Here is a 72,089-nt window from a genome sequence, read left to right as displayed (position 1 = left end):
CAAGAATATACAATGGAGAAAAGACAATCTCTTTAACAAGTGGTGCTGGGAAAACTGGTCAACCACTTGTAAAAGAATGAAACTAGAACACTTTCGAACACCATACACAAAAATAAACTCAAAATGGATTAAAGATCTAAATGTAAGACCAGAAGCTATAAAACTCCAAGAGGAGAACATAGGCAAAACACTCTGCAACATAAATCACAGCAGGATCCTCTATGACCCACCTACCAAAATATTGGAAATAAAAGCAAAAATAAACAAATGGGACCTAATTAAAATTAAAAGCTTCTGCACAACAAAGGAAACTATTAGCAAGGTGAAAAGGCAGCCTTCAGAATGGGAGAAAATAATAGCAAACAAAGCAACTGACAAACAATTAATCTCAAAAATATACAGGCAACTCCTACAGCTTAATTCCAGAAAAATAAATGACCCAATCAAAAAATGGGCCAAAGAACTAAACAGACATTTCTCCAAAGAAGACATACAGATGGCTAACAAACACATGAAAAGATGTTCAACATCACTCATTATCAGAGAAATTCAAATCAAAACCACAATGAGGTACCATTTCACGCCAGTCAGAATGGCTGCGATCCAAAAGTCTACAAGTAATAAATGCTGGAGAGGGTGTGGAGAAAAGGGAACCCTCTTACACTGTTGGTGGGAATGCAGACTAGTACAGCCACTATGGAGAACAGTGTGGAGATTTTAAAAAACTGGATTTAAAAAACTGGAAATAGAACTGCCATACGACCCAGCAATCCCACTGCTGGGCATACACACCGAGGAAACCAGAATTGAAAGACACGTGTACCCCAGTGTTCATCGCAGCACTGTTTATAATAGCCAGGACATGGAAGCAACCTAGATGTCCATTGGCAGATGAATGGATAAGAAGGCTGTGGTGCATATACACAATGGAGTATTACTCAGCCATAAAAAAGAATACATTTGAATCAGGTCTAATGAGGTGAATGAAACTGGAGCCTATTATACAGAGTGAAGTAAGCCAGAAAGAAAAACACCAATACAGTATAATAACGCATATATATGAAATTTAGAAAGATGGTAACGATAACCCTGTATGTGGGACAGCAAAAGAGACACAGATGTATAGAACAGTCTTTTGGACTCTGTGGGAGAGGGCGAGGGTGGGATGATTTGAGAGAATGGCATTGAAACATGTATATTATCATATGTGGAATGAATCACTAGTCCAGGTTCAATGCATGATACAGGGTGCTCAGGGCTGGTGCACTGGGATGACCCAGAGGGATGGTATGGGGAGGGAGATGGGAAGGGGGTTCAGGATGGGGAACACGTGTACACCTGTGGCAGATTCATGTCAATGTATGGCAAAACCAATACAATATTGTAAAGTAATTAGCCTCCAATTAAAATGAATAAATTTATATTAAAAAAAAAAGAAAACTGAGATCATGGCATCTGGTCTCATTACTTCATGGCAAATAGGTGGGGAAACAATGGAAACAGTGAGTGATTTCATTTTCTTGGACTCCAAAATCACTGCAGATGGTGACTGCACCCATGAAATTAAAAGACCATTTGCTCCTTGGAAGAAAAGCTATGACCAACCTAGACAGCATATTAAAAAGCAGAGACATTACTTTACCAACAAAGGTCTGTCTAATCAAAGCTATGGTTTTTCCAGTAGTCATGTGTGGATGTTAGAGTTGGACTATAAAGGAAGCTGAGTGCTGAAGAACTGATGCTTTCAAACAGTGATGTTGGAGTAAACTCTTGAGAGTCTCTTGGACTGCAAGGAGATCTGACCAGTCCATCCGAAGGGAAATCAGTCCTGAATATTCATTGGAAGGATTGATGTTGAAGTGAAAACTCCAATACTTTGTTGCAGGGAGAGGGACCCCTTCCAGGGCCCGAAATTGGGCTCATGTCTAACATTCAGAAATGAATTGTCCGAGGAGACATATGTGCGGACAAAGCAAGAGATTTTATTGGGAAAGGGCACCCGGGTGGAGAGCAGTAGGGTAAGGGAACCCAGGAGAATTGCTCTGCCACGTAGCTCGCAGTCTCGGGTTTTATGGTGATGGGATTTGTTTCCAGGTTGTTTTTGGCCAATCATTCTAATTCAGAGTCTTTCCTGGTGGCACACGCATCACTCAGCCAAGATGGATGCTAGCGAGAGGGATTCTGGGAAGTGGATCGACACGCGGTGTCTCCTTTTGACTTTTCCCGAACTCCTCCGGTTGGTGGTGGCTTATTAGTTCCGTATTCCTTACCAGGATCTCCTGTCATAAAACAGCTCATGCAAATGGTTACTAAAGGGCCTGACCAGGGTGGGCAGTTTCAGTCAGTGTGCTTCCCCTAACACTTTGGCCACCTGTTGGAAAAAAACAATTCTGATGCCGGAAAAGATTGAAGGCGGGAGGAGAAGGGGACGACAGAGGATGAGGTGGTTGGATGGTATCAGTGACTCAATGGACATGAGTTTGAGAAAGCTCTGGTCGTTGGTAGTTGGACAGGGAAATCTGGTGTGCTACAGTCCAGGGGGTCACAAAGAGTCAGACATGACTGAGCAACTGAACTGAAGTGACAATTACATCACTATTTTTTTTAAAGTTTTTTTTTCTCTCTCTCTCTTCTCCAGTTTATACCCAGTCTCTCCTTCTTGAAATCCAATCCCATCTCCTCATGCTTTCTCAGAACTCTCTTCTTTACACCATTTCCCAAATCCTCTTCTGTATCTTCAAACCTCTCCCTCTCCAGCAATTTAACCCCATCATTATATAAACTCTGTCAAGATTCTTGTGTATTTTTTTAAAAAGACAAACGTTGTAGAAGTTCTTCAAGTGTAAGTGACGCCAAGTCAAATATTTATATGTTCTCCCTTTACTCTCGGCGTGTCAGGTGAGTGCATGTGTGCATACACACACACACACACACACACACACACACCCTTCAGAAGCATTAGAGACTGCCTTTCTCTTGTGGCTCCCCCTCTCAGTGAACAGAATCACCCAAGTCAGACACCTGGGATGTGTCATTGACTCTTTACCTATCTGACTCCCACTTTTCATTCATCACTAGGCGGGATCCTGTTGATTTATTTTCTAAATATCTGTTCAGTCCAGCTACATCATTCCAGAACTATTACCCTAGTCTAGGGTGCAATATCTATTACCTCATAACCTAGGGCCTTTTAATCTGTTTCTAGAATTCCAGTTTTGCCCTCATTTACTGTCTGTAGAAGGTCCATGATCATCTTTCTAAGTGCACATCCTGGATTGAAAGTGCTTAGTGTCTCCCCATCACTGATTTGAAACTCTTACCTTTGAAGGGCCTTCTGAACTGGATTTTGTTTACTTGTCTATAACTATTCTCTTGCTCTGATGCCACATACACACAGAGTTCAGATATACGCACATACATATGCACACACAGACCCACACCCATGTACATACATATGCATACACACACACACACACACACACACAGACATCGTCAGAGATCATGTCCTCTCTCATCTCTAGGCTGTACGTGTGCTGTCCTCTCTCAGGAGAAACCTCCTTGTTTTGGACTTTGGTCTGGCTAACTCCCACTCACTCTTAGCCTTCAGGCTAAAAGTCACCTGCCCTAGGAAGCCTTCCCTAAATGCCACAGAATCCAGGCTCCTCTGCGCTTCGTTTTTCCTGTAAGAGTTTCTTACTGAGTTCCACGTGTGTTGTTGACTTTTGAGAGGAATAAATGGTGTTGCTTATCTCAGATTTATAACTTGGCTTTCTCCACAGTCTGTTTAATATGTACTGAACAGTGAGGCCAAAGTTGACTACAGTGTCAATTTAAGTACTTGAAATAATAAAAACTTTCCTAATCTTAAAGCATACTAGGATAATGCTAATTGATAATACTAATTGTTAATTAGGATAATTGATTAAGCTATGTTTCAACCTCTTGGAAAAAAACAATTTTTCTAGCACCACCTACAATGTAATAAAGTGGACTTCATGTTCAGCCATTATTTTCTTTTTCCCCTGTTTCCTTTGATTTGCTAAAAAGTTTAAACTTTCAAGAATTAATTTAGTAAGTCATTCAAATTTGCCTGTTTATTATGTTAAATGTATTACAGTTTTAAAATCCCCTTTGGAATTTATTTGCTTAATCTTTAGTAAACATTACAAAATGCTTCTATATTGCCTATTTAGTAAAATACCCTTGTTATACTTCTGCCAACCCCAAAGCATTCAGACACTCTGCAAATAATAAACACTCTGATTAATATGTGGTATTAAAAAATCTAGCCAGAGTGCTTACAGAGCTTACAACCCAGGAAATGTATTCATATGCCTCTACCACTATTCCACTTTTAAAGATTAATTTTTACATTTAATAAACTAACATATGTGCCCTAGTTTATTGTAAGAAGGTTTATAATGAATACTAGCTTCTTCTTGCCCCTCCCCCATCCTTTGTTCCTGTGAATTCTGCATCATTAAGTAATATCTTTCTTTTTTCCTAGCCTTTCAGCCTTTTTCTTTCATGTTTCTGAAAACATAATTTACTGCCATTTCTCAATTTTTCAATTAGGTGTTATCTGCATTTTTCCTTTTCTTTTTCCACTTCTTAAATTGTGAACTACAACATAACTACAGAAGTGGTCATAAGACATTTATACTAAAATAATATACAAATTTAGTAGTATATAAAGTACATCATATTTTATGTAATATGTATATATAATAGTATCAACATACGCATATATAATATATGCCAACTTACATTCAGTTCAGTTCAGTTGCTCAGTCATGTCTGACTCTTTGTGACCCCATGAATCGCAGCACGCCAGGCCTCCCTGTCCATCACTAACTCCCGGAGTTCACTCAGACTCATGTCCATCGAGTCAGTGATGCCATCCAGCCATCTCATCCTCTGTCATCCCCTTCTCCTCCTGCCCCCAATCCCTCCCAGCATTAGAGTCTTTTCCAATGAGTCAACTCTTCGCATGAGGTGGCCAAAGTACTGGAGCTTCAGCCTTAGCATCATTCCTTCCAAAGAAATCCCAGGGCTGATCTCCTTCAGAATGGACTGGTTGGATCTCCTTGCAGTCCAAGGGACTCTCAAGAGTCTTCTCCAACACCACACTTCAAAAGCATCAATTCTTCGGTGCTCAGCTTTCCTCACAGTCCAACTCTCACATCCATACATGACCACTGGAAAAACCATAGCCTTGACTAGACAGACCTTTGTTGACAAAGTAATGTCTCTGCTTTTGAATATGCTATCTAGGTTGGTCATAACTTTCCTTCCAAGGAGTAAGTGTCTTTTAATTTCATGGCTGCAATCACCATCTGCAGTGATTTTGGAGCCCCCAGAAAAATAAAGTCTGACACTGTTTCCACTGTTTCCCCATCTATTTGCCATGAAGTGATGGGACCAGATGCCATGATCTTCATTTTATGAATGTTGAGCTTTAAGCCAACTTTTTCACTCTCCTCTTTCACTTTCATCAAGAGGCTTTTTAGTTCCTCTTTACTTTCTGCAATAAGGGTGGTATCATCTGCATATCTGAGGTGATTGATATTTCTCCTGGCAATCTTGATTCCAGCTTGTGCTTCTTCCAGTCCAGCATTTCTCATGATGTACTCTGCATAGAAGTTAAATAAGCAGGGTGACAAGATACAGCATTGAGTACTCCTTTTCCTATTTGGAACCAGTCTGTTGTTCCATGTCCAGTTCTAACTGTTGCTTCCTGACCTGCATATAGGTTTCTCAAGAGGCAGGTCAAGTGGTCTGGTATTCCCATCTCTTTCAGAATTTTCCACAGTTTATTGTGATCCACACAGTCAAACGCTTCGGCATAGTCAATAAAGCAGAAATAGATGTTTTTCTCGAACTCTCTTGTTTTTTCGATGATCCAGCAGATGTTGGCAATTTGATCTCTGCTTCCTCTGCCTTTTCTAAAACCAGCTTGAACATCTGGAAGTTCATGGTTCACGTATTGCTGAAGCCTGGCTTGGAGAATTTTGAGCATTACTTTACTAGCATGTGACATATATAATACATGTATGTATAATATATGTGTGTGCCTGCTAAGTTGCTTCAGTTGTGTCTGACTCTTTCCAAGCCTATGGACTGTAGCTGCCAGGCTCCTCTGTCCATAGAATTCTCCAGGCAAGAATCCTGGAGTGGGTTGCCATGCCCTCCTCCAGGGAATCTTCCCTAGCCAGGGATGGAACCCAAATCTCTTATGTCTCCTGCATTTGCAGGCTGGTTCTTCATCACTAGTGCCACCTGGGCAGCCCCATATATAATATAGTTATATTTAAAGTACATGTTGGGCTTCCCTGGTGGCTCAGATGGTAAAGAATCTGGCTGCAATGCAGGAGACTCGGGTTCGATTCCTGGGTCAGGAAGATTCCCTGGGAAAGGAAATGAAACCTACTCCAGTCTTCTTGCCTGACAAATCACATGGACAGAGGAGCTTGGCGGGCTACAGTCTATAGGGTCGTGGAGTCAGACATGACTGAAGTGACTTAGTAGAGACACGAAGTATATATTTATATATAATATAGTTGTTACTGTTTTTGTTTAGTCGTTAAGTCTTGTCTGACCCTTTGCAACCCCATGGACTGCAGCCTGCCAGGCTCCTCTGTCCATTTGGATTTCCCAGGCGTGAATATTGGAGTGAGTTGACATTTCCTTCTCCAGGGGATCTTCCCAACCTAGGGATCAAACGCACTTCTCCTGAATTGTCAGACAGGTTCTTTACTGCCAGCTACCAGGGAAGCCCCTATATAAATAGCCCCTATATAGTTATTTCCATAGATAGCCATATTACATACATCATATATTTTGTATTAATATGCATTTAGCATACAGAATACTATAAATTAATAACATAACAAATAATAAGCATCTCTCCAAAGCCAGTAGAGCCTCATGTGAATAACCATCATCCTTCCTGTATAATTATTTTCTTGCTTACCTGTATTTATTTATTGTCATCTATGTTTGCAATACTGTAAAATATAGCTTGGTTTTGCAAGGTTTTGAACTTCATGTTAATGAAATCAGACTGATGGAACTCAGTGGTTCTCAACAGGAGGCAGTTTGGCCCCCACGAGGCACTGGACAATGTCTGGAGACATTTTGTTTGTAACAACTGAGTGGGTGGATGCTACAGGCTTCTACTAAGCTGAGGCTAGGAATGCTGCTAAACATCTTAAAATGCACAAGAAAGACTCTTTAACAAAGAATTATTGGGGCAAAAATGTAAATAGTGCTGAGGTTGAGAAAACCATAGTAGAGTATATCACAGTATGGCTATGGACCACAAAATCTAGCCATAGAAAGTATCATGGATAGAGTTAGAGTTTTTCTATTTTTGACTGAAACAAACAATACTTCTCTGAACATTCTGGTATCTGTATCCTGATTACATAAGCAGTATCTCTACAAATAGAAATTTTGGTCATAGGATAAGCATATCTTCAACTTTTTTAGGTAGTTAGCAATTGTTATGTCTGACGTGCTGTAGGCCATGGGGTTGCAAAGAGTCAGACATGATTTAGCGGCTGAACAACAACAACTGTTGTTTTCCCAAGTCGGTGTTAGGTTTTTATTATACAAAATTAAGATTTACCTCTGTTGCATCATAACCATTACACACACGTTTCTTCCCCTTTTTTTTCTTCCAGTTTATTTATATAACAATTTCATTTGTGTCACAAGATTATTTAAAACAATCTTCAGTGTTCACATTGACAACAACATATCCAAGTCATGTAGGTATGATAATTTATTTTTTCTCTACTAGAAAAAATTTTGGAGATGAATGATTACCTAATTACTTTTTGTTTGCTTACATTCTATGCAACTGTTATCCATTTATCCTCAGGTGCTTTAATAGACTTGCAAACTCCTATAAATACGGTCAAATGTGACAGACAATCTCTTCTGGGTTTTTTTGGTGAGCTCCTCCCCCTACTCTTTAGCTCTAAACTAGACTGATTGCACTGTGGACAGGTTAAACAGTATTTCCTCCCCCTCAGTTATCTTGGGAATAGTTTCTGAGCCTTTCCTGTGTGGGATTCACCTGTTTCCTGGATCCCTTAATTTCCTTCCTCAGTTTAGCTGAAGCACACTTTGGTAGAAGAGCATTACATTCTACTTTCCCTCAAGTTCATCTCTGAAATCCTTTCATTGTATTTTATTTTATTTCTCCTACAAATTTTAATTTTCCAGGAGCGTATTTTCCATCTTTGAACGTTCCTTTTGTGTATACAACATCCAGTATTTGCTGCTCATTATTTATTGCTCTGGGAAAATCAGTTATGATTTTGCTGCATTTTTTCACGTTTGTTTCCCCAGTCCCTTTGCTTTTTTTTTTTCCCCCTGTGTGTTTTGGGTTCTTTCACTTCAGACATTTTTCTAAAATACCTACTGATCTTTGCCTGATTATTCATATTTCAAAATGTGGCACTAAGGTAATTCTAGGTATGTGGTGGGGAAGAAAACCCACTGCAATGAGAACCTTCCCCACCCTCAATAGAGATACCTGTAGACATTATTTTTCTTGAGCTGAGCTGGTTATTTCCTCAAAACAGAATCTTCAGTCTCCTGCTGGGACATACAAGACTGCCAGTCATTCTTCTGGTGTGTCTGGTAGGAGATGAGGGCTGAAGCTCCCACTGTCTATAGGGCAGTCTTTGCTTCATCCTTTTGATTCCAGTAAGGGGTCTCTTTCCCCTCCCACCTTCTTCTGTCCTCCATGTGACCATAGAGCTGACCTCCATGGACCATGATCTCCACAGATAACCTGGTGCAACCTCTCCAGAAGTTAACCTACATGTCTTCAGCAGACTAGGGGCACTCACTGGTTTGTACAGGCTAGAGATGGATGCTCCAGTCTGACCTCTTAGACTTTTAGTCAGTCCTTTTGTTTCTTGCTTCACTTCAGTCCCTTGTCTTCAAAGGGAAAGAAGACACCTGCCCTCCAACACCCGAGTCTCTTCTGGGCTGTGAAACATGTCGACCTGCCTCTGTGGCAGTCACTGCATAGAGAAAGCCCAAATTTGAGTTGTTTCTCATCTTTTTGGTTTTCATCTTACTTCTGTTAATATTTCTAATCAGATGCTATCTTCTCTTTCATCTCTGTCTTTGTGGGTTTATACCTTAAAAAATTCTTATTCTGTCATTTTAATGGAGTTTTGGAAGGAGTATGAGGAAAAAAGCATATATTTTTAATACATTAATGTTAACCAAGAGCCTAATCCTCCTCTATTGCGAAGATGGCATGATATATGACGTATGTATAAAATACATATTAATGAGTGAATAGGAGATGAGAAAATGGAGATATATTGTCATCGTCATCATCATCATCCTCTCTCTCTCTCTCTCTCTCTCACACACAACACACACAACACACACACACACACACACACAGAAACTGCTCCTGATGACGTCTCTGATGTTTTTCAAATTTCTAATTTCAAAGATTACTTTGAACATTCTCATTTTACTCTGATTGACAGCTTATCCTTTGTTTCTGCACCACCTTCCCATGACTTTAGTGACACCAGCCTTCATTGTTCCTTGCAGTCTCTTCTGAATTTTTCTTCTCTGTTCACCCCTCTTGCATTTGTGACCCCTGTTATTTTTTTTCTTTTTTCTACTTTTTCTGATTCTCCTTGAACCTTTCCCCCTTTAACGAACATCTCTAAACTGTGGTGGCTCAGATCGTAAAGAGTCTGCCTGCAATACGCGAGACTTGGGTTTGATCCCTAGGTTGGGAAGATCCCCTGGAGGACGGCATGGCAGTACACTCCAGTATTCTTGCCTGAAAAATCCCCATGGACAGAGGAGCCTGGTGGGCTACAGTCCATAGGGCCATAAGAGTCAGACATGACTGAAGTGATTAATACAAACCATGATAAACACATCTTTGTCTTGAACCTTGACATAACTTCTAAATTTCTCCGTGGATGTTCCATGGTACCTTAAACTCATTCCATCCCAGACTTCATTTCGTTCCCAGAATTCATTTTTGTCTCCAATTTAACTGCTGCCTCTCTTTTCCTTTAATGTGGTTTACCTAAGTTGTGCTAAGTTGCTTCAGTTATGTCTGATTCTTTGCAACCCCAGGCACTGTAGCCTGCCAGGCTCCTCTGTCCATGGGGATTCTTCAGGCAAGAAAACTGGAGTGAGTTGCCATGCTCTCCTCCAGGGGATCTTCCCAACCCAGGAATTGAACCCTATTCTCTTATGTCTCCAGCATTAGCAGGCAGGTTCTTTACCACTAGCGTCACGTGGGAAGCCCTTATCTAAGTCAGTTCAGTTCAGTCGCTCAGTTGTGTCCAACTCTTTGTGACCCCATGAATTGCAGCACACCAGGCTTCCCTGTCCATCACCATCTCCTGGAGTTCACTCAAGCTCACGTCCATCAAGTCGGTGATGCCATCCAGCCATCTCATCTTGTGTCATCCCCTTCTCCTCCTGCCCCCAATCCCTCCCAGCATCAGAGTCTTTTCCAATGAGTCAACTCTTCGCATGAGGTGGCCAAAGTACTGGAGTTTCAGCTTCAGCATCATTCCTTCCAAAGAACACCCAGGACTGATCTCCTTTAGAATGGACTGGTTGGACTTCCTTGCAGTCCAAGAGGCTCTCAAGAGTCTTCTCCAACACCACAGTTCAAAAGCGTCAATTCTTTGGCGCTCAGCTTTCTTCACAGTCCAACTCTTGCATCCATACATGACCACTGGAAAAAACATAGCCTTGACTAGATGGACCTTTGTTGGCAAAGTAATGTCTCTGCTTTTCAATATGCTATCTAAGTTGGTCGTTACTTTTCTTCCAAGGAATAAGCATCTTTTAATGGCTGCAGTCACCATCTGCAGTGATTTTGGAGCCCCCCAAAATAAAATATGACACTGTTTCCACTGTTTCCCCATCTATTTCCCAGGAAGTGGTGGGACCAGATGCCAGGATCTTCGTTTTCTGAATGTTGAGCTTTAAGCCAACTTTTTCACTCTCCTCTTTCACTTTCATCAAGAGTCTTTTGAGTTCCTCTTCACTTTCTGCCATAAGGGTGGTATCATCTGCATATCTGAGGTTACTGATATTTCTCCCGGCAATCATGATTCCAGCTTGTGCTTCTTCCAGCCCAGCGTTTCTCATGATGCATTCTGCATATAGGTTAAATAAGCAGAGTGACAATAGGCAGCCTTGATGTACTCTTTTCCCTATTTGGAACCAGTCTGTTGTTCCACGTCCAGTTCTAACTGTTGCTTCCTGACCTGCATATAGGTTTCTCAAGAGGCAGGTCAGGTTGTCTGGTATTCCCATCTCTTTCAGAATTTTCCACAGTTTCTTGTGATCCACACAGTCAAACGCTTTGGCATAGTCAATAAAGCAGAAATAGATGTTTTTCTGGAACTCTCTTGCTTTCTTGATGATCCAGTGGATGTTGGAAATTTGATCTCTTGTTCCTCGCCTTTTCTAAAACCAGCTTGAACATCTGGAAGTTCACGGTTCACATATTGGTGAAGCCTGGCTTGGAGAATTTTGAACATTACTTTACTAGTGTGTGAGATGAGTGCAATTGTGTGGTAGTTTGAGCATTCTTTGGCATTGCCTTTCTTTGGGATTGGAATGAAAACTGCCTTTTTCCAGTCCTTGTGGCCACTGCTGAGTTTTCCAAATTTGCTGGCATATTGAGTGCAGCACTTTCACAGCATCATCTTTCAGGACTTGAAATAGCTCAACTGGAATTCCATCACCTCCACTAGCTTTGTTCATAGTGATGCTTTCTAAGGCCCACTTGACTTCACATTCCATGATGTCTGACTCTAGGTGAATGATCACACCATTGTGATTATCTTGGTTGTGAAGATGTTTTTTGTATAGTTCTTCTGTGTATTCTTGCCACCTCTTCTTAATATCTTCTGCTTCTGTTAGGTCCATACCATTTCTGTCCTTTATTGAGTCCATCTTTGCATGAAATGTTCCCTTGGTATCTCTAATTTTCTTGAAGAGATCTCTAGTCTTTCCCATTCTGTTGTTTTCCTCTATTTTCTTTGCATTTATCTCTGAGGATCAATTATCTAAGTCAGGGACTGGCAAATATTTTCCAGTAAAGGCCAAGTAGTAAATACTTCAGGCTTTGCAGTCCATGAAGTTTCTGTCACAATTGTGCTATTATAGTGAAAGACAATTATAGTCAACATGTAAACAAATGGATGTGGCTGTCTTCCCAGACCTTATTTACAAAAAAAAAAAAAAAAGAAAGAAAACAGGTTAGTAGTCTGGCTTGGCCCTTGGGCCACAGTTTGCTAATTAACGTTAATGGCCCACCAGCCAAACCTCTTAAAAACTTTACCTGCCACATCTTTGTGCTCGAGTAGGTTATGTAGACCCTGTCTTTTCATGTCTGTCATCCATCCTCTCCATGCACATTCCCCGCTCAGACCCTCATGTCTCTATTCTGTCTCCTTGCTTTCTGTCTCATAGTCAGGCTCCACGCTGCTTCCAAACCAGTGTCTTATGGGAACAGAATTTACCCTGTTGCTTCTTATTTAAATACTCGGTGTTCTGCAAACATCTACATTGTAGGGCTTCCTCAGTGTTTGAGGCATAAGAGCTACTTGAAATCTTCATTAAATTAAAGACTTCTGGGCCCCACCTCAGAGATTCTAAAGATATGAGTTGAAGGCTAGGAATCTGCATTTTAAACAAACCTCCAGATGGATTGGCACATGTGGTCCTCAAACATTTGAAAAACAGTAGCCTTAGATAAAGGGCTTCCCTGGTGGTTCAGATAGTAGAGAATCTGCCTGCAATGCAGGAGACCTGGGTTTGATCCCTGGGTCAGGAAGATCCCCTGGAGAAGGGCATGGCAACCCACTCCAGTACTCTTGCCTGGAGAATTCTATGGACAGAGGAGTCTGGTGAGCTACAGTCCACAGGGTCACAAAGAGTCAGACATGATTGAGTGACTAACACTTTCACTTTCAGCCTTGGGAAGGGCAAACCCCTCTGCATGGAGAACAGGTCCTGCATGACCTGTAACTCTCCAGCCCCACCTCTCATAACCCCTCCTTCAACATGCTGTGGGTCAGCCCTTTTCTTGAACTGGCCATACTGGTTCATCCTCTTTTTCCCCATTAGATAGTCACTTTGCCAGTAATGCCATTTCTCCTGGTCTGTTGGGTAAACTTCCTTTAAGGTTCAATTCAAGTTCTAACTGCTCTGATGAGTTTCTCTGAACTGTCTATTCTTACTGTGTATGTGTCCATATTCTAGAACCTATAACATATTAGCTGCTTGAATTTATCTGTCTACTTCTCCCATTAGAGTGTGAATTTCTGAAGGACAGGGACTATGTCTTCTGCATTTGAATATGCCTATGTTTTAGAGGGTACAATAAAATTATGTATTAAGATTGATGCTTTCAAATTGTCATGCTGGAGATGGTAAGGCGATTAAATCAGTCAATCCTTAAGGAAATCAACTCTGAATATTCATTAGAAGGACTGATGCTGAACCTGAAGCTCAGGTTCATACTATGGCTACATGATGCAAAAAGCCGACTCATTGGAAAAGACCCCGATGCTGGGAAAGACTGAGGGCAAGAGAAGAATGGATGATAGAGGATGAGATTGTTGGATGGCATCACTGACTCAGTGGACATGAGTTTGAGCAAACTCTGAAAGATAGTGAAGAACAGGGAAGCCTGGCACGCTGCAGTTCATGAGGTCGCAAAGAGTTTGATACCACTTAGCGACAGAGTAACAATGATGCTATAAATGTGTTGATTTGATATAAAAGTTAGACTAGGAGTGTTCATATCTATATTTTATAGATAATTCAACTGGAACTCTGAAATGTTAACTGACTTGTTTGAGATCAACCAAAGTGTCAAAACAATTGAGAGAGTCATTTCCTAGGCAGGTTGATAGGGAGTCTAGGGGTCCCCAAGGAGAGAGGGGTCTGGAATTCTCAAGGAGGAAGAAAGGACAAACTTTTTTTCTTTCTCCACATTCCTTAGGATTATATAACAATAATGTATCCAGCCTAAGGACAGTCTTTGGATTCAACCTTCTGTTATCTTAAAATTATGGGAGTAGACCTGGTCTTTACAAGGATGTATCTTGCCTGAGGACAGTGTTATCTTAAAATGTAAATTATGGGAGTAGGTCTGATGAGGTCTTTACACCCTCCAGACATTCTTTGGATTATATAACCTCATTGTTAACACTAGCAAGCGGGTACTCTTTCTGCCCCCTTCTGATGCCTATGTCAGAAGCTTTCTCTATCTAGTTTATACTTTAATAAAACTTTATTACACAAAAGCTCTGAGCAATCAAGCCTTGTCTCTGGCCCTGGATTGAATTCTTCTCCTCTGGGGGCCAAGAATCCCGGTGTCTTTGCGTGATTCAACAACAACCTTTCACAATCAAGGGTATCACTTTTTTTTTTTACATTTGGAGTTTTTTCCATTACACATGCTGCCTTCCTACCATGATGGAGTTATTCCCTGGGCTGGTGAGCCTTACATTCTGGAAGTGTTCAGTGGGATTTTCTGATTTGGGTATACACATTCGGTCTGTTGATTATTTAATGTTGTCACTTCTGTGGCTAACTAATGACTGAAAGCGAGTCAGTCCAGCCAGATACATTATTCTTCATGAGTTTGGCCTCTGCACTGTTTGGATTTCTGGACATTTCCATCTTAGTGCTGCCACATCTTTTGGTTTTCTTCCAAGAACCTAAATTGTATTTGTTTTGCCTACATTTACTATCATGAATCATTTGGGCATTATTATTATTATTGTGACTCCATAACTCGTATAGTTCAAGAGAAGGAAGGCTTTTTGTTGAATCCTTAGAGAGGATTCTGCCTGGGTTTTGCTTTCTTGTACTTCTCACATAGCTCCTGAATTCAGAACATTTATATCTCAAAATAGATGGGGGCTTCCCAGATGGCGCCAGTGGCAAAGAACCCACCTGCCAATGCTGCTGCTGCTGCTAAGTCACTTCAGTCGTGTCCGACTCTGTGTGACCCTATAGATGGCAGCCCACCAGGCTTCCCCGGCCCTGGGATTCTCCAGGCAAGAACACTGGAGTGGGTTGCCATTTCCTTCTCCAATGCAGGAAAGTGAAAAGTGAAAGGGAAGTCGCTCAGTCATGTCCGACTCTAGCAACCCCATGGACTGCAGCCCACCAGGCTCCTCCATCCATGGGATTTTCCAGGCAAAAGTACTGGAGTGGGGTGCCATTGCCTTCTCCGACCTGCCAATGCAGGAGACAGAAAAGATGGATGTGGGTTCTATCCCTGGGTTGGGAAGATCCCTTGGAGGAGGGAATGGCAACTCACTCCAGTATCTTTGCCTGGAGAATCTCATGGACAGAGGAGTCTAGCAGGCTGCAGTCCATGGGGTTGCAAAGCGTCGAATGTGACTGAAGTGACTTAGCACACAAGCATATCTCAAAATGCCCAGCTCAGATTAGGCAACTTGACATTCAGAAAAGGTGAGGAATAACTCATACAAACCTCTAGAACACTAGGCTGAGTTTAAGATAATTATTTGGTAAAAGAGTAAATGCAAATTCTTGATTATTTTTATCAGGGGAAGAAAGAGGTTGTGTACTAAGAGATACAAGCATGTGAACCGTGAGAGCTGCAAAACACAGTTATTTAGTGGTCACTTCATTTTGTCTTGTACTAATTTTTGCTGTCATTTCTATCTCCTATCAAGTAAGAGCTGACCTCTTATTTTCTTAATTTCATCCTATCTTGCACTTAGTAAATACTCAAAAGGAGCTTGTGAAATGAAATGAGTGATTCCAAAATCTCATTTCAGCCTTTCACCTTTCATCTATGGTACAGTAATAATTAGACAATGAAATGCTCCCCAGGCAAGAAACCAGAGGTAGAAAGACATAAAGTGCCATTGGCAACTATCAATCAGATAACTTCAGAAAATTGAATGTATATATGTATCTGGTTACTCATAACAATAAACCATTAACAGAAACTTGGCATTTTAATTTAAGAACTTTCATACTTTCTTGACGGTTGTGTGTTTAACATAAGTAATGTACATTTGTGACATTTATATTTCCTTTAAACTTTAATACTAAATTAGTGTTTAATACATTATTGCTTGTGCACTGAAAAAATAAGCTGGTCTTTTTCAAAAACAATTTAAATTTTTATTGATTTTGTTTACATCATAAAGAATTAGCAACTATAGTAGTTGCCACTTTAAGTGACCTCAGAAAAAACAAAATATATAATTATTTTACATGGTTATATTACAATTTTATAAAGTTAGTTACAGCTTACTCATGCTTTGTTATAAACTAGATTCCTTTGGCCAAATGTTGTAAGCTATCAATACTAATGCACATCCATATTAGCAAATATAAAAGAGAAAATCTAAAAGTGTCATAAGTCTTTTAAGCTTTACAACCATGTTAACACTACTTTTGTCCATTGTTATATTATGCAGTCCTTAATACTAGAAAATATGTTTGAAAATTAAACAGTAGCCCCTTTCCCCATATTGATTTTGTTTATGCTGAGAAATCATGTTTGTTTCTTACCAACCTTTGTCAGTCTGTTAAAATTTTGAATCAACCATTTTTAGAAAAGCTACTGAACATGCTGCTGCTGCTGCTAAGTTGCTTCAGTCGTGTCCGACTCTGTGCATGAGTTCATTATACATAATGCATGTATATACTTTCTGTGTGCAGTTTAAAATTTGGCAAGATGTTTACAGCCCATGATTCTGACACAGAGAAAGGGCACAATGATGTAAATGAGGAAGAATCAAAATGAAATCGTCACAAAATGAGCTCAAATTTAAATAGGAATAAAAAAATCCATTAACAAACTGAAAACAGTAGTGACCCAAAGTTAAAATAAGATTTGAAGTTTAAAATGTCTTTTGTGATGACAAGGATCTGAAAATGTGATTGGGAAGACATTACTAAACAAGACTGCGATGTGTATATAAATTCCATGTGGCATATGAATCCATGACTTGTCTTTCCTTTCTGGCATTGTTGGGTTTTTGGTATCCTCACCTTAGGCACTGGAAAGCAGCATTGCCCGTTTATTCTCAACATGTGGCTCTGGGTTACCAAAAAAAAAAAAAAAAAAAAAACAACAACCCAGAAACTCTGTTATATTTTAAGACAGAGTTAAAGCTCTTGGGCCCAATTTGTTCCTGAAGCCACTCTGAGAACATTACACTGTGTTTTGCTGGAACAGAATCAGGACCTTTTGCATTGATGTAAAGGGCAATGACGAACATCAGGCTAAGAATGGGAATCTGTCCCCATGGGTCTCCTCCCGCCCCATCTGATTTCCTCTGTCTTCCGTTTTTCTCTCGTACATACTTTCACACACATCTCATCTGAGTTAACCTAAGGCACTTTGCTGGGGAGATGAAAGAATTCGGCAAGAATGCACAAAGTTAAAAGGTTCTTAACAGTCTCATATAGCAGCTTTGCCTGTGACAGGAAGGCACCGCATCCAGAACTCGTTTCTATTAGTTATTTACAAAAATAATGTAAAAGTTAGTAATAAGTTTTAAAGGTGACTCTTGCACTGACTGTAATAGCTATGCTCTTAGAGACAGTATTTTAACTATCGCATGGTACATATGCCAGATACCGCCTTAATTGCAGAGAAGATGCTGCTGTCTCCTTGGCCATATGGTCAACGCTCCAGGCAACTCACATTCTGTCCATGATGGGGTTACTGGCATCTCTCCGTTGTAAAGGTATGAACACCGGGGCCTGCCCTCTGTTTAATCATCTACACATTGTGTATTGTAGCTAAGTATTTACAGATGACAAAACTAGACGTACAGCTTTTAAACTACAGTGGTAAAAGAAGAATGCTTTAATAATCCTCAAAAAAATTTGTAGGTAGTCCTTTCTTTGCCAAGTACACGAATAGGCGATTTCAAAGCAGTGATTTGGGATGGCATTCCAAAACTTCTCTCTCTGTCCCTTTGTGACATTTGATCTCATCTGAATGTAAAGTTGCATGATTTTCAAAAACCTCAGTCTCTCTGATTCTCCCTCCTGATCATTTAAATATATCTCTAATGTCAAAAATACACCGGCTGAACTATTTTCACATGTTGTTTCCAAATATAATCCCTACCAATGGTGTAAAACTTTAAAAGATTTTTAAAATTTTAAATTTCATCTACAAATTCTGTTTTGCAGTGACACATTTTTCCTTTACATCAGATTCATCTTAATTTACAAAAATAAACATCTTTCACAGGAATTCTGAGTGAACTCAAGTTAAATGTAAGTGGTGTTTGAATAGACCAGAAGTTCTGAAGAGCTATAATATAGTGAAGTGCTAACTGTAAAGAATTAAGTGCTTTCACAATGAGGCTTTCTTAATTCTCACTGCTTGTCTTCTCATGCTGTAAACAGCTCATCAAATGTCATGCGGAACTCTTGAGTGTGAAGAAAATAATCACTCTTACAGTTGTACATTGTTTTGTGCAAACACACACGTTGTTTTGTTTCACTTTGGCAGACACATCTTTGTTTGAATGATTTCTGTCCAAAATAAAGAAAATGAATAATCCTTCTTTCAAGATGAGCTGTATTTATTACTGGAACGGAAGTTGTCATATCCGTGATCGTTAGCTTTGAACTTTAAACACGACTGCTTTTCCTCCAAGGACTGTTTTTCTTCAAATGATTGGCACCAGCAGCATAAACATGACTGCACAAAGCAAAGTAACTTCGTTATAAGTTTACATCAAGTTACGCTATCACAACCCTCCTTGCTCACCAGAATTCTGGCTTTCTCTGCATGAACAGCAATTCTTGGGCCACTTTCTTGCCATGACCTCTTATTTTCCCCTTAAAAACATATAACTACAGAAGTAGTATATGATAAGTTTTTAAACTAGAAGCTACACTGAAGAAAAATGTATATAATTAAACTTCTTCATCTTTTAATTAAAATGAAATAGAAAGACACTTAATTCTTGGATACTTACTCTTGATTACTTGAGGAATACTCTTAATATTTGATAAATATATAACTCAAAGCTTTTTTCCTATGCAAGTGGAAATATTACCATACCTATACATCCATAATAATCTGTAACTTTGTGGGCATCAAAATAATTGTAGCTTGTTCCCCCCATATATTTAAGTACAGAACTAAAATTGTCAGCAAAGAGATGCTACAGACCCATGTTGACGTCTTCCACTCTGAGAATATGGTGCCCTAGAACTTCACCCCTAATTCCATAGAAATGGAATGGTGGTCGACAGTGGGGAACTGAAAACAGCTCCTTTGTCCCTTTCCTGTTTACCTATTTCTGTTCACTTCTAACCTTAAAAGAACCTAATTATAGGCTTCTCTGGTGGCTCAGAGGATAAAGAATCTGCCTGCAATGCAGAAGACTGAGGTTCAATCCCTGGGTTGGGAAAATCCCCTGGAGAAGGGAATGGCCCAGTCCAGTATTCTTGCTTGGAGAATTTTATGGGTAGAGGAGCCTGGTGGGCTGCAGACCATGGGGTCACAAAGAGTTGGACATGACTGAGCAACTAACACACCCCTAGAGATTTGATCACTAAGCAATTGAAACTGACTCCTGACTTAATGCTCAACTGAGTGCACAAGATGCCTTGTCTAACCTGTTGATGCTTTTCCTAGATAAAAAGAAGCAGGACTAGGTCTGAACCCACAGCAATCCTCCCAAGCAATCCTGCAAGCAGATCACTTGGCAAGATAACATCTGAAGAGAGAGCCAGACAGTCTGCCTTCCATGGAGAGGCAGAACCCAACCTTCTACCTGGATGATTCACTGAGATTCTTCTCCCTCCATTTTTCCCTTTAAAAATTGTCATGACTGAACAGAATCTTTAGAGTCGGTCTCTGCACCCGAGTCCACCATCTCCCTAGATTGCTGGCTTTTCTGATGAAAGTATTTTTCTTCTTTATTAACACTTGCCTCTGGAATTATTGGTATACGAGCACAAGCAGTCAACCTAGGTTTGGTTACACTAGGAACAAGTGGATATAAGGGAAGGAATATTTTATTCCATACTAGGTAACTGAAGGAGTGAATGAATGGATGGATGTTACACACAAATGGAAGCAGGCAAATGAGGAATAATTTCACGTATTCTATATCAAGGAACACTGCTATTGAATTAAGGCAGAAAAGTGAAGGTAGAACTTGAATTAAGCTGCTTTGTTTGACTTGTAATTCTCACCTGTGTATGAAAAAGGAGACTAACTTAGTTATAATTAGCAGTGGGCTACCTAGTCCAAAATCTTCCAAAAAGGGAAATAGTGCATTTAATTCATGTGTAGCTCTTATTTTATCATGTGAGAGCATTCAGATATCAATGCATGTAGTTTTTTATTCATTTTCTGAGTAATTCTATGAGTAAAACTGATTGGTTGAGGCAGTAGTGAATGATTGACTGGGATTTGTAGGGAGAAATCAATTATAGTGATTTATGAGCAAAATTTATATTTAAACAATCATCTATCATGTAATACAAGGGAAAATTATAAAACAATTGACTAGATCTCTCTGGATAGAAATATTAATAGTTTGTAAGGGTTATATTTGATACCAGATTACAAGGGTTTTTAATTTTCGAATACTCTCTTACCTTAAAGCAGTTTTTGAATCTTTTGCTCACCAAATACAGAGCTATTGGGTTAATACAGGAATTCAGGGAGGCCATGTTGATGCCAATGTAGTCCAATACCAACAAAAAGCTGCAAAAATAATACAAAAATTTATTTATGTGTATGAGCACAAATCCCTTAAAGACTTTTGTGCTTTATAAATTTAAAAATTACCCATTTATAGTTATTTTACCTTTATCACTAGTCTTTGCTGATTTTGATCTCTCTCTCTCTCTTTCTCTTTGCCTCTCTCTCTTTCTCTTTGCTTCTGTCTCTCTCTTTCTCCTATTCTCTGTCCCTGTCATATCATTAACCGCTATTCCCACTCCCATGCTCAATTCTCTGCCTTAAAATGAAATATATTTTGTAAGTGCCCAGGCTGTCTAAAAAAGAAAGGATTTACAAAGTACAATGGAGAACCAGATCTGGTATTTTCAATCATGCACTCACTCACTTGGACAGCCCTGGCTCTCCATTCTCAGCGTTCACCAATGCTCCCCTTACTTCTCCGTTGGAAATAGAAGCAAAAGTAAAAAAAAAAAGGGGGGGCATCTTAAATTGCTTTAGGATTAGAAAAATGGTACGCTCTCTTCCTGCCAATGAAAGGAATCAATGGAAAAACTTCTGAATGGCATTTATTTACACAACTATTTCTATTTTACCTTACTTACCTCAAAAATTCACATCTACGGGGATCATGCTGATCATAAAGAGTGAGCTTCAAAATCCTGCTAAGATGAAGAGGGAGCCAACACAGAGCAAAGACAAGGACCAGGCAAAATACTGTTTTGGCCACTTCCCGTCTCTGAAATAAAACCACAATCAGACTCTGTAATGGATGGCTCATTATAATCACAGCATTCTCTCTTTCCAAACAAAATGTTTAATACTGTTTACAAAAAGTCAATGGAATTTGTAAAAATTCAGGACACAGAGTTTTAAACTAAATAGTTACTGTGAATTAGAACCTAAATGACTAGAGACATCTTTTTCTTTAAACTTTTCATTTTGTATTGGGGTATAGCCAATAAGGAGAAGGCAATGGCACCCCACTCCAGTACTCTTGCCTGGAAAATCCCATGGATGGAGGAGCCTGGTAGGCTGCAGTCCATGGGGTCACTAGGAGTCGGACACGACTGAGCAACTTTACTTTCCGTTTTCACTTTCATGCATTGGAGAAGGAAATGGCAACCCACTCCAGTGTTCTTGCCTGGAGAATCCCAGGGACAGGGGAGCCTGGTGGGCTTCTGTCTCTGGGGTCGCAGAGTCAGACACGACTAAAGCAACTTAGCAGCAGCAGCAGCATAGCCAATAAACAATGCTGTGATAGTTTCAGGTGAACAGCAAAGGGACTCAGCCATACATATACATGTATCCCTTTTCCCTCAAACTCCCCTCCCATCCAGGCTGCCACACAACATTTAGGAGAAGTCTATGTGTTAATATAGTAGGTCCTTGTTGGTTATTCATTTTAAATATAGCTGTGTGTACATGTCCATTTAAACCCCCCTAACTAGCCGGCCCTTCCTCTTATCCTAGAGATGGACTGGAATGGGTGAATTTAACTCAGATGACCACTATATCTACTACTGCGGGCAGGAATCCCTCAGAAGAAATGGAGTAGCCATCATGGTCAACAAAAGAGTCCGAAATGCAGTACTTGGATGCAATCTCAAAAGCGACAGAATGATCTCTGTTCGTTTCCAAGACAAACCATTCAATATCACAGTAATCCAAGTCTATGCCCCAACCAGTAACGCTGAAGAAGCTGAAGTTGAATGGTTCTATGAAGACCTACAAGACCTTTTAGAACTAACACCCAAAAAAGATGTCCTTTTCATTATAGGGGACTGGAATGCCAAAGTAGGAAGTCAAAAAACACTGAAGTAACAGGCAAATTTTGCCTTGGAATACGGAATGAAGCAAGGCAAAGACTAATAGAGTTTTGCCAAGAAAATGCACTGGTCATAACAAACACCCTCTTCCAACAACATAAGGGAAGACTCTACACATGGACATCACCAGATGGTCAACACCGAAATCAGATTGATTATATTCTTTGCAGCCAAAGATGGAGAAGCTCTAAACAGTCAGCAAAAACAAGACCAGGACCTGACTGTGGCTCAGACCATGAACTCCTTATTGCCAAATTCAGACTTAAATTGAAGAAAGTAGGGAAAACCACTAGACCATTCAGGTATGACCTAAATCAAATCCCTTATGATTATACAGTGGAAGTGAGAAATAGATTTAAGGGCCTAGATCTGATAGATACAGTGCCTGATGAACTATGGAATGAGGTTCATAACATTGTACAGGAGACAGGGATCAAGACCATCCCCATGGAAAAGAAATGCAAAAAAGCAAAATGGCTGTCTGTGGAGGCCTTACAAATAGCTGTGAAAAGAAGAGAAGTGAAAAGCAAAGGAGAAAAGGAAAGATATAAACATCTGAAGGCAGAGTTCCAAAGAATAGCAAGAAGAGATAAGAAAGCCTTCTTCAGCGATCAGTGCAAAGAAATAGAGGAAAACAACAGAATGGGAAAGACTAGAGATCTCTTCAAGAAAATCAGAGATACCAAAGGAACACTTCATGCAAAGTTGGGCTCAATAAAGGACAGGAATGGTATGGACCTAAAAGAAGCAGAAGAATTAAGAAGAGATGGCAAGAATACACAGAAGAGCTATACAAAAAAGATCTTCATGACCCAGATAATCACGATGGTGTGATCACTGACCTAGAGCCAGACATCCTGGAATGTGAAGTCAAGTGGGCCTTAGAAAGCATCACCATGAACAAAGCTAGTGGAGGTGATAGAATTCCAGTTAGCTATTTCAAATCCGGAAAGATGATGCTGTGAAAGTGCTACACTCAATATGCCAGCAAATTTGGAAAACTCAGCAGTGGCCACAAGGACTGGAAAAGGTCAGTTTTCATTCCAATCCCAAAGAAAGGCAATGCCAAAGAATGCTCAAACTACCGCACAATTGCACTCATCTCACATGCTAGTAAAGTAATGCTCAAAATTCTCCAAGACAGGCTTCAGCAATATGTGAACCGTGAACTTCCTGATGTTCAAGCTGGTTTTAGAAAAGGCAGAGGAACCAGAGATCAAATTGCCAACATCCACTGGATCATGGAAAAAGCAAGAGAGTTCCAGAAAAACATCTATTTCTGCTTTATTGACTATGCCAAAGCCTTTGACTATGTGGATCACAATAAACTGTGGAAAATTCTGAAAGAGATGGGAATACCAGACCACCTGATCTGCCTCTTGAGAAATTTGTATGCAGGTCAGGAAGCAACAGTTAGAACTGGACATGGAACAGCAGACTGGTTCCAAGTAGGAAAAGGAGTATGTCAAGGCTGTATATTGTCACCCTGTTTATTTAACTTATATGCAGAGTACATCATGAGAAACGCTGGGCTGGAAGAAACACAAGCTGGAATCAAGATTGCCGGGAGAAATATCAATAACCTCAGATATGCAGATGACACCGCCCTTATGGCAGAAAGTGAAGAGGAACTCAAAAGCCTCTTGATGAAAGTGAAAGAGGAGAGTGAAAAAGTTGGCTTAAAGCTCAACATTCAGAAAACGAAGATCATGGCATCCGGTCCCATCACTTCCTGGGAAATAGATGGGGAAACAGTGGAAACAGTGTCAAACTTTATTTTTCTGGGCTCCAAAATGACTGCAGATGGTGACTGCAGCCATGAAATTAAAAGACGCTTACTCCTTGGAAGGAAAGTTATGACCAACCTAGATAGCATATTGAAAAGCAGAGACATTACTTTGCCAACAAAGGTCCGTGTAGTCAAGGCTATGGTTTTTCCTGTGGTCATGTATGGATGTGAGAGTCGGACTGTGAAGAAGGCTGAGCGCCAAAGAATTGATGCTTTTGAACTGTGGTGTTGGAGAAGACTCTTGCGAGTCCCTTGGACTGCAAGGAGATCCAACCAGTCCATTCTGAAGGAGATCAGCCCTGGGATTACTTTGGAAGGAATGATGCTAAAGCTGAAACTCCAGTACTTTGGCCACCTCATGCAAAGAGTTGACTCATTGGAAAAGACCCTGATGCTGGGAGGGATTGGGGGCAGGAGGAGAAGGGGACGACAGAGGATGAGATGGCTGGATGGCATCACTGACTCGATGGACGTGAGTGTGAGTGAACTCTGGGAGTTGGTGATGGACAGGGAGGCCTGGCATGCTGCGATTCATGGGGTCACAAAGAGTCGGACACGACTGAGCGACTGATCTGATCTGATGTGTGGAATCTAGAAAAATGGTACAGATGAACCTATTTGCAGGGCAGGAATAGAGACACAGACACAGAGAAAGGATGTGTGGACACCAAGCAGGGGAGAGGAGGGTAGGATGAACTGGGAGATTAGGCTTGACATCAATATATTACCATGTGTAAATGGATAGTGGGAACCTGCAGTTTAACACAGAGAGCTCAGCTCAGTGCTCTGTGATGACCTAGCTGAGTGGGATGGGCGGTGGTGAGAGGGAGGTCCAAGAGGGAGGGGATCTATGTATACATACAGCTGATTCACTTCACTGCACAGCAGAAACTAACACAGCACTGCCAAGCAATTATACTCCAATAAAAATGGTTTATCTAAAAACATGATGGCTCTTTTTACATTCCTTTAGATTATGTAGGGTATCTCCAGGTAGATAGTATAAACCATATTAAAAATATCAGACTAAGAATAAGGAATTATGCTCTAGTATATGATACCTTTAGTTTATTATCACTACAATAATTTGCATATTCATAATTGGAATTGTAATCATGAGTCAGCAAATATTTCTGTTTCCTTACCTGTTTTAAGTGATCATTTAAAGCAATTTGCATACCACTCTTCTTTCTCAACATTTCACAAGTCATCAGGGTATAAAACAATGCAGTGATGGCCAACGGCAGGCAGAAATAGAAACTAAATAGCCACCAGTCTTTAGCTGTCTTGTAAAACTATGGGGAAGAAAGGATGTTATAGTTAATATTCCTCTGTAAGAAAATCTTACACATCAAATATTAAAAAATGCTCATCAAGGAATAATCTTCTAAAGTAGACCCATTTTATAAATACTATGTAGAATCTTTCAGTAGAATCTTTATTCTACTATGTAGAATTTTTTGTCTGCTGAACAAAAAATTAAGTGAGACAAACTTTTCCTAAAAGGTGTTTCAATTCTCTAAGGCAGTGTGCTATAATTATATACAAAAATGTAAGCAATTGGGCAAAATTTTAAATTCTTGATAACTCAAATATTTTTGTCTTCACACAAGTGAAAGGAACTCCTTGTGTGAAATACCACATCTGGATGTGTAAAGATATTCTAGTGTTTTGGGGAACTTCTCACTTTTTAACAAGTTTGTTTCTGGGGAAAGCAGGTAGGAAGAGGTCTATAGTAATCATTTAGCTCAGGAATGTATACATCTGAACTACCAACTAAAAATCAAAATTGCTTATAAAATGACTTCTCTCTTACTCGTTCTTCTTTCCTTTTCCTTTTAAAGATTGTTGTTCCAGATATGTCTCTGTTGGAACAGAAGTCATGGAATCTATGCAGTACTTTGGGCTTCCCAGGTAGTGCTTATGGTAAGGAACCCGCTTGCCAATGCAAGAGACATAAGTGATGCGGGTTCGATCCCTGGGTTGGAACAATCCCCTGGAGGAGAGCACAGCAACCCACTCTAGTATTCTTGCCTGGATGATCCCATGGACAGAGGTGCCTGGTGGAGTAATAGCCATGGGGTCGCAAAGATTGGGACATGACTGCGACTTAGCGCACACCCATGCAGCACTTTTTCTATTGTAACTAATAAGAAACAAGGAAACAGCATTTTCATTTTCAGTTTCCCATTAAAGCCCCTCTTTAGTCTTCTGTTTATCATGATCTATACACATATACATAAAGTCTTATATAAACTTACGTGTAAAATAGAAAATAATTATTTGTGACATTTGGGCCCACTTCCTTTGCATTAACTTCTCCTCACCCTTTCTGTTGGGAAGAGCCTTTTTCACTTAGGGTCTATTTTCTGATGGCCAGCATTGCTATTTTTCCCCATTCCCTAATTAAACACTCTTAAATAAATAGACAAGATGAAGTTCTTTGCAATAGCAGCTTTCCCTTTAGAGAGAGGACAAGCTTGTCATTCATACCAAGATTCATGGAGTCACGTAGATTTCTACCAGTCTATCCATACCAGGGGGACTTCTCCTTGATCATTCCTTTAACCACACACTGCCTCCAATGACTGCTGTGTTGCTTAATGCAAAATATGTTGTAGCTGCCAGTTCTTATGTGAATTTGAGTAGAAAAGCTATAAATTCCAATCGATTATCTTATGTCAACTTGGCTTATCTGTATTCCTGAGAATCAGGGAATTCTTGGAGAAGTAATGACCTAGCTTCTTGCAGCATGGGTCATTAGTCCCGCTGTTAACCCTGAGGTCCTGGGACCTACACTTTTAATTTATGCCAAGGATAGTCATAAATCAATAATTTCCCAAAAAGAAGAGATTGGGGGAAAATAGCTAAACATTTATAAGGCAAGAGCAGAAAAGGGAAAGAAAAGTAAAATTTACCTGCATAAATGCTGTTTTCTGAGTGGGATGGAGCAAGCAGATTCTCAGTTTATTTCCTGTGTGATCACTGGTAATTATATCAAAACCCACGGCCTCAGGGACAGCCAGAACCACAGAGACCACCCAAATTAAAACAATTTCTACTGCTGTCCATTTTGGAACCCCGATTCCTTTAATCCGACTCCAAGAAGCAACAGCTCGATATCTGAAAAACAAAACAGAATCAGTTGCCAAGCTGGCAGAGCCTGGTTTTTATTGAATTACAGTTTACCTTCTAAGTAACGTAGCAACCACTAGGATCGTGGTCAGGATATATGTCACTTAGATACATGCTCTTACCTGTCAATACTTAGAGCACATAGACTCAGCACAGTGATGCCCACGGAAGCCTTCTGAATGAAAGGCACCAGCTTACACATCTCAACCCCAAAGGGCCAGTCCTTGGCGAGCAGCTGCATCGAGGAGACACAAAGCTCTGTTAGGGAGATGTTTACAGGGTGCTCTTGAACTGTATGTATTACTTAGAGGAGGTGAATGAGCTTGTGAGAAAAATAACAAATTTCAGTTCTTATTCTTTTTCTCATGGGCTCCTCTGGAAATCATCTGCATTTGTTACATATTTGGAACAAGAGAGTGGGCTGGCAATCATGAAAGGGCAGACAATTCAGGAGAATTAGCTACACATGAACAGGAGCTTAGGGTCAAGGTATCTTCTACTGCAGGGCCAACTGGGGCCAATTGCTTAAGTTCTCCTTACAAAAATGGGAAGCTGCTGTATAGCACCAGGAGCTCAGATTAGTGCTCTGTGATGATCTAGAGGGGTGGCATGGGGGGCAGTGGGAGGGAGGCTCAAGAGAGAGAGGATATATGTACACATACTGCTGATTTACTTCATTGCACAGCAGACACTAACACAACATTGTAAAACAATTATATTCCAGTTTAAAAAATTTTTTTTAAATTGAGCCTGTAGTGCTAAAAATGCCTCTCATACTCTTATGAAGTCTCCAATGCTCAGTTGATGGCCAAATCAAAATAAAGATTAATCAAAAATAGGTGAAAAGTGTTCCTTAGTTAGACTAGATGTCTCCCTGGGCTTCCCTGGTAGCTCAGCTGGTAAAGAATCTGCCTGCAATGCAGGAGACCTGGGTTCTATCCCTGGGTTGGAAAAAATCCCCTGGAGAAGAGAGTGGCAACCCACTCCAGTATTCTTGCCTGGAGAATCCCCATGGACAGAGGAGCCTGGTGGGCTAGAGTCCATGGGGTTGCAAAGAGTTGGACACGACTAAGCGACTAAGCACAGATGACTCCTATGGAGAACAGAGTGTGTGTTCGTGTACTTACTCTTCACTCTGGTCAACTGTGCTGTCAGTCAGCACACTATTCAGCATGTGTTCAATATAAGGCATGCTTTTTCCTTAAGACTTCACCTGAGTCCTTCCTTCTCCCAGAAGGCTTTCCCCCCACAGATCCACTTGGCTAAAACCTTTACTTCTCTTAGCTCTTACTCAAGTCTCACCTTTTCAATGTGACCACACTGCTAAGGATAGGAAATGGTCAGGCCTCCACATGTCCGTCTTTCTACTCCACTTTCCTTTACGCCTACAGCACTTATTAACTCCTACCATGTATAGTATAGTATACTTGCTCGTTTTGTTAAGTTTTGCTGTCTGCAACCCCTAGCCTATCAGACAGAATACAACTTCTGCAATTGTCTAGCACAGTTCCTAACACACAGCAGATGCTTAAGTATTCAAGTCCCTAAAATACATAGGCACTGGTTATTCAGTGAGCAAAATGACTTAGTTCTTGCTACTATACATACATTTCTATTTCAAACTAACTATGCAGCCATCTTCTGTTAAACTCATGATTTTCTTTTGTAGGACAATTGGGTATGCCCCACACACAATGTAAATGAATCACATTAGGTAAACATCTGGGTCAAATGTTTACGCAGTTTGAAAAGAAACTGTTTTAAATCTACCTCTGTGTGTTTAAAGTTGACTCATTGGAAAAGACTCTGATGGTAGAAGTGATTGGGGGCAGGAGGAGAAGGGGACGATAGAGGATGAGATGGCTGGATGGCATCACTGACTCGATGGACGTGAGTCTGAGTGAACTCCGGGAGTTGGTGATGGACAGGGAGGCCTGGCGTGCTGCGATTCATGGGGTCGCAAAGAGTCGGACACAACTGAGCGACTGAACTGAGCTGATGTGTATTTTAATGTTTTAAAGAATAACCTTCCAAAGTTGAAAACTAGTTTGAAACATAATTAAGTCTTTCCATTCTCCTACTTGTAACATTTCTTTGTAGAGTTTGTCATGCTGGGTAACTGTTTGGCAACTAGAATGGCACCCAAAGCTGAAACGTGTGTCTCAGTATGAATATGTCTCAGAGCTCCAGCATGAGACCAATTTCATTTCTAAGACAGATGTGAAAAATTACACCGACATGTAGACAAATCTTGGCAAACTTACAGCAAATATGCTTTTTCTAGGGTCGGAAAGCCTGCAAGGCCAGGCAGATCACACAAGAGTGAAGGCAGCCAGGTGCAAGAAAGTTACTGGTGTCAGGAAATAATAGAGGGCAGAGGGGTCTGGGGTAAATCCTGTCTAAAAGGAGCCTGTGCTAATAAACATGATGTTATTGTTGATAAGAAATCCCCAATACCAAAATATCTTGATTTTTATCCCCAAATGTTTATATAAAATCTCACAATTTATAAAAATTATCAACTAATTCAAATTTTTGAAAAAACAAAAACATTAACCGATAATAACATCATGTTAACAAACTAATTTTATGTGTCAGACCAGCCTCTAACTTGTGAACTCTGGATTAAAATGGGCTGGCTCATAACTCTGCTTATTCATTTATTCATTCAACAAACATGTATTCAATACTCACCATGTGCCAACACCATTTGGAGTATGGGGGCCTATCAGAGAACAAGGCAAACTCCCTGCTCTCATGGAGCTTACAGTCTAGTGAGGGAGGCAGAGAAAGAACACACAAATACTTAATATGGTGTTCACAGGATTTGTGGCAGCTGATGCGAAGAGCTGACTCATTGGAAAAGACCCTGATGCTGGGAAAGATTGAGGGCAGGAAGATAAGGGGACGACAGAGGATGAGATGGTTGGATGGCATCACTGACTCAATGGACATGAGTTTGGGTAGGCTCCAGGAGTTGGTGATGGACAGGGAGGCCTGGCGTGCTGCAGTTCATGGGGTCACAAAGAGCCGGACACGACTGAGCGACTGAACTGAACTGAGAAATTATAATGAAATTTGGGGTGCTTTCTTGTTTTAAAGATAGTTTTGATGTGGACCATTTTTAAAGTTTTTATTACATTTGCTACAATATTGCTTCTTCTTTATGCTTTGATTTTTTTGGCCATGAGGCATGTGGGATCTTAGCTTCCCAACCAGGGATCCAACCTGCACCCACTGCATTGGAAGCAAAGTCTTAACCCCTGTACCACCAGTCAGGTCTCTCTCACAAGAGGCAACCTTCAGTAGGGATTTGACTAAAATAAAAGAGTAAGCCATGCGGACTGTATTCTAGGCAGAGGAAAGAGCAAATACAAAGGTCCTGAGGTCAAAATAAGCCTAGTGAGAGGAGGAGATGAAAAGAAGTTTCTTAAGGCTGACTGGAGTGTTCCAGACCAGTTTAGATATAGTTAGAGGGAGGAGTGTGATTTTTTTTTAAGGAAATTCATTGCAATATTTTGAACAGGGAGATGGCATCATCTTATTTATGTTAAAAAAAAAATCACTCCAGGGATTTCCCTGGTGATCCAGTGGTTAAGATTTCACCTTTCAGTGCAGGAGTTGCAGGTTTGATTCCTGGTCAGGGAACTAAGATTCCATACGTCTATGGCTAATAAAACCAGAACATAAATAACAGAAGCAATACTGTAACAAATTCAACAAAGTCTTGAAACAAAATTGTCCACATTAAAAAAAAAAAAAAAAAACACACACCAAAACCCTTCTCATTCTAAAAACATAAAAAGATCTAGAAAGTGGTATGGTAGACTATGAATAGACTAGATAGACAATGATAGACAACTAGAATAGTCAAGAAAAGATTTGATGAGAGATCATGGGCTGAAACTTGTGGTGCCTTGCAACTGAAAGGAATGGATTATAGACAGGATATATTTTGATAACAGAGCTAGCAGGACTTGTTGATGGGTTGGATATAAGATGTGAGGAGCCAGAAAACTCAAAGAAGTTGATCATATGAATGGTGAAGACATTGACAGAAATGTAGAAGACCCAGGATCCCGCAAATCTGAACCAGCTACAAGCTCAAGGTGGTTTAGAAGACTTGTCAATTACCCTTGCAAACATAATAAAAAGATTCCAACCAGTTGAAAGAATCCTTCCAGGCACAATTTGGTATAAACTACTGCATCTAGGTAGTCTTTCTAATCATTCTATCTTTATATGTATCAGAGGGGGAAGAAAAAGGAAAACTAACATTTACAATGGGTTAGGCACTATTCTAAGCCATTTACCTATGGTATATCATTGAATGCCCAAAGCAATCCTATAAGGTAAATTACTATAAACTGCATTTTAATAGGTTAAAAGACTTAGAGGTACTTAGAAGTTTATTAACTTGCTGTGTTGGTTTTTTAGGGCTCCCCTGATGGCTCAGACAGTAAAAGAATCCACCTGTAATGCAGGAGACTTGGGTTCAATTCATGGATCAGGAAGATCCCCTGGAGAAGGGCATGGAAACCCACTCCAGTATTAAACATGCCCACAAATTCTTCGACAGTCCTCCCTTCAAAAGGTGAAGCTCATTTCCCTCCCTTTGAAGCGTGGGTGGGGGGGGGGTACTTAATGATTCACATTTAATGAATAGAATGTGGTGGGACTGATGATGCCTGACATCTGAGACTAGTTCATAGATGGCATTATGGGTTCCTCCTTGCTGCTCTTGGATCATTGCTTTGAGGGAGTTGCCATGTCAAGAAGGAGACTCAAGGGTCCCTGTGAAGAGGCAACATGGCAAGGAACTGAGGCCACCTGAAAACAGCTGGCACTGATTTGCCAAGTGTCCAGCCTTGGACAAGCCTTCTCATGACGTCAGCCCCACCAATAACTTGACCCTCCTGAGAGACCCTGAGTCAGGACAACCCAGGTCTCCCACACTGCAGGTGGATTCTTTATCAGCTGAGCCACCAGGGTAGCCCAAGAATACTGGAGTGGGTAGCCTATCCCTTCTCCAGCGGATCTTCCTGACCCAGGAGTTGAACCGGGGTCTCCTGAATTTCAGGTGGATTCTTTACCAGCTGAGCTACCAGGGAATATATTTGTCCTTGGTCACTCACTTATGTGAGGCTTCCTGTGTGGCGTTTGTGGTAAAGACCCACTTGCCATTGCAGGAGACATGATACTGTGGGTTCGATCCCTGGGTCAGGAAGTTCCCTTGGAAGAGGGCATGGCAACCCACTCCAGTATTCTTGCCTGGAGAATCCCATGGACAGAGGAGCCCCGAGGGCTATAGTCCATAGGGTGGCAAAGAGCTGGACATGACTGAAGTGACTTAGCACGCACACACATGCTCACTTAGGTAAGTAATAGATAACTCCCTGGCTATTTTATTCATCTACTGTCCAAAAATTCAGATAGTTTCAAGTATCTTATTGTCTTGAACAATCTCTAAATATGCAAATGTGAGTGTCACAGGGTACAGTCATTAGATGAGTCAAATTGAATGAGTGTCTGGTCACTGAAGGGAGAGACGTCTGGCCAATGAAAATGAGTTCTGCGTTGAATCCAGGCTCTGTTTTGAGGTTATTATTGCTTTTGGCTCAGACTAGACATTGGATGATTGCTTTTCATACCACTGGGAGGCCTGCAGTCCAACCTCTGACCCAAGTTATCACAGGGGACAGGGAAACACAAACCGAAAATTGTAGCAATTCTCTTCAAGTTCAACACAGAGATAGTCAGAAACTTAATCACAACCGACAGATTACAATTTTCTAATCTACCCTTCCAAAGGAAAAGAGACTGCCAAAAAACCCTTCATGAATTCAATTCTGACATGAATGCTGCCAGTCCTGAGAGGCCACAGAAGGTGAGGGATTGATTGCCCGTTTCTATTATTTTGTAGTCAGAAGGATGACTTTGGCAACCTCTGCTTCTCTCATCAGAAGGCTTTGTGGAGACACTGAGAAGCCTGATCTCCTGTGACATAGGCCATGCCTACTGTTGATGCTCATCTCTGTCTAAATGGCCTCCATCCAGAATGTCTTGGCAATTTAGGGCTTGGAGCTTATTAAGAATGCAAAGACATTAATCTCTTGCCCTGAGTGGAGGAAAAGCTGTGAACTTAAAAAAAAAAAAAATCAATCTCAACCAAGATGCCACTTTAAAATTTGGTGAAAGAATGTTCTTAGAGGTTTTCATAATTCTTGGAAATTATTTCACTATTTCTTGACAAAAATAATGACACCCAATGCCTATAATCTGAAGTTCAACAATTCAGTTTTCCTTTTGGTAGAGGAAACTGATTCTCTTTTATTGCAAGAAGAAGCAAGTCTAACTTTAAACCTAGCAATAATACATTCATATTTCTTATTTGCAGTTTTCGTCATTCAGTTAGATAACTTAAGGGAAAAATCTGAGTATTGAAGACAAATTATGCATGTAACCAAATCTCTCTGATTGCAAAAAAAAAAAAAAAAAAATGTCAGGGATCAATATTGTTTCTAGGTCCCTGCCACCTAACTTAAATGTTGGGGTCCTGTTTAAAATTAAGTTTGAATAGATATTACTTACTATTTATCAAATGTGAGCCAGTCAGAAAATACTGCCGTTACTGACACTGGTTTTCAATGGTGATGGCTCATCTGAGAAAGAGCTTTTGTTAGTGTTGGTCCTAGGAGCAATGTAGTGTCCATCTGACAAATGACAGCCTGTCCTCAGGCTTGCCTCTTTCCCCTAAAGCTTCCACTGCTTTGCTAGCACATTTCTTTTGTATAAATAAATACAAATAAACAAACAAATAAACACTAGATTGAAAACAGTCATGGTCATACTGACTATAAGATTTCTACTCAAAGATGCACATGATATCATAACTTTATGTTGAAACAGCTGTTTGAGAAATAAAAAAGGCAACAGAATACTAAAAACTTCATATCATATTGTAAAAATATTTTTATAGTACATAGTTTATACTATGTACTATATACTATTATAGTATATACATATTTTTATATTACATAGTTTAAAAAATTTCTAAAAGGATAAACAGTGTGAATAGAAAATCAGTGTCTTTTCTTTAAAGGTATTGCTAAATGAGTCCTACAAAATCTTTCCAACTGGGGATATTTATATTTTCCAATTCTCTTTTTTAATTAAAAATTACATTCTTGACAAATTAAATGGAGAAAATCCTATTAATACATACCATTCTTAATACCCAATGGAATCTAGACCCAAATGGTCAGGAAATGCCAAAGTTAACCATCTTGTACTAACAAATGTTCAATTGTCTCATTAACCATAATCACCATTCTCCTTTCTATTTTTCAAAAAAATCAAAACCACTATGAGGTACCATTTCACACCAGTCAGAATGGCTGCGATCCAAAAGTCTACAAGTAATAAATGCTGGAGAGGGTGTGGAGAAAAGGGAACCCTCTTACACTGTTGGTGGGAATGCAAACTAGTACAGCCACGATGGAGAACAGTGTGGAGATTCCTTAAAAAACTGGAAATAGAACTGCCTTATGATCCAGCAATCCTACTGCTGGGCATACACACTGAGGAAACCAGAAGGGAAAGAGACACGTGTACCCCAATGTTCATCGCAGCACTGTTTATAATAGCCAGGACATGGAAGCAACCTAGATGTCCATCAGCAGATGAATGGATAAGCAAGCTGTGGTACATATACACAATGGAGTATTACTCAGCCATTAAAAAGAATACATTTGAATCAGTTCTAACGACGTGGATGAAACTGGAGCCTATTATACAGAGTGAAGTAAGCCAGAAAGAAAAACACCAATACAGTATACTAACACATATATATGGAATTTAGAAAGATGGTAACAATAACCCTGTGTACGAGACAGCAAAAGAGACACTGATGTATAGAATGGTCTTATGGACTCTGAGAGAGAGGGAGAGGGTGGGAAGATTTGGGAGAATGGCATTGAAACATGTAAAATATCATGTATGAAACGAGTTGCCAGTCCAGGTTCGATGCACGATACTGGATGCTTGGGGCTGGTGCACTGGGACGACCCAGAGGGATGGTATGGGGAGGGAGGAGGGAGGAGGGTTCAGGATGGGGAACACATGTATACCTGTGGCGGATTCATTTTGATATTTGGCAAAAGTAATACAATTATGTAAAGTTTAAAAAATAAAATAAAATAAAAAAATTAACAGGATACACTGAGCTTTAACTGGTTCTTAGTTTCAGAACATTCTACAACGTTTTTAGTGGCGAGCATAGTGCCTGGCACACAGTGACTGCTCATTAAATGTTGTTGTTGTTGTTCAGTCACTAAGTCGTGTCTGACTCTTTGCAATCCCATGGACTGCAGCACACCAGGCTTCCCTGTCCTTCACCATCTCCTGGAGTTTGCTCAAACTGACATCCACCGAGTCAGTGACGCCACCCAACCATCTCATCCTCTGTGGTCCCCTTCTCCTCCTGCCTTCAATCTTTCCCAGCATCAGGGTCATTTCCAGTGAGTTGGCTCTTAATGATGAATGAATGAGTTCATGGATGAGTGAATGAATTTGATCATAAGACAGACATCTTGTATTAAGACTTGTCATGAGCTTTTCAGTTCCCATATTTGAAACAATTCTTCTGAGAATTGAGATGACTGTGCTTACTACTGATCGATTGATTTTGTACTGTCTAGTCCAGGTCCTCCTCCCTACCAGATAGATCAAGTCTTCTTGACTCATAAAGCCAGGGCCTCCAGAAATGAGGTGTTGGCTCTTCTCTGGGAGTTCCGCTTGCTAAGCAGACAGGAAAAAGTGGAAAGCAAAATTCCTCCCCTCCCCTCTCTCTCTCCTCCTCAAACGTGTCAGGGAAATGACTGGTATAAAACAGAACCCACTATTTCTCACTATCTGCTGGGATTCTATGAGGTGTGTTATTTGTAAGCGTGGCGGAGATGAATTCGGAAAGCACAGAGATGCTTTTAGGAAGGTGGGTGGGCAACACATTACAAGTGACAACCAGGGTTACTTTGCCAGACTGTTGTCTATTCCATCTGGTGATGAACTGTGAACATTTCTTTCATATGACTGATAGTATAGAAATATTTTTACAGAGTCAAAAGAAGGAAATAATGGAGTGGCTGTGTTACACAAGTTTGGGGAAGGGTGTAGTCTTTTGCTTTTATCTCTGTTTCCTGTGGCAGATAAGAGTTTTTCTGCATTTGAACTGGCGTTTTAATAAGATAAGACACCCTCATTCAAGGATTTCCCATGTCCGATTGATCTCCCTTTCTTTTCTTTTTTTTTTCTTTAATTCAAACTGGAGCTCTGTGACAACCTGGAAGGGTGGGATGGGGAGGGAGGTGGGAGGAAGGTTCAAGAGGGAGGGGACATAAGTATACCTATGGCCGATTCATGTTGATGTTTGGTGGCTACCAACACAATATTGTAAAGCAACTATCCTTCAATTAAAAATAAATAAATTTAATTAAAAAAATACAGTGAGAGTTTAAGCTGCTGGTAAAGTGCACAGAAAATATTTTCTTGACTTACATGGTACTTGTGCCCTGGGGACAAATATCAATTTCAAGTTCCATCTTACATCTGTTAAAATGCACTTAATCACTTAAAGAATAGGCCAAAGGTGCCATTTAAATAGACTACAGTATGAACAGCACCCCCTGGAGTTGTGTAAGACAGAGACCCTGTCCCAGGAATCTGTTGTGTGCACTCCAGCAAAGAAAGGGCTTTCCACTGCTCTGAAAAGATTCCTAAGACTGGCTGAAATAGATGAGTGACTCCATTAAAATGAGTTAAGTTTCCTGAAACAAAAGCTCTAAGAGCAGCAAAGAGACAGAATAAAAAGATAAAAAATAAATATGTCTTAGGAGTAAATTAACTTCACCTTAAATATATATCCCTTCTCGGGTTACAATGAAATTTATTTCCACATCTGTAACAGGCCAATAAATAACTGGATGGCTACTCTTCTATGATCTGAACCTGAAAACTTATCCTCAATTTGTGCTTAAAAGCTTTCATTGACATGTCACATATGTTGAAAAGATTCAACTAAGAGCATTAAGAAATGCTATTCACAAGTCTAGCTTTATGGTCAGATTCACTTCTCTGGGCTGAATCTTTGAAGATCACTGTGACACCTGAAGAAACAAAAGAATTATAACCTGATGATCTCATGGCTCGGAAAGTGACTCTCAAACTTAATAAATTCAACAAATCTTGAGTCATTTCATGTCTTACTTAAACCTAATTCTATCCAGAGAATGGTTTACAGAATAATCTGTGCTTAGAAAACATTTGATTACTATGGAAGTCAAAAGCTCTTTAATATAAATTAAAAACATTGCGTGAGGGGGAAGGCGACATATAGAACCTAACACCCAGAGAATTGGGTTACTCCTTTCTGGAAAGTAAAATGAAGCTAAGGAGGAGAGAAGTAGAAACACAAGGGTGAGAAGGCATGAGTATGTCTGGAAAGGAATCTTGGGGACAAAATGCCTCAGTCAACTTTGCTGATATATTTCTTTTTTTTTTTTTTTCTTTTTTTTTTTTTATGTGGACCATTTTTAAGGTCTTTATTGAATTTGTTACAACATTGCTTCTGTTTTATGCTTTGGTTTTTTGGCTGCGAGGAATGTGAAATCTTAGCTCCCTGACCAGGGATCGAACCCATACCCTCTGCACCAGAAGACAAAGTCTTAACCACTGGACCCCCAGGGAAGTAAGTCCCTGCTAATAATTTCTGACTCAAGAACAATCCTCATTCTCTTTCTTCTACCACCCCATTTTGGCCATTTTCTTATTTCTTTACCAATTTCACCAGAGGATCTTTTAGGAAAGACAAATAGTAAATCTCTAAAATAAAAGCATTGGAAAGAAAAAAAAAAGTCTAAAATTAGAGAATTTGCTGGCTAAGCTACATCCATATACCATGCTCAGCTATCTGCCAGACATAACCAACCTCTTCTTAACTTTGCAAAGTCCTCAAAGAAAATGCTTCACATCATAAATTATATCTAGAATCGCATTTCAGCTCAGGCTATATCTGTCAACATCTTTGAAAGCACTTAATCACTTATTAGCATTAGGCATGTTTCTCTAAAGATCATCAATCATTGCATATTAGCTACACAGTGAAAACCTTATTTGGTTTTCTTTAGAGAATGAAGACCCTGGCTCCCTGGCTTCGAAACAACATGGTCTTGGCTGTATCATCCTCTTGTACAACTATGGAAATACCTTCAGTCTTGAACGATTCATTTAAAATGAGCAAAGAAAAAAAATGTAAAGTCTTTGATAGATAATCCTTACCATGTTGAAAGAGACATTGTCTTGACATTTTAAGAGCCTTAGATTTATGGACTGACCGAGTGACAGATCAAAGGCAAACACAAGAAGAATCATAGAGTTAGCCCTGGGAAACCTTCCATTGTCCATGGCCAAGGGTTTGCCAATCACTTTGTCACAGGCATCCATGGGCAAAATGTGAAGCAATGAATCAGAACTAGGAAGTGTTGAGTTTCTGGGTTATTTGACATCTGCTATTCACTTTTGACTTTCATGCATTGGAGAAGGAAATGGCAACCCACTCCAGTGTTCTTGCCTGTAGAATCCCAGGGACGGTGGAGCCTGATGGGCTGCTGTCTATGGGGTCACACAGAGTCGGACATGACTGAAGAGACTTAGCAGCAGCAGCATTGACCTCTTATTCTGCAATGGCCAATAGCCTCATATATATAGAAAAAAGAACAAAAATCTCTTCTTTTTCATTTGGACAGTTACAAAAATATGAGTAGAACGTCTGTCAACAAGCATTTGTCTGCGGTTGACTGTTACAGGGTGTTGGAGTGTTAGTTATATTTATTAATTGACTCAAGGTTATTCAAAATGAATAGTCTTACTCTTTATTAATACTTTTAAAATGTTACTACTTCAAATATGATTAATTGGTGATCCTTAAATTTTTCTTTTTTAATTTAAATAAAGGAATCTCAGAAGTATCTAGGTTCTGTTCAGGGTACAAAATGCTTCTTCTACTAACATATCTCTGTGCTCAGTTGTGTCTGACTCTTTGCAATCTTATGGACTATAGCCTGCCAGGCTCCTCTGTACATGGAATTTTCCAGGCAAGAATACTGGCATGGGTTGCCATTTCTACCTCCAGAAGATCTTCCTGATCCAGGGATCGAACTTGTATCTCCTGCATTAGCAGGCAGATTCTTTACCGCTAAGCCACCGGTGAACCCTAACATATGTCCAGATATTACTAAAATGTCACTAAAATATCACAGTTACTTAACTGGACATATTAACAGTATTGATATCTTGGGCAAAATTAGACTCGCCTACTCAATGACAGGGGCTTCCCCAGTGGATCAGCAGTAAAGAATCCACCTGCCAATGCAAGACGCACTGGTTCAATCCCTGAGTTGGGAAGATCCCCTGGAGAAGGAAATGGCACCCCACTCCAGTATTCTTGCTTGGGAAATCTCCTGGAATGAGAAGCCTGGCGGCCTACAGTCCTGGGGGTTGCAAAAGAGTCAGACATGACTCGGCAACTAAACAATGACAACAACCACCTCCATGATACCTTTACTTCTTGTGTTGCTCTATACACATAAACTTCCATTTATTAATCAGAGAAGTATAACTTCAAAAGTTAAATTTGATGGTGTTCTGTTCACTTCTACTTCTAACTATGAAACTAGTTAATCATACACAGACTTGTTAAGTGCTAGAAGTAGTCTAAGATTGAAAAGTGAGAAAGGTGCTTTTGATTGAAATGTAGCTTTGATTGTGTCCCAAGCAGGAAAGCCTGACTATCTGACAAAGTCACTACAAGGTCATTTCACTCAAAACTCATTTGAGGGTTCAGTGAAGCAATTCCCATTTTGACATACCAGCATTTTAATGTTACATGTATTCCACCTGAAGTGGTTAAATGTTAAAGATCAGTAGTTTTTGCCTCTCAGACCTAGGAAGGCAGCTTCTTTGCCTCCAACAGTGGCCTCCAAAGTCTTAACAATAAAACCATCTAGAGGCACTCCAAACAGGTCACCAGCTTAATTTTTAGAAAGCTCTCCACCACCACTAGACATCTGATTATACTTGGATCCTTATCAAAATAATGTCCATGTAGATATCTGTCATCAGTTTATAAGGAGATTTGTTTTCAAACGCAATTTGTGTGTGTGTGTGTGAGCTCTGTTGTGCCTGACTCTTTGCAACCCCATGGACTGTAGCCCACTAGGAAAAAAAAAGTCCATGGAATTTTCTAGGTAAGAATACTGGAGCAGTTTGCCATTTCCTTCTCCAGGGATCTTTCTGACCTGGGGACTGAAACTGCATCTCATACCTTTAGGCTTTTTACCAGTGGGGCCACCTGGGACGATACTAAATGCTATTTGCTTATACATAGAGGAAACTATATTTCTATTATTTACTATATTTATGTTAACTATATATATCAACTCAGTTATCCATGTAAATACAGCACAAAGAGAATGAATTTGTTACAATTTAAAAGTTCGATATTTGCGCAAGCATTTTTAACTTCTTGAGATGTTAAAAGAAGTTGAAGAAATTTTCAATTCAAGGCTTTAAAAAATATCACTGCTAATCCAAACCAAGCAAACCAACTAATCAACCAATCACTAGCAACACATAAAACTTCACAGCATCTATAAGTACACTCAGCTCTTCCTATGCAACTTTGACATTGGTGCTACTCCAGGATTCTATAGGCAGCAAACATCTAGATTATTTCCTTCATTTTAGTCTTACAAGAAGGACACAATAAGTAGTTTGTGAATAAGGAGAGATTCACCCTCCCATGAGATACTTAAAACACTAGTCTGTGGGTCAGTACATACATAACCCATATAAATACTGGCATAGTGATTCATGTTCTATTTTAGAGATAGATATTGATACATATATGTGTGTGTATATATGTCTGTATATGTGTGAACATATATATATATATATATATATATATCAGGGCTTCCCTTGTGGCTCAGCTGGTAAAGAATCTGCCTGCAATGTGGGAGACCTGGGTTCGATCCCTGGGTTGGGAAGATCCCCTGGAGAAGGGAATGGCTACCCACTCCAGTATTCTTGCCTGGAAAATCCCATGGACAGAGGAGACTGGCAGGCTGCAGTCCATAGGGTTGCAAAGAATTGTACTTGTCTAAGCAGCTAGCACTTTCACTTTTAACTTTTCATATATATATGAAAGTGAAAGTTGCTCAGTCACGTCCGACTCTTTGTGACCCCAGAGACTATACAGTCCATGGGAATTCTCCAGGCCAGAATACTGGAGTAGTAGCCTTTCCCTTCTCCAGGGGATCTGAGCCACCAGGGAAGCCCATAAAAAGAGGGCTTCTGACCAGGGCTCTCACCAGGGCTCCTGAGTCAGGGAGGAAATCCTGATAAACAGATGTTGTGGGAGACTCAGCAAATTGAAGCTCTAAAAAGGTTTCAGATAATCATGTGAAATGCTGGAAATAAAAGCTTATTTCTCCTTCTCAGCAACACACACTGGGGTTGTCACTGTATTGCATAAGAACATCCAGATGAAAAATGAAATGCAAGCATCCAGAAAGGATGTTTAAAAATAGGTAAGTATATATGTATGTATATCAATATGTGAATATATTAAATGTTATAAAAATGTATAAATAAGTAGAGAGGTGAATATCACTGGTTACAGTACCTGGTACAATGTAACCAAGTAATAAATGTTATTACAATGTGTATGAGTGTATGTGTGAATAAGAATGGAAACTGTTTTTTTTTTTTTTTTTAGCTTTTGCCATTATAAGCATGACTACAAATAACATCTTGTATAGCTTTGTAACATCTTACACAAACTCATGATTCAAACTAAGAGTACAACAATAACTTTGGGGGTCAGTATAGCAATGTCTATCAAAATTACAAAGGCACATATCCTTCGATTGAATAATTCTAATTCTAGAAATTTATCCTTCAACTATAGTCACACATGCGTACAAAGCCATACAAAGAAGTTATTTGTAGTCAAGTTTATAATGGCAAAAGCTGAAAAACAAAACAATTTCCATTCTTATTCACACGTACTCTCTCACACATTCTAGTAACATTTATTACTTGGTTACTTTGTACCAGGAACTGTGACCAATGATATTCACCTATCTACTTATCTATACATTCTTATAACATTTAATGTATTTACTTATGAATATGTATAAACATATATGTGCATGTGTGTGTGCTCAGTTGCTTCAGCCTGGTCCTACTCTTTGCAACCCCAGGGATGGTAACCTGGCAGGCTCCTCTGTCCATGGGATTTTCCCAGCAAGAATACTGGAGTGGGTTGCCATGCCTTCTTCCAACTGATTCAGGGATCAAACCCACGTCTCCTGTGTCTCCTTCATTGGCAGGAGGATTCTTTACTGCTGAGCCACTGGGGAAGCCCATATACACATATACTTATATATTTTTAAAGGTCCTCTTTGGATGCTTGCATTTCATTTTCATCTAGATGCTCTTATGTAATACAATGACAGCCCTAGTGTGTGCTGCTGAGAAGGAGACACAAGCTTTTATTTCCAGCATGCTTACATGCCAATCTGAAGCCCCTTTGAAGCTTCAGTTTGCTGAGTCTCCCACAACATCTGTCAATCAGAATTTCCTCCCTGACATAGGAGCCCTGGTGAAAGGACTGACTCTGTCTAGAAGTTTCCAGAGAACAGTTCCTTGAAGGAGTTGAGGCAGAAGAGACACATGCCCTGAGGTTTGTCAGCGCTCATAGCAGCCCCTCCCTGAAAAGTCCCATCCCATTTCTACAGCTGCATCAAGGAGCACGGCTTTCAGCCAAATCTGTGACATTTTGTGGTTTGTCAACTTTATTGAACTCTAGAATTACTGAACTCCAGATTAAGTTACAGATTCATGTTGAAGTTTCCATACCCTGGGTAAACCAATAGATGAGTTGCAGTATTCTATGAACCCTCGGAAATTGTGAATGTATATTATATTATGTATTAATTATGATGCTCAGATAATGGCACCCCACTCCAGTACTCTTGCCTGGAAAATCCCATGGACGGAGAAGCCTAGTGGGCTGCAGTCCATGGGGTCGCGAAGAGTCGGACACGACTGAGCGACTTCCCTTTCATTTTTCACTTTCATGCATTGGAGAAGGAAATGGCAACCCACTCCAGTGTTCTTGCCTGGAGAATCCCAGGGATGGGGAAGCCTGATGGGCTGCCATCTATGGGGTCACACAGAGTCGGACACAACTGAAGTGACTTAGCAGCAGCAGCAGCAGATGGTATAGAATCCACCTGCAACATGAGAGACTCAGGTTGGATCCCTAGGTTGGAAAGATCCCCTGGAGAAGGAAAGGGGCTACCCACTCCAGTATTCTTGTCTGGAGAATTCCATCCTGGTGGGCATGGGGTCACAAAGAGTTGGACAAGACTGAGTAACTAACACTTTTTCTTTCATACATAAATTATCTATTTATATATTAATTTATATAGCATATAAGATAGATAATTAACTGGGTTTTCAAGAGACTAGTAACACCCCACAAAAACAAAATTAGAAATCACTAGAATACCCCACTTTAGGCTAAATTTAAATGACACTCATAATTTACTTAAGTTCCTTTGTGTGAAGTGTAATACTTGACTACTGTGAAATTCTAAATGCATTTTTTAAACTTCCTTATATAGTGACACAATTATTTAAAGAAATAAATGGCTTTTAACTAGTCCTGGATTAGATGTTTTTGTAAATAATGACTTTAGAATAACAAACAGTGATATTATCAATGTTATACATTATAGATCATCTGAGGGGAATTTCAGGAGATGGAAATCTTCAGATGACAAAATTAAAACAGAAAATGCTTCCCAAGAAGCCTACTGTGAGGTAGTGCATCACATAATTGCACCATTATACTCCAGTGAGGTCCTAACAATATTCCAGGTTGGAGGAGGTCATGCTGTGAGCAGCTCAATCTGTGCAGGGTGGGGGGTTCTAGGGCCAGAGGCCTGGGTTCAAGCCCAAGTTTCATCACTTTCTAGTGGTGTGACATCATCAAGTTACTTCTTCATCTCTTGAAAATGCAATTTCCCCATCAAACAGGGGTGATAACAATACTCCCTCCATAGGCTTTCTTGTAGTGATTGAAATGAACAAAACCAAGTACACCATGCATAATAAATGGTAACCATTATTATTATATCATGTCTCAAGTGACACATATTTATGCATATTATAAACATAAACCAAAGGCCACGATGTAGGATTCAGTGATGGCAAACCTAGCAAGAGGACCTAATTCTAGGTGATAGATTAGTTCATAGCTAATAAGGATGACTACAGGGCCAGATTTGTAATGACTCAGAAACAGAAACACAGGTTGAACAGACTTAAGGTTTCAGGGAAAAGAATGTAACTTCCCAGGGAAATCATAAAAGAATTTGAATGGGAAGGAAAACCTGTGTGCCCCTTTGGGAACAGGCTTGTCTCTGGCTTATTGAATGTAATAATTTGGCCAGGCAGAGAAAGTAAGATGGTCCTGGAAGAGCTGATTTACATCTGGTGCCCTCAAACCTACCTTCCCTACAGGATTTCACCTGCCGGCTGATTTAGGAGTTAGAAGGATATCTAAGTGGGCTCACCACATGGGGTTTCCTGGCACCTTCCTTAAGAGATCTTTCACAAAACTAGCAAAACTAGATGCAATCTCCCTTTTCAGAAGGATCTTATGATGCTGGGAAAGATTGAGGGCAGGAGGACAGAGGGGTGACAGAGGATGAGGTAGTTGGAGAGCATCACTGACTCAATGGACATGAGTTTGAACAAACTCCAGGAGATGGTAAAGGACAGGGGAGCCTGGTGTGCTGCAGTCCATGGGGTCGCAAAGAGTTGGACACAATTTAGCGAATGAACAACAATAAATCACTTATTTTAAAGTTTTTCACAACACCTTGTACTCTAAAATTTCTTAAGTCAGGTTTGAGGAATGCCTCTGCCACATTAGAACAGTAAGACTTGGTCTGTAGGACTCCTAAAATGGGTTAGTTTTGGTTCTAATGGAGATGGGACAGCATATAAGGGACACATTTCAGCCCGTGCTTCTCCCAGGAAATCCTCTGAGTTCATCAGAATTGGCAGTCATGCAGGAAATTAGGGTTTCATCTATTTATCCCTCATTTCTGGGAGTGTTTCTTTCTAGGACCTGGCTCCTAACCTAAATACTATCTCTAAATCTTAAAAATCTCTAGAATTCCTTAACGTATGATTTTTTGGATTAGGATTTCCAGAGATTCATAAAAGGCAACTTAAAAGCATCCTATCTGGTAACTTCTCCTGTCACAAAGCTCCAAGAATCCCCCACAACCTTTTCCTAACCCTACATGCCTTCCCCCTCCTCCCCCTTGTACTGGGCCCAAAGCTAGCTTTAGGCAAATCCCCAAAGTACATTCTCAGTCCCTAACACTTTGGGTTCTATGTTTATGGGTGACTTTCTACTGCTGATTATGATGGGGATGCAGAGTTTTACATATTTGCATAGTCCTTTAAAATATTCCATCTCTTTCCCTTAGGCTGTTTTCTCAACACCACAAAATTCCAGTTGGTGGGTTCCCTGGTGGCTCAGATGGTAAAGTGTCTGCCTGCAATGCGGGAGACTTGGGTTCGATCCCTGGGTGGGGAAGATCCCCTGGAGAAGGAAATGGCAACCCACTCCAGTACTCTTGCCTGGAAAATTCCATGGACAGAGGAACCTTGTAGGCTACAGTCCATGGGGTCTCAAAGAGACGGACACGACTTAGCGACTTCACTCACTCAGCAGCTTATTGTAGAGTTGAGGACACTGAGGTCCAGAGATGTTGGGATGTGTTCAGAGTTTCAAAGCAAGCGAGAGTCAAATCATGTGGGGGTTTGTGTCCTGCCCTGGCTCTTCATTCCCATTTCCTCTGATGCCAGTGGTAATCACACAATGATGTTAGCTACTGAAACTGTGACAGACTGCAGTTGAGTGTTCTTGGTCTTGTCTGCAAAATAATTGATGCGGTACAGTTAGCACTTTGGAACCTGACAGATTGGGCCTGATTTTCCCCAGCTCCATCACTTACTCTTTGTGAGACCTTGGGCATCCTATCATTGATAAAATGGAGTTATATCTACTCATAGGTTGTTAGAAGGAGGAAGGAAAAGTAACACATTTATCCCGGTGCTTGGCCCATCATAGGCATTGAGTAAAGACCAGATACGATACAGTCATGCACAGCAGATGAATATGTTTCCCCACTCACCAGTCTGGGAATCTTTCTCTTAGGCCATTTGTTTTCTAAAAACCTATTCGCTTCCCAAGGTTAGTATGCATATGAATCACATAGGTATTGTAAGATGCAGGTTCTGATTTAATAAATCTGGGGTGGACCTGGAGCTCTAACAAGCTTTCAGGTGATAACAATCTGCCAGTCCATGGTCCATCAAACTCTGAGCAGAGAGAATATACCTTTGTGAGCTGAATTTAGGGACAAGGTCCTTCAAGACCAGTACTTTTCAAACTTTACCTGGAGGGCTTGTTAAAATACATTTCTAACAAGTTCCCAAGTTATATTTAGGCTGCTGGTCTAAGGCAATGGTAACCCACTTCAGTACTTTTGCCTGGAAAATCCCATGGACGGAGGAGCCTGGTAGGCTGCAGTCCATGGGGTCACTAAGAGTCCGACACGACTGAGCGACTTCACTTTCACTTTTCATTTTCATGCATTGGGGAAGGAAATGGCAACCCACTCCAGTGTTCTTGCCTGGAGAATCCCAGGGGCGGTGGAGCCTGGTGGGCTGCCGTCTATGGGGTCGCACAAAGTGGAGCACGACTGAAGCGACTTAGCAGCAGCAGTAGCTAGGGACTATGCTTTTTCTAGGCTTAGCAGGGGGCTACTGAAACCAGAAGGGTATTCGGTTCCAATGATTATTGAAAGTACGGGGGGAAGCGGGGGTGTGGGGCCGGAGGGTGGAGGTGGGGGAGTTGGGGGGGATGGCTCTTCTTTAAGAACCTCCCTGCAAAGACTTTCCCATCTTCCTGGTCCTAAGGGTGCGCCCTCCCGTCGCGATCCTAGCAGGCACCCCTTACCTTGTAGGTATTGATGGGGATATCAATGATAATGTGCAGCAGGTCTCCAAGAGCCAGGCTGGCTATCAAGATATTTGGACCGTTTCGCATGCACTTGTTCTTGTAAATGATTCTCAGCAGCGTGGAGTTTCCGATGATGCCCAGCACGAACACTAGGCAGGACACCACCGTGTTGATGTACTTGAAAGTCTCCTTGATCTCTATGGGTCCATCGCACGGGGGTGGGGTGCGCGGTGGGATTCCCGCCATCCTTCCCCCTCTAGGAATCTGCGGTGTTGCGGACGATCTCGGCTCGCTGGCGTTGGACCTCCCGGGCCAGGAGGTCTCAGTCGGGGTCTCCATCATCTCTCCGGTCCCCAGAAGTGGCTGAGTGGCCCCGGCTGGCGGGAATTCCCTCTCTTTTGCTTGGATCCCCGCCACGCCGCAGGCAAGGATCAGAGCCACCAGGGCGCGTCCGCACAAGCTGGGCAGCGGCAGCATGCTGCTGCCTGCTCCAGAGGGAGTCGGGTGGCCGCTCTTCAGCTTTCCGAGTCTAGAGACCAGCAAGGGAAGGAAGACAGGACACCCGGGTCAGCGTCCCCAGCCACGCCCCTGCAAGCCGCTATTCCGGAGCGCAGCAGCGCCCGCAGTCTCAGCGCGCGAAAGTATTAAGTCGAGCTGGCGCGGGAGTGGGGAACTCTGGCGCGTGGGACTCGCCTGCGCTCCTAGACCGTCCCTCCAGAGCCAGCTTTCGCTGGTTTTTCCTCCCCTGCGTCCCCTGAGGGGTAAATGACTCGCAGTGGGGCGGGGTATCCTGGAAGGGGTGTGACAAGGAGGATAGGACGGGTGTCCAAAGCAAAGCTTTGAGCTCCTGGTGTGCGCAGAAGGAGCAGTATTCGTTCCGGCCAAGGGCGCGCGGGGACTGGGGAAATTAAGGCACCTAGAGATCAAGGGCATCGCCAGTCTCTGCATTTGACTCCACAGCAACCCCGGATGCCGCATGTCTGGACTTCCAGACCCCTTCCTTCCAGGCTCCTTCGGCACCGCCTCCACCCCCCATACACACACCCCAGGACTGAGCCGGCTGACTCGGAAAATCTCCCGGACATCTCCACTTGGTCTGATTGGAAGAGTCTCTATCTGGATTAACTCGGAAGTTTCTATCCCCTCCGAGTGACTTCAAACACTCAAGCCCTCTCCTTCACTCCAATCCCATTTTAATCTGCTGTAGCTACAGGTTAAACAAACAAACAAACAAACCAACCTAAGAAGTAATCCAAACTGAAGCCCCAGGATAAGGTTCAATCACAGATTTGAATTAAACACCAAGCAGAACGGTTACCTCTTGGTCCGGACGCACCAGGCAGGGACCTCTTTCCCCCGGCGCGCGGCTGGGTTCCCGGCTGCCCGGGAGCAGAGCGCGCCTCCCTTCAGCAGCGGGAGGGTCTGGCTCTGACGAAACGCCGAGGGAATGCCTAACAGTGTGGCCTCCGCAGTTTGCTCGGGATCCTTGCTGTCCCGAGACAAGTACTTTTATTCATTCGTCCCTTCCCCATCAATCACCACCAGACTCCTCCCGTCCCTAGCGACCGCGCAGCAACCTTTCCCCTGGGGCGACGCCTGGACAGCGTCAGTCGGACCTGGCCGTTGCCATACTGGGCAGTCCTAGGCCAGAGATGCGTCCTGAAAGGCTGTGGACATGTCATAGCTCAAAGCGCTTCAGATGACGAGTCTCGGCCAAGGGTAAGTTTTTACACAACTCCTGGCCCTCGAGGCTCAAGACTAGAACCTGGGTCTGAATTAAATGTGTTTAATGCCCGCTTCCTAGGTGGTGCTAGTGGTAAAGAACCCACCTGCCAATGCAGGAGACAAGAGACTAGGGTTGCATCCCTGGGTTGGGAAGATTCCCTGGAGGAGGATATGGCAACCCACCCCAGTATTCTTGCCTGAAGAAGGCCCATGGACAGAGGAGCCTGTCGGGCTACAGTCCATAGGGTTGCACAGAGTCTGAAGTGACTGAGCACAGGCACACAGAATGTCTGCTAAGACTCCCCTTCCCCGCCCCAAAAGGTAAACATCCCACAGTGATACCTAAACTTCAATTAGTTGGGGGTGGAGGGTGCTCTTGGCTTTTAAAGAAAATTATTTATGTATTTTAATTGAAGGACAATTACTTTACAATATTGTGATGATTTTTGCCATATATCAATATGAATCAGCCACAAGCATACATGTGTCACTTCCATCCTGAACCCCCACCCCCACCTCCCTTCTCACCTTATTCCGGCTTTGGGTGCCCTGCTTCATACATTAAACTCCCTGCTGCTGCTGCTAAGTCACTTCAGCCGTGTCCGACTCTGTGCGACTCCATAGACGGCCGCCCACCAGGCTCCTCTGTCCCTGGGATTCTCTAGGCAAGAATACTGGAGTGGGTTGCCATTTCCTTCTCCAAAGCATGCATGCATGCTATGTTGCTTCAGTTGTGTCCGACTCTGTGTGACCCCATGGACAGCAGCCCACCAGGCTCCTCTGTTCATGGAATTCTTCAGGCAAGAATATTGGAGTGGGTTGCCATTTCCTTCTCCAACATCAAACTCCCACCGACTATTTTACGTATGATAATGTATATGTTTCAATGCTATTTTCTCAGATCATCCCACTCTCTTCTCCCACTGAGTCCAAATGTTTTCCTGTTAAGTGTCAAGTCTGCACTGGCCCCCACCAGCATGGAAGAGCTTGATCCTTTCTTCTTAAGCCTCATCACTGCCCTGAGAGAGAATTAAAATTCCTCCCTCATTTTCTCTAGCGATGGCTCTTCTCTCTTCCTGCTATGTCTTAAAGTGCTATTGTCAGTCTATCTCCAGATTTTATTACTGTCAGAACCTGATACCTATCGGGGGCATGAAAATAATCAGAGAGCTAACATTCAGATTTAGGATATTTATCAGCAGAGCCATAAAGTGAATTCTTCCTATCCATTCTTGAACTCAGTTTTTAAGAGGTAGAAAGAAATAATACTGGCTGAGAATTCTGGCCAGTTTTAGCTAGATTGTATAGAACGGAAGTCAGAAATTCAGGCTGTACAGTGTATACTGGATGTTACTCTGCTGTCCTCTAGTCAGCTAAGTCCCTGTTGGATCTGTGAAATTTCAGACCCAGGAGGAGCCACTTCTTGCAGCAATTCACCCGGTGTCTAGGTGGGTCATTCTTAGCTTCACAGCTGGTTAATGGCAGAGGTGGGACCAAAATCTTGGATTTTGGGGCTTCGATACAAAGTTTTCTGGGAAAATCTAAGTAAGAAATCAATTTCTATTTTAAAAGGTGAACTTTAAGTGTGAAATATGGTCTAAAGAACATGATTAAGAAGTAATGCTAAAGGAATGAGAAATATGGTCTAGAATTGTGAGTACTAATTCCAGATCTGGCTATTTTGAGCCCAGTACTCATCCTTCCTGTCTTGGTAAAAAACAGAGTCAACATTCAGTTGCTTCAAAACTGAGTCAAGTGACAATACAGAGTGTTATGTGAATGAGAAATTAAATGGATAAACTTGGAGTATACTGTGGTCAGTTTGGAGAAGGAAATGGCAACCCACTCTGGTGTTCTTGCCTGAAGAATCCCAGGGACGGGGGAGCCTGGTGGGCTGCTGTCTATGGGGTCACACAGAGTCGTACATGACTGAAGCATCTTAGCAGCAGCAGCAGCAGTGCTCAGTTTTGGACCTGTCCTTCTCCCCTATGGCAGGCACATAGAGCCCTACAGATGGGGTTACTTTCTTTTCCTTCGTAGTCACTCCCCCATCTTCACCGCCATCTCCAGTCATGTTTCTGCCACCCAGTCCTGGATGTCTATTCTAAGCCTCACCAAGATCTCGCTCTCCTTTTTTCTCTTAGCACTTTAAGACTGTTAAATACAACTGAGCACTTGATAACATTGAAGCTTTCATGGCTCAAGGTTGATTTCATGTGTATTCACTTCTTTTTCAGAACAGGGACAGAATGATAGGTTCTTTCTGGACCACCACAATATACCTGCCACAAGCTGAGCTCCAGAAATAATTTTTATAGATGTGATAATTACATTTTAAGTTATTTAATTGAATTATATTTTAACAATTGTAGTCATAAGTCTTAGGGGCAAAGCCAAAAATTAAGGTAAATATACACATTCCTCACCTGAAACTTAAAATACAATATTGGCTACCTACTCCAGGACCAGGTAACCTGGGATTTCCTGGTGGCTCAGATGGTAAACAGTCTTTCTGCAATGCAGGAGACCTGGGTTTGACCCCTGGGTTGGGAAGACACCTTTGAGAAGGAAATGGCAACCCATGGACTGAGGAGCCTGGTGGGCTACACCCCATAGGGTCACAAAGAGTCAGAAATGACTGAGTGACTAACACACATACACTACAGGAAGAGGAACTAAAAAGGCTCTTGATGAAGGTGAAAGGGGAGAGTGAAAAAGTTGGCTTAAAGCTCAACATTCAGAAACGAAGATCATGGCATCTGGTCCCATCCCTTCGTGGGAAATAGATGGGGAAACAGTGGAAACAGTTTCAGGCTTTATTTTTTTGGGCCCCCAAATCACTGCAGATGGTGACTGGAGCCATGAAATTAAAAGACGCTTACTCCTTGGAAGGAAAGTTATGACCAACCTAGATAGCATATTGAAAAGCAGAGACATTACTTTGCCAACAAAGGTCCATCTAGTCAAGGCTATGGTTTTTCCTGTGGTCATGTATGGATGTGAGAGTCGGACTGTGAAGAAAGCTGAGCACCGAAGAATTGATGCTTTTGAACTGTGGTGTTGCAGAAGACTCTTGAGAGTCCCTTGGACTGCAAGGAGATCCAACTAGTCCATTCTAAAGGAGATCAGTCCTAAGGTGTTCATTGGAAGGACTGATGCTAAAACTGAAACTCCAATACTTTGGCCACCTCACACAAAGAGTTGACTCATTGGAAAAGACTCTGATGCTGCAAGGGATTGGGGACAGGAGGAGAAGGGGACGACAGAGGATGAGATGGCTGGATGGCATCATCGACTCAATGGACATGAGTCTGAGTGAACTCTGGGAGTTGGTGATGGACAGGGAGGCCTGGCTTGCTGCGATTCATGGGTTTGCAAAGAGTTGGACACGACTGAGGGATTGAACTGAAACTGAACTACAGGCTGTACTAGGCACCTCATCCACAGGATCTTATTTACTCCCTCATCATAGTCTTTGGGTTAGGAATTGTTTTTCATGATTTTATAGGTAGTGAAATCGAGCTATAGAAATGCATGTAAGATCATGTAGTTGGTTAGTTGTTGGGATTATGATTTCAATCTAGGGTTTGAATCTGAGTCTATCTGGTTATACAGACCATACTTTCGATTAACTCCATAGATTCTACACATATTTTTTTTTTATTAATTTGGGAAAGCGGTATTTTAGACATCAGAATATTCAGTTGAAGTTTAACCTTCAATTGACTGAAAATGGTAAAGGTAATGATGTGAAAGTTTTCTGACTTGCTCCTCATGAATGACCCTAATCAAGTCACAAGAAGTTGAGTCTCAGTTTCCTCTTTTGTAAAATAGAGGGAAAGGACTAGATGATTTTTAAAGCTGTCTCACTTTAATTCATCACTTTGACAGATAAGCTAACTGATCCTGTAAGCGTGTGAGTGTGTGTGTGTGTGTGTGCGCGTGCGAGTGTGCTCAGTGACCTGAAAAGCAGAAAAGTGAGGAGAGATCTTATGCCAGACCTTATTTTTCTTCTTTGTACTTTCTCTGCTACTCATGCCTTGGGCACTATTACTACAGATACAAGGGTTTTTTTTCACCTAATGACTTAAAAGCCTTTATTGATAAACATTATTTATAAATTCATCAGTAGTTAAAGTGTTGCGTAAACACTTTTCAGTTGTAAATAGGAGAAAAAAGTTGGATCAAGTTTTAATAATTCTTTCCTGAAAACTTTTGGGTTTGAACTAATTCCACAGTTAGCATTTAGGAAGGGAATTTCTTTTTTTGACTTCGTAAATATGGACTCTTTTACAAAGTTGCTTTTATGAAGACACTTTTTGAAGTGCCCTAGGAAGTACTTCAAAATCCTAGATTGGCTAAAGTCACCAAAGACAGAAAGGGTGGTGAAGAACAATGTCCCACAATCCCTTTCAAATGCTTTAATTAGAAAGTCTTGAAGACATGGTTGAATGCACTCCAGAATTCTTTTCTCAAAGATGTTTGAGAAATGGGGAGCTCACCCAAAGCAAACCTTTTCCCCTGTTAAGAGAACAAAGAAAAAAGAAATCCCTTACAGTCACAAGAAAAAGCTAATGCTTTAGTGTGATCCCCTTGCTATGAATATACCTTTCAAAATCTACCTGCCATTCTCTAAACCATCAATGCTGGGGAACACAGTGTATGAAAAACAGAAAGAGTTGGTTCAGCTGCTCTCCACACATCTCCCCTAGGAACATCTGATGATCAGAAGTAAGGGCAAATAGAAGATTTAAAGTGACTGTACAAATCAACAGCAAACAGCCTGAGCCTTTCTATTTTTGAATTTTTCTCATATATTAAGTGACTGTAGCTATTTGGGCCTTATTAAGGCTTTCAAAGTGAAAGTATAATTTATATATAGCTAAATGGACAGGCTTCCCTGGTGGCTCAGTGGTAAAAGAATCCGCCTGCCAATGCAGGAGACATGGATTTGATCCCTGGGTGAGGAAGATCCCCTGGGGGAGGAAATGGCAACCCACTCCAGTGTTCTTGCCAAGAAAACCCACGGATAGAGGAGTCCCGAGGACTACAGTCCATGGGGTCGCAAGGAGTCAGACATGACTTAGTGACCAAACAACCACAAGTGAACAGGGAGTAAGTGCACAGTTTTCACTGTTGGAAGACTTTTGGCAAATGCATGCTCCCTGTGACCCATACTTACCAGGGATTTTTGAAAATGCATTTATTCTTCTTTTAAAGTAGCAACATTTGAATATTTTGGATCTGGATACTATTCTTATGGAATTTTTTATTTAGACATCATTTCTACTCTAGTAACTTATTTTACACATGTTATCAGTTTCCGTGACTGAAACATGATGCATTAGAGGTGTGCTTATAATTTACAGACTCTAAAGTTTGAAACTATATTGATAATTGCTTGACAATACCCCTAAAGTCATGAAAGTTTGATAGGCTTTTAGTAACTAGAAATAAGACATAACTAGTTATCTGCTTAGAGGAAATATGAAAAATAGCAAGGCCACACTTCCTTTATTTCCTGAGAAAAACAGCATAGTTCAAATACCTCAGGCTAAAGTCTACTTTAATTAAAGGACTTAATTAAAGGATTTGCTCTCTTGCTTATGGCTTAAGCAATTTTTATATTTCTTTCTTTGATGTACTTTTTGGACACCAGTGTCAGTAAAAGAAAAAAAAATGAGTATAAGCTGGTCTACAAAATCCTTAAAACTGTTCACAAGAACTACTTGGCACAACTTAAAAATGTATTAGAAATCCCTTCTAAGCAAGCAGTCCGACCTGGGCCCTCTTGGTTTGCCAGAGCACACTTAGCATTTATGGAAATTATTCTTAGTCCATTCAATCATGGACAAAATACTCCCATTTCTTGATATTAGAATAATCCTGTCATGTGTCAGGAACTCCTTTGGGTGGCTGTTATTTCATTGGGATATAATTTATGATGAATTTATAGATCATTTCTTCTAATTCTATTTTCTTTAATGTTCACCTTTCCTCATTTCCATTCTTTTAATATCCCAAAAAGAATGTTCAAAAAGATATTAGTCAAAGGAAGTTAGAAAGAAAAGAGAGAGTGAAACATGGGGATTTAACAATTCACTGTTGAATAAAGCAGAATTGCTATTTTCTTGAAGAAAGGAGTTCTTTGCAGTACAAGATGGAATGTGCTAGGAGACGAGAAAAAGAATTTCCACAGCAGGCTTTTTAAAAAATTGCATTTGATCAATGAGATATTTTAATTTCACTTTTGCTAATAATTAAAGTCTGGATTTTAATGAAAGTATTTTTAATCAAATGCTGCTGACATCTTTAAAAAGTTTCCTATCTGTTGAGATCTATTAGTGGAAGAATAGAAAAGTTTGAACTACAAGTGTAAAGGGAAACTGAATTTCCTGAAAGTTCATTTACCTTACATAAGATGAAAATTTTGATCTCCAGTCCAAAGTAAAATAATAGCTCAGAATTATGACACCTTTGTTAAGGTGGTGCATTATCAGGGGTTTTCAAAACTGTGCCTGATTTCATAAGGCTGTTTTGGTCAGTGGTTCAGTGCTAAAGAATCTGTCTGCAAGGTAGGAGACACAGGTTCAGTCCCTGGGTTGGGAAGATCCTCTGGAGAAGGAAATAACAACCCACTCCAGTATTCTTGCTGGGAAATCCCAGGGACAGAGGAGCCTGGTGGGCTATAGGCCATGGGGTTGCAAAGACATGACTTAGCGACTAAACCACAATAACAAAGACTTAGAGATGGATGAGCAGAGAATTGCCTCTTCTATTTCAGGCCTTCTAGGAGGAACAGTTGGGAGAAGGCAATGGCACCCCACTCCAGTACTGTTGCCTGGAAAATCCCATGGATGGAGGAGCCTGGTAGGCTGCAGTCCATGGGGTCGCTAAGAGTCAGACACGACTGAGTGACTTCACTTTCACTTTCCACTTTCATGCATTGGGGAAGGAAATGGCAACCCACTCCAGTGTTCTTGCCTGGAGAATCCCATGGACGGAGAAGCCTGGTAGGCTGCAGTCCATGGGGTCGCACAGAGTCAGACACGACTGAAGCGACTTTGCAGCAGCAGCAGCAGCAGCAGCAGGAGGAACAGTTATTGCTACCTTTGGAAACAGGGATTCTGAAGTGATTTATCAGCTATTAATTATTGACATTGCCCACATGCTTTCATAGGAAATGCACAGAAGACATAGTTCCTTCAGGGGCCGGTGGTCATTTGAGGGGCCGCTGCAGAGGCAGTGGGTACCGACCGAGCAATTAGATAGGGAGGCAGACAGGATATAGCAATAGGGAATCTGGCAAGTGGTTCCTCCTTTGAAAATCTACATTGTTTATTTTTTTATTGTGATAAAAAACACATAACATGAAATTTACCATCTTAATAATTTGTAAGTGTACAGTTCACCTGTGTTGGGAATTGTTACAGGTCTCCAGTTTTCATCTTGCAAAACTGAACCTCTGTACCTTTTCCCTTACCTCCCAGGCCCTGGTAGCAACCATTCTAATGTTTCTATGAATTTGAGAACTTTAGATACCCTTGTAATTGTCTTTCTGTGATGGGCTCACTTCACTTAGCATAATCCTCAAGCTTCATCTATGTTGTAGCAGGTGACAGGACTTCCTCTCCTTTTAAGGCCCAATAATATTCCTTAATAATCCATTGTATGTATAAACCACATTTTGTGTAACCATTTGTCTGTCCATGGACATTGTGTCGCTTCCACCTTTTGGCTATTGTGAATAATATTGCAGTGAAGACGTGATATGAACACATGCCTCCAGAATTCATATGTTGAAACCTAATCCTGTGAAGGCAAGCAGGAAATCACCGGCTAGTACTGGTGATCAGAACAACTGGGGCCAAAACTGATGAGCAGGAACCACATGCTGGACTTCTAACATAATTTTCCTGAAGGTCAGAGCCCCTGGTGTCCTGTATGTGGGCTGCAGGCACACACCTGAAGATGAGTTTCAGTCCATATGAAAGCTTGTTTATTTCCCATCCTTACTCTTAAGAGGCAACACCTCTGAGTGCAACCCCAGATGGGGGATAGGGGCCCCCACTCAGGGTGTGTCCTGGACTCCAGCTTTTGTCCTCCTAGCTCTGCAAGGCTGGGAAGAAACTGCCACTTGCCACAACTGAACTGGTACAATGCCTGGGGGTGGCAAAAGCAGTATCAAAATCACAGGCTTAACTTCTCTGGTTTTACCGTTTCTCTGAGAACTTGGCCTATTAATTCATTACCTTGCTAAATCTTTGACTTTGAGCAATACACACACACGCACAGTATACGTAAGATTAATACATATTTTTTCTTATCTTCATGAAAAAGACTGTCCTTTTTTTCATTATGGTTTATCAGTTCAGTTCAGTTCAGTTGCTCAGTTGTGTCCGACTCTTTGCGACCCCATGAATCGCAGCACGTCAGGCCTCCCTGTCCATCACCAACTCCCGGAGTTCACCAAGACTCATGTCCATCGAGTCAGTGATGCCATCCAGCCATCTCATCCTCTGTCGTCCCCTTCTCCTCCTGCCCCCAATCCCTCCCAGCATCAGAGTCTTTTCCAATGAGTCAACTCTTTGCATGAGGTGGCCAAGTACTGGAGTTTCAGCTTCAGCATCATTCCTTCCAAAGAAGTCCCAGGGCTGATCTCCTTCAGAATGGACTGGTTGGATCTCCTTGCAGTCCAAGGGACTCTCAAGAGTCTTCTCCAACACCACAGTTCAAAAGCATCAATTCTTTGGCGCTCAGCTTTCTTCACAGTCCAACTCTCATATCCATACATGACCACAGGAAAAACCATAGCCTTGACTAGATGGACCTTTGTTGGCAAAGTAATGTCTCTGCTTTTGAATATGCTATCTAGGTTGGTCATAACTTTTCTTCCAAGGAGTAAGCGTCTTTTAATTTCATGGCTGCAGTCACCATCTGCAGTGATTTTGGAGCCCCCCAAAATAAAGTCTGACACTGTTTCCACTGTTTCCCCATCTATTTCCCATGAAGTGTTGGGACCAGATGCCATGATCTTAGTTTTCTGAATGTTGAGCTTTAAGTCAACTTTTCACTCTCTTCTTTCACCTTCATCAAGAGGCTTTTTAGTTCCTCTTCACTTTCTGCCATAAGGGTGGTATCATCTGCATATCTGAGGTTATTGATATTTCTCCCGGATATCTTGATTCCAGCTTGTGCTTCTTCCAGCCCAGCATTTCTCATGATGTAGTCTGCATATAAGTTAAATAAGCAGGGTGACAATATACAGCCTTGACGTACTCCTTTTCCTATTTGGAACCCGTCTGTTGTTCCATGTCCAGTTCTAACTGTTGCTTCCTGACCTGCATACAGATTTCTCAAGAGGCAGGTCAGGTTGTCTGGTATTTCCATCTCTTTCAGAATTTTCCACAGTTTCTTGTGATCCATACAGTCAAAGGCTTTGGCATAGTCAATAAAGCAGAAATAAATGTTTTTCTGGAACTCTCTTGCTTTTTCCATGATCCAGCAGATGTTGGCAATTTGGTCTCTGGTTCCTCAGCCTTTTCTAAAACCAGCTTGAACAACTGGAAGTTCATGATTCACGTATTGCTGAAGCCTGGCTTGGAGAATTTTGAGCATTACTTTACTAGCGTGTGAGATGAGTGCAATTGTGTGGTAGTTTGAGTATTCTTTGTTATTGCCTTTCTTTGGGATTGGAATGAAAACTGACCTTTTCCAGTCCTGTGGCCACTGCTGAGTTTTCCAAATTTGCTGGCATATTGAGTGCAGCACTTTCACAGCATCATCTTTCAGGATTTGAAAGCGCTCAACTGGAATTCCATCTCTTCCAGTAGCTTTGTTCGTACTGATACTTTCTAAGGCCCACTTGACTTCACATTCCAGGATGTCTAGCTCTAGGTCCGTGATCACACCTTCGTGATTATCTGGGTCGTGAAGATCTTTTTTGTATGGTTTTTCTGTGTATTCTTGCCACCTCTTCTTAATATCTTCTGCTTCTGTTAGGTCCATACCATTTCTGTCCTTTATCGAGCCCATCTTTGCATGAAATGTTCCCTTGGTATCTCTAATTTTCTTGAAGAGATCTCTAGTCTTTCCCATTCTGTTGTTTTCCTCTATTTCTTTGCAGTGATTGTTTATCAATGGTTTATCACAGGATATTGAATATAGTTCCCTGTGCTGTACAGTAGGACCTTGCTGTTTATTGATCCTATATGTTAATATAATAGTTTGTATCTGCTAATTGCAAACTCCCAGCCCTTCCCTCCCCAACCCCTTTCCCCTTGGCAACCACTGATCTGTTCTCTGTATCTGTAAATCTGTGTTTGTTTCATAGATATGTGCATTTGTGTCAAATGTTAGATTCCACATATAAATGATATCATATGTTATTTTTTTTCTCTTTCTAACTTTGCTTAGTAGGATAATCTCTAGGTCCATCCATTTCATTCATAAGAAAGATTGTTCTTAATTGCCTAGTTCTCTGTTCATGGTCATAGAAGTCAGAGATTCAAAGATCACTGTGTGAGCTCTGAGCCTTCACATCCTTGATCTGGGAGCCTCAGTAAGTTCAGAGATTCTCAAGTGGAGGTAGGTTGAGGGTTGGACTCTAGAACTGTATTGTTGCATTCAGAACTTGCTCTGGATTTATGTAGGAATTGGACAGGCCTGAAATTGTACAAGAAGGATATTAACAGACCCATCTGGGGAAATGTGAGGATTGGGGAAGTCTGTGTCTAGAAACCAGGTCAAGGGTTAGCAAGGGTGGGTGTACTCAAGACAAATTTAAGACAAATTTCCCCTTTTTGACAATTTGGTAAAAGGCCAGCTGTGCAGTTTAGGTGAAATCAACAATCAGGAACTTCATAGAAATGTTTCCTTGATATTGCTCCCATTTCAAGGTAGTTGAAAAAGTAGGTGAATGATTATCATCACTGCAGTGCTTTAAATAAAATTTATCCTGAGTAAGAGCTATAACATGTTTAGATTTTCACAGTTGCTTTTCTTCTACTTTTATCCATCCATCCATCTATGTAGATATTCACAGTAAATAATCCATATCTTGTGAGGGAGTCAAGTATTTGTAGAAAAAAGTATATTGGATCTTTAATATGCAAGCAAGAAGACAAGCAATTAAATTAATCTTTTATTTTATAAGCATTTGGGCAGTAAATTAGATGCTACTTTTATTATGTATACATATATGTGTAGATTTATTATAATATTACATATGACTATAACTGTTTTGCCAAAAGTTTTACTTTCATTTTAGGTTGGAAGGAAATTTGTTAACAAAAGAAATCTGTTACTCACAAGTAAACAATTTTAATTTTTTATAGAAAATTATTTGACAATTTCAATATACAGTCATTTAAAAGAAAAGATGTAGAAACAATAGAAAGAACAGTGTATACATCACCAAATTGGGCCAACAATCTATATCCAGACTGGTAAGTCCCTTGTTAATAGCAATCCGGAGTCTCAGTTGTGAAAGGGTTCCAGGCGGTGCATCTACCCTACAGCTAAGCCTTCAGATGGCAGTGCGGGGGGCTCCTGCTTATAATCCCAGGCTGCAAACTGATACCATCATCATCAGTTTTTGTACAAAAATTCAGCTCTGTTTTAACTTTTACAAGCTTTTACAATGCTGTTCCAGTTTGTTTCACCTTGTGAGTCATAAGACTTCTTAGACCCTAGGAGGCTGGCCTGGTCCTCAGGGGCTTAAAAGAGATTCCAAGACCCACTCCCTTTCTTATCTCAAGTGTTGCCTGGCTTGCTGTGCTTGCCGGCAGGCACGGAATCCAAGCAGAGTCCAGGTCAGTCAGGAACAAGTCAGAGGCCTGCTCTCTTGCTTCTGAAGCCTGGATAAGACTTTCTCCATTTTAATTTCCATGACAATAGTATATCATCATATTTTTAAAGCTGTAATGTTAACCACTGTCTTATATCAAGAACCAAGTGATCTGATCTTTGGTGGTCCTCTTTTACTACCAAGAAATATTCTGAGGAATATTTCATCCCTTTTGCTTACCACAGGGTGGTTCTGTGCTGGTATTGTTACCAAATATTTTATATATATTTTTCATGACAGTGTTTTTTGGTATAAAATTAGCTAGAGTACAAGATATTTTAAGGAGATTTGTTTTCAAAAGGAATGTTTTTTTCTGGAAAAAGTTTACCACTGGAGGCATCAACAGTGTGTTCGGCTGAAAAGTAGCTCTAAAAACACATGTTTAAGTTATTCCATCTGAAATATACAAATGAAAATGACTTTGGCTGAGATAAAAAAATGGCCCTTTCCTCTTGGAATTCCAGACATAATACAGCTTCTTGGAAATCAAGAGAAGATCAAGTCAGGGAACAATGTGATCCTTACCTTTAGAGAAAAGCTGTATTTGCTTGAGGGATGAAGGTAAAATGTCATGGTCTTGGTAACGTTTTCACCAAATTATTTAGGAAGAATTTCCTAAGTATTTCTTAAAATATTTCTAATGCGTAATTTAGCAACAATCATTGTCCAATTTCCAATTGTTAAAACAATTTCTCTAAGTATCAAATTTACTTAGAGCTCAGGCTGTCAGCAGAAGAACCAAAGCAATATGACTGAAGCATTTTCAGTTGTATTCAGTCATGTATCAGGTTGAAATTTTAGGTGCAGACATTGACGAGGGTCAAAAGGTGAGTGATTCATTTCCTGTACTTGTCAGGATGCTGCTTGTTACAACAGATTTCTGGAAGTGACAGACAGTGGAAATAATCATGCAAAGGGATTGTTTATTTTGCCTGAGCAAGTGTAATGTGGGCCTAATACCAGGAATTGTTTTGGTTATTAGAAATTCTCAGAGTATATGAGTGAGAAGACCAAAATATACAGGATTATGTCTTCCTAAACAGTTACTAATACATAAGGGAAAAGGGTAAGATAAATATCTAAGATCTGGTCATACAAATTGTACCTCTCATCTACATGTGTGTCTGACTCTTCTTTGATACTTAGATATTGGCTTCAGCTTGGTCTTATAACACAGTCTCTGTTTTCTTTGGTTGTTATTTTTAGTTACTCAGTTTTGTCTGACTCTTTTGCAACCCCATGGACTGTAGCCTGCCAGTGTCTTCTGTTCATGGGATTTCCCAGGCAAGAACGAGTCGTCAATCCAGGTTCGATGCACGATACTGGATGCTTGGGGCTGGTGCACTGGGACGACCCAGAGGGATGGTATGGGGAGGGAGGAGGGAGGAAGGTTCAGGATGGGGAACACATGTATACCTGTGGCAGATTCATTTTGATATATGGCAAAACCAATATAATATTGTAAAGTTTAAAAATAAAATAAAATTAAAATAAATAAATAAATAAATAAAATAAATAAATAAACCTTAACAAATAAAAAGGAACTGATATAATATGAAACAGATTTTCTCTTTATAACAGAATTAAAGTAGAAATCAGAAAACAGAAAAGAGGAACATCTCCAAACACTAGGCAATAACGCAGCATATTTTAAAATCATACATGAGTCAAAGGAAAATTCTCAAAGGAAATAGGAAAATGTTTTACACTGAACAAAATTGAAATTGTACCAGAATTTCTAGGATGCAGCTAAACTAGAATTTGGAAGGAAATTTATACCATTAAATGCTCATATTAAAAAAAAAGAGAGAAGAAGGTCTTGAATCAGTAATCTGAGTTTTCACATTAGGAAAGAGCAAAATAAAACATGTTCTAAATAGGTATTTATGTCATTGGCAAAAACTTTGGTGTTTCCTTTACAGTGTTTGTACTTGTGTACTTTCTCCCTAACTCTTTTCATATTGCATTGGTTAGAATGCCCAGGAAAAAATGCAAAATTTATTGGTGATAGCAAAATATTCTCATTTTATTCCAGATACTCATAGGACTGTCTCCATTGTGTCACCATGAAGTATTAAAATGATAGATAAGCATTTGAAATAGATTATTCTTTATTATGTCAAGCAGTGTGTTTCTTCTATTACTAGTTCAATAAAATGTTTTAAAATTTAAAAAAAAAAATACTGGAATGGGTTACCATTTCCTTCTCCAGGGGAATCTTCCCAACTAGGGATTGAACCATGTCTTCTGCATTGCAAGTGGATTCTTTACCACTGAGCCATTGGGGCAGCCCATCTGCTCTCTTTAGATGGCCTTTATTTTTTAAAAAGTACATTAGAAGACTTCCTCTTCTGTGGCTTATTTGCTATTATTTTTGGCTAAGATCTATCATTATTTTGAAACAATGAAATATCAACTGTCTTATTTCTTATATGAATTAGATGTTTCTATCTGAGTCTGCTTAGTTGCTTCAGTTGTGTCCAATTCTGTGTGACCCTATAGACGGTAGCTTACTAGGCTCCTCTGTGCATGGGATTCTCCAGGCAAGAATACTTACCTGGAATATATATACCCAGAACTGAAATTGCTGGATCATATGGTAGCTCTATTTTTAGCTTTCTGAGGAACTTCTATGCTGCTTTTAATAGTGGTTGCACGAGTATGTGAATTTCTTTTACTAAATATGCTGTGCTGCGCTTAGTCGCTCAATTGTGCCCGACTCTCTGCGACCCCATGGAGTGTAACCCACCAGGCTCCCCTGTCCATGGAATTCTGCAGGCCAGAATACTGAAGTGGGTTGCCATTCCCTTTTCCAGGAGATCTTCTCAAACCAGAAATCAAACCCAGGTCTCTTGCATTGCAGGCAGGATTCTTTACCACTGAGCCACCAGGGAAGCCCCTAGATAATTTTTAAGGACCTGAAAATGGATCTGTACATGGCAGGTAAACTTTCCAATACTTTATTTATTTGGCTGTACCAAGTCTTAATTGCAGTCTGTGGGATCTAGTTCCTTGATCAGGGATCAAATTGGGCCTGCCCCCACTGACAGTATGAAGTCTTAGCCACTGGACTACCAGGGAAGCCCCTCCAATACTTCCTTGATAACAATCTTCCTTTTTTTTTTTTTTTTTAACAATCTTCCTTTTAAACCCCTGGACTAGAAAAAGGAGAGGCTTATGCCTCTTACAAAAGAGGTGGTCTGAAAAGCAGAAAAGAACATGCGCCTTGGTCACTCTGAAACCTGGTCATTTATTTAGCTGAGAACACTTAAGTGAATCATTTTACCCCCATGTATCTCCTGAGTAAAAAGGGAGTAAGAATAGTGACTCCATTGTAAAATTTAAATTCTACAGTTTGTAAAGCATTTAGAACAGTGCCTGGTCTTCCTTGGTAGTCCAGTAGTTAAGACTCCGCACTCCCAATGCAAGGGGCCCAGGGTCCATCCCTGGCTGGCGGAAGATCCTGCATGCTGGCCAGTGTGGAAAAAAAAAGCCAACAAAAACACTTGAAAAAAGAATAGTACTTTGGATAGAGTGACTATCTAGAAATATCAGAGATCATTTTTATTAATAATACATTTTCTGTTTGAGGGTAAATAGTAGGGTGGGGTGGAGAAGGCAATGACAACCCACTCCAGTACTCTTGCCTGGAAAATCCCATGGACGGAGGAGCCTGGTAGGCCGCAGTCCATGGGGTCGCTAAGAGTCGGGTATGACTGAGCGACTTCACTTTCACTTTTCACTTTCATGCATTGGAGAAGGAAATGGCAACCCACTCCAGTGTTCTTGCCTGGAGAATCCCAGGGACGGGGGAGCCTGGTGGGCTGCCTTCTATGGGGTTGCACAGAGTCGGACATGACTGAAGTGACTTAGCAGCATTAGGTGGGGACACTGCATGATGGAGTCTTTTGGATGAGGGCTTGTTTCTAATAGAATTGATGTATATTATGATTGATTGATAGATAGCTGAGTTTATGCCATCACTGTTTGTTGCACTGGATTGCTTCCTTTTGATAATTACATGATGACCAGAAATGAGCAAGACTGACCATCTCGGTGACAGTTTCATTGGTCTTCAAATACATAGCCATTGCCTTTATGACCACTTGAAAGCCAGTCAAGAAAACTGAAAAGCATGAGAATTAGTTATATGGACAGTAGATTTTTCATCACTTACAAAGTTAGAGCTGCATAGATTTAAATGCCTTGTTTATTTCAGTAAGTTCTTAAAATGTACTTTCATGTGAGAAATAAGCTACTTTTGGAGAGGACTCTATAAATAACTGGTTCATGGTGGTGTCAGTTTTAATTTTTACTTCAAACTACATTAATATTTTATATTTAATATTATTAAATATCTGTAACGTGGCACCACAAATTAGCATAAATGATTTCTTCACTCTTTGGATGCTTGCGCTCTGGGATACAATAGCACTGTGATGGAGAAATGGTTTTGGGGAGAAATTTCCATGTTGGTGGACATGAATCATCCATCAGTGCAGATTTGAGACCAAAATCATGTCAGAAAGTTTGATAGTTTATAACATACTAACTTTTCAAAAGTACATACAGAAAGCTACTGAGAAAAGTCCAGCATGTTTTGATACATCTGTTATGTGCCAAAATAGAACTTTCAGCAGTTCTGAGATGTTTGCAGAAATAATGAGACTTGGCTAAACCCTTGCAGTGCCTAAAGTGTAGTCTTTGAGGAGTTTACCATGCACAGCTGGGTCTTGTTACTGGTGCCAGTGGAATTTGGAGCACTATCTATTTTATGACATTTCTACACCTATTTTTACCTTATAAGGTAGAGCCCCAAACTCTAAGTGTGTATTATACACAGGCCTATATTTAGCAGCAAAATACCAATTTTTGCAAGCCAAAGAGAAATAGAAATTCAGTTTCCAGATGCTGTTTTTGAAAAGCAACATCTAAATCGTTGCTGCTCTATGTCACGAGGTTGTTGACTAAGATAATTTCAGCCTGTTTTCCTAAAGCCATTGTATAAACCAAATTTCTGTTTTTTAATATAATATATAAAATACTTACATGGATAGTTGAAACTAAAATAAAATGAAACTTCAAATATTGTAAGGACTTTGATGAAGTGGCTCAGTTTTATTAGAGTTTATGTTTAAAGTCATGCCCCCCCAAACCTGCCTTTCCTCATTTTATTGAGGAATTTCCCAAATTTTGTGTAAGAAGTCATATCAAACAACAATGACAACAACTTATAATCAAACTGCTTATAAATAGTAATCTTGGAGAAGCTTCCTGATCCATAGAAGTTTCTTCCTCTGTCTTGATTATGTAGGGTTGTACCCCTACCAATGCAGGAGACATGGGTTCCATCCCTGGATTGGGATGATCCCCTGGAGAAGGAAATGGCTACCCATTTCAATATTCTTGCCTGGGAAATCCCATGGACAGAGGAGCCTGGTGGGATATAGTCCATGGGGTTGCAAAGAACTGGACATGACTTAGCAGCTGAGCATACATGCACCACTAAGATATCACATTTGTATCATATGACAGCCTAGCTAGCCATAGCCGACTGGTGGGAGAGGTACTAGACCCCAGCTCTCCTATTGCCTTATCAGTGTTCAAACGCATGGTAGATTTTCAGTGAATATTGATAAATGAATAAATTAACAAACTTAAAGATGGTAGGCATCAGCATATCTCTTTTCTGGAGGTGGGGAGGAGGTGCTTATCTCTGTCAACGGGACTGAAGAATGAATTTGTGTGTACAAATTAATAAGTAGGAGGACTGGAAACAGATATTAGTTTTTCAATTAATGACAGCTGACTCAGATGGCCTGGCTAACCTACATCCTTCCTGTCTTTGCTAATAAGAAATATTTGATGAGGAAGATTTCCTAAAGCTGCAGTAGATTAGTTCTTCTAAGGGCTTTCTTATCACAGCACTTATTACACTGTATTGAGTTTTCTTGTTTGCTTATCTGCCTCAGTGCATCCAACAATTCTCTACTTCTAATACTGCCGCTGCCATAATGACCATCACCACCACTTCATCACACCACCATCACCATCATCACCAAGTCATCATCCCCACCATCACTACCACTGCCAAAGATCATGCTGCTGCTGCTATGTCGCTTCAGTCATGTCTGACCCTGTGCGACCCCATAGACGGCATCCCACCAGGCTCCCCCATCTCTGGGATTCTCCAGGCAAGAACACTGGAGTGGGTTGCCATTTCCTTCTCTGCCAAAGATCGTAGGTCCCCTGAACTCAGGGGTCATGTTCATACATACAAACAGGGTAGCTTTTGAACAAATATGCTTAGGTGTATATCACAGTTTGGAACAGAAATATATGGCTAATGTCTCTAAAACTTAACTAAAAAATGCCTTCATGAAATACTAGGCTTTTTTTCTTTTGAAAAAATATTACTTGAATTTTCTAATTTTCCTTTTCAAATGTATGTAAATTCTACCATGATTAATGTGACACAAATTTTTTGAAGCAAACTGCGGTGGAGAAAAATTAGAAACGATCGACATGTAACCATTGAAAAATTGGTTACAACATAATTTTATTAAATCCTTAATAGGAAATACTATTTAGTCATTGATGATTGAATAAAGTAGACCTATGTGAAATTGAAAGTCACTCAGTTGTGTCCGACCCTTGGTGACCCCATGGTCTATATAATCCATGGAATTCTCCAGGCCAGAATATTGGAGTGGGTAGCTTTTCCCTTCTCCTGGGGATCTTCCCAACCCAGGGATTGAACCCAGGTCTCCTGCATTGCAGGCGGATTCTTTACTAGCTGAGCTACAAGGAATTTAGTCACTGATGACTGAATAAAGCAGACCTATGTGGAAAGATGTTCACGATAGATTACTGTGTGAAAGAGTCTGCTTCAGTACAGAATGTATAGTTCCAGAATATTTTTATGAATTATGCATGCACATACATCCATATATGTAAAAAAAAAGAAAACTGTAGATAACAAATTATTTATAATATTTATGTTGGAGTTGTAACGAGTATAGAAAACTTACGAAGGACTCTCATTTTTGGGTTTTAGATGTATGTGTTATTTAGAATATATTTTACTTAGCCCACAGTTAGTTACTGTGACAGCTAGTCACCAAAATGGTCCACCATGATCTCTTCCTCATGGTATTAAATCTGTATGCAGTCCTTTTTGACACTATGCGAAGGTTGATGTGTTGATCTGTGTTATCAATAGAATGTGACAGAAGTCCTAGTATGTGACTTCCAAGCTTAGGTTGTAAAAGACCCTGCATTTTCTCTGCTCTCTCTCTTCTTTTTTTCTGATTCTCTGTGTGTTACACACACACACACACACACACACACATTCTTACCTCTCTCCTTACTTGATCTGAGGAAAGCCAGTTGTCTTGTTACAAGCATTCACGTAGAGATGCTTTTCTTATATAGAAACTGATATCTCTGACCAATAACTAATGAAGAGATGAGGTCTATGAGCAGCCATGAACCGGAACTTGGGGGTGGATTTCACAGACTGAGTTGGGCTTCAGATGACTAAGTTCCCAGGCAATAGCCTGATTACAAGCTGATAAGATCCCTGGGCCAGAACTGTCCAACGGTACCACTCCTGGATTCTTGGTCTCTGGGACTATTTGCTATAAGAAATGTCTGATATTTTAAGCTACTAGACTTTGATGTAATTTGTTACCTAGAAATAGCTAAAAAATACAATTTGCTGTTGCTGCTGTTTTAGTTGCTAGGTCATGTCCAACTCTTTGCAACCCATGGTCTATAGCCCACCAGCCTCCTCTGTATGTGGAATTTCCCAGGCAAGAATACTGGAGTCGGTTGCCATTCCCTTCTCCAGGGGATGTTCCCAACCCAGGGACTGAACTCACATCTGCCTTGGGAGGCAGATTCTTTATCCCTGAGCCACCAGGGAAACCCAAGTAATACAGTTAGTAAATACTTATTGAATGAATACCCACATTACCTTTGATTTCAAAAAATATATAATTGTATGCAAAGAATGAGAAAGCACTTTAGAAAACCATTGAATTTATGGCAGCTCAATTTCATTATGTGTGGTCTCAATCCGTAGATATGAGAAGCAAAACAGCTGTCACAAGGAAAGAATGTTTAAGAAATATACCAACATTGTAGAAACACTGTCATAGACAATTGTTTATAAAATAGAAGTGATTCTGATTTAGATTCAAAGAAAAACAATTCCTTTTTGTAAAGTAGGTTTCTTGTACATAGCCATATATAAATATTTAAAACATGTATACTTATATGCATATCTATATGGGTGTGTAACAGACATTCATAATTGACATGCTAATAGAAAATAGATTGCTTAAAATCAAATGTAAACTGAAGTTCAAATTATAGTAACCAATGAAAATACATTATATATTAATGTTTGTTTTCTCATTAAGAAGGTATGTAATTACATTCAGAAAAATCTTCCTATTTACAGCTAAGTACTTATTGGATTCATAGAAGACCAAGGTACTTTGAGCACACTTTAACTGGCTTACATGACCATGTTAACTGACCAGTGATCCTGATGTGGGTAAAGGGAAGAGACCTTTGGTAAACAAGAGCAACATATCTATTACCAGAAAAGGATTTGCTTTACAAGGATTTCAGGAAACTTCTATCGTGAGACACTGATTTGCTCTTTAGAAATGAATGTGCAAGTTACTTTGGTATTTGGGAGAGGATTTTCTTAAGATAGTTTTATTTTTGCTTTGACACTGAGCTGCCCTGACTGGGGGCTGGGGACTGGGGGCAGCAGGCAGTGCAGAATACCATCCTATAAAGCAAATATTTAAAAAGTAAGTGTGTATGCAGTATTTACAACCTGATCACTAAATCCTAGCTTAGTATAAGAATTAACAATGATCATAGTTTTTACTGTCCATCAGCATGTTTGTTTATTAACTCACCCTGAAACATGTCTGAGGCAATTCTTTGTCATGATTAGGATTTAGCTGCCAAGTCTTAGAGCAAGTTAGCATCAAACTCCTTTCAGATTACTCCTCTCAGCTGCTATGAGCAGCTTATTTTCCTTCTTGGACTGTCTGGGTTATTTAAATGGATAATATTTGTTTGCACGGCCAGGTTTCTGATCTTTAGGAATCTGTAGTACTTTCTCAGTATCTTCCCATCCTCTCTAAGAATGAAGGAAAAAATGACAGGAAGGGACCACATGGGGCTTCTCTATTCGGAAAGTATAAGATGATTAGTTATGTCTACTTGAAGTGAAGTCGTTTCCATGTTATTATTACACAGAAGTTAAATATCCTTTCATCTAATAATAGTTATCTCTGGCTAAATGCATTTGGCGAGGGTAGCTCAAATCATACAATGAAAGTTCTCTTTAATAAGAAGTGTTAGCTCACAGAAGAATTTTTATGAAACTGTTTTGAAAGATTCAATTCTGTTTCTTAAACACAAAAATAAGACAAAATAGTATCGGAATCCAGTTTTATAACACAGACATAATTATCTTGACAATTAGATTATTGGAAAAATGTGAGGAGAGACTCAGTTCAGAACTGGGAAGAAATAGACCCAAGGGTGGAGACAGAAGTCCTGAAATTTTGACACCGTCTCAGAAAGGAAGGCTAAAGACACTGCAAACATAAACAGATAAACCTAGAATTCTGAGGATTGAAGATACCCGAAATCTATGAAGTAAAGTGGACATCATAGACAGTTTCATCCATTTCCCAATCTTTCAGTGTCTCTCCTTGGATCTAGTTTATCAGAACATACCTGCATAGTGACATGTGAAAAAGATATGAGAAATGTTAGTCCCTATTGCTTATTTAACAAGTTTATTATTTAAAACAATACTAGTAATAATAGTTTTCACTTACGGAGTGACAGCTCAGTGACATACCAGTTGCCTAATTTTTCTATGTGTCTGACTTTGTTAGAACCTTATTTTTAAAAACTCAATGAAGAAAATATTTCTTGACATTCAAGATGAGTCATTCAAGATGCCTATGGACATAGAGAAAGTAAACAATGGATGGAGAATCTGAGACTAAGTCCCTCTGACTCCAGTCCCACACTCTCCAAATGTTTTGATCATGTTCATATTGACAGTGTATGTCAAAGTCCGTTCATGGCTTCAACTGACATACTTATTGAAAAAGATAATAAATACAATCAAAACCAAAAATGCTAAGTGATTCGTTCCAGTATTTGGTGTTGGCCAAAGCAGTTTTTCTTTCAATCCCTTTTAAGGTGGAACTCAATGTTAATGTTTTAGTAACACAAATTTAGAGTTCAATTCAAATCTCTCCAAGATTAAAATAAATGAATAAATCAGGAGCATAATGACTTCTGGAAAACATCCAGTTGTAATAAATCTGTCATGACCAACTAAAGGATACTTCACATTAAAGAAGCAGACTTTGATGTCTTGCCAAGTATTAAAGCATGCAAATTTCCCTTGTGTGGCATTATATATATTTAAGAAGTGTTGATGACAGGGCTGTTTTAAATTTTCTGCAAATGTCCTTTTATGGGAATATTTGTTTCTGTGGTGATCTTAAGATGCTAGAAACTCCTGTGTCCATTTCAAAACACCTGTGAATATTGTGGCAAGAACTTCAAAATTGAATTTTGTGGGACATTTTTCTTGTAGGCAGAAAAGTAGGTTGGAATACTGAATTTTGGATTTTAACTTCTATGGTCTTTAGCAAATTTTCTAATCTCTCTGAGCTTTAACATTATCACTTGTATATTTGTAAAAATAATACCTTTTTCACAACTTTGTTGGGAGGATTAAGTGAGGTCATGAATGAGAAGAAATGCCTTTTATATTGTAGGTGATCCAT

At 40.4% G+C, this 72,089-nt stretch overlaps 1 protein-coding gene across 2 annotated transcripts; it reads right to left on the bottom strand.

Moving 5' to 3' along the window:
* Positions 1 to 16,180: 16,180 nt before the first annotated feature.
* Positions 16,181 to 49,166, bottom strand: EDNRB (endothelin receptor type B). 2 transcript variants are annotated; one of them, XM_006076470.4, is made up of 8 exons: positions 48,991 to 49,166; positions 47,670 to 48,201; positions 27,628 to 27,740; positions 27,289 to 27,493; positions 25,516 to 25,665; positions 21,358 to 21,491; positions 20,668 to 20,776; positions 16,181 to 18,751 (listed from the first exon to the last, which is right to left on the bottom strand). In XM_006076470.4, the coding sequence occupies exons 2-8, from the start codon at positions 48,147 to 48,149 to the stop codon at positions 18,617 to 18,619; spliced, it is 1,326 nt and encodes a 441-aa protein (XP_006076532.1). In that variant the 5' UTR covers positions 48,150 to 48,201; positions 48,991 to 49,166; the 3' UTR covers positions 16,181 to 18,616. The 2 variants fall into 2 exon arrangements, with proteins under 2 accessions (XP_006076532.1, XP_025118496.1); XM_025262711.3 differs by lacking the exon at positions 48,991 to 49,166 and adding an exon at positions 48,913 to 48,929.
* Between the last annotated feature and the right edge of the window lie 22,923 nt (positions 49,167 to 72,089).

Source organism: Bubalus bubalis, chromosome 13 (genome assembly GCF_019923935.1).
Source record: "Bubalus bubalis isolate 160015118507 breed Murrah chromosome 13, NDDB_SH_1, whole genome shotgun sequence".
In the NCBI taxonomy this organism is placed as follows: Eukaryota; Metazoa; Chordata; class Mammalia; order Artiodactyla; family Bovidae; genus Bubalus; species Bubalus bubalis.
Note: the sequence above shows the minus strand (reverse complement) of the source record. Positions and strands in the feature narration are given on the sequence as shown.

What these genes read in the sequence shown, in the direction of transcription:
- EDNRB (XM_006076470.4), bottom strand. Translation starts at nt 48,149, where the DNA reads ATGCTGCCGCTGCCCAGCTTGTGCGGACGCGCCCTGGTGGCTCTGATC. An exon ending in TCCCCATCAATACCTACAAG is followed by an intron (nt 27,741 to 47,669) that starts GTAAGGGGTGCC and finishes TCCTCGATGCAG; the next exon opens with CTGCTCGCCAAGGACTGGCC. An exon ending in GATTCAAAAACTGCTTTAAG is followed by an intron (nt 18,752 to 20,667) that starts GTAAGAGAGTAT and finishes TGCTTTGTGCAG; the next exon opens with TCATGTTTATGCTGCTGGTG.